General features: G+C 37.1%; 3 protein-coding genes and 1 pseudogene across 3 annotated transcripts; 2 read left to right on the top strand and 2 right to left on the bottom strand.

The window, feature by feature from the left end:
• Nucleotides 1–6,950: 6,950 nt before the first annotated feature.
• LOC130879975 (olfactory receptor 52M1-like) lies at nucleotides 6,951–7,946 on the bottom strand. Its single transcript, XM_057778787.1, has one exon. The coding sequence runs from the start codon at nucleotides 7,944–7,946 to the stop codon at nucleotides 6,951–6,953; it is 996 nt and encodes a 331-aa protein (XP_057634770.1).
• Nucleotides 7,947–17,260: 9,314 nt separating this feature from the next.
• On the top strand, nucleotides 17,261–18,220 carry LOC130880756 (olfactory receptor 51G2-like). The gene has a single exon (XM_057779947.1). The coding sequence runs from the start codon at nucleotides 17,261–17,263 to the stop codon at nucleotides 18,218–18,220; it is 960 nt and encodes a 319-aa protein (XP_057635930.1).
• Nucleotides 18,221–33,625: 15,405 nt separating this feature from the next.
• LOC130880602 (olfactory receptor 52P1-like) lies at nucleotides 33,626–34,573 on the top strand (annotated as a pseudogene).
• A 9,696-nt stretch (nucleotides 34,574–44,269) lies between these two features.
• Nucleotides 44,270–46,741, bottom strand: LOC130879974 (olfactory receptor 52D1-like). Its single transcript, XM_057778786.1, has 2 exons — nucleotides 46,729–46,741; nucleotides 44,270–45,204 (listed from the first exon to the last, which is right to left on the bottom strand). The coding sequence occupies exons 1-2, from the start codon at nucleotides 46,739–46,741 to the stop codon at nucleotides 44,270–44,272; spliced, it is 948 nt and encodes a 315-aa protein (XP_057634769.1).
• Between the last annotated feature and the right edge of the window lie 8,627 nt (nucleotides 46,742–55,368).

The raw sequence follows: 55,368 nt of genomic DNA, 5'->3' as shown, positions 1-55,368 counted from the left end.
AAGATATCACAAACGTGGGATCCTCATGTAATCAAGGTCTTCAGCTAAGCCACTTTGGGTGGGAGATGGAACACAGTGTAAAGATGACAGCATGACTGGTGAGGAGAGAAAAGGAACATCCCACAAAAGACAATAACTACCCCCAAGTTCTGTATGACTGTGGGGGTCAGGACAGCAGCAATTCTTAGAAGACTGCAGTTAGCCACATAGCAGTCCACGGCCATGACCAAGACAAACCCTGAGGCAATGCAGCAGAGTGAGTTAGTAAGAAAAATTTGTATCAGGCAGGCTTCAAATAGATCTCCATGTCATGGAACCAAAAATTGCTGAGGGATGTTAGACATGGCAGTTGGAGAGAGGGTCATGTCAGTCATGAGAGCATACAGAGGAAGGAACAAATGGGCTCATGCAGGTTGAACTCTGTTCTGACCATAAAGAGAATAGAGAAATTCCCCAAGAGAGCACCAAAGTAGACGTGGCAGAAAGGCACTGATAGCCATGTGTGCACAGATCCCATTTCTGCAATGCCAAGGAGAAGAAGATTCTGGGATGAAGATTGGTAATACTGGACAGTGGAATGATGGGAACCATTTGCTGCATTCTTCACACCCATCTGTCGATTAATAAGCAGATTACTTATTAATATATATACAACTCAATGTGCTTTATCCCAAGAACAAACTAAAATCAAATGTATTTTCCAACATGAAGCATCAGCAGTATATTAGCGGCAGTATTACCATAATTTAATGATTATCTTTCCTGTAACTACTGCTTTAAATGCCACATGAGCAAGTACTTTGCATGATCCAGTAGATAAAATTTAATCAACTTGTATGGGTTAATTGATTTGTAGACAAGATGCTTAATCAGTATCCCTGAACATCCTGGAACTTTGAGAAAAAGAAAAAGCATAAATGTTTAAAATTCACAACCACAAGACATTATTTTCCCTGCTGAGAAGATCAGAAGAACTGTTTTTCTATTTATATACCAGGGTAAAATACATTTTTAAATCTTATACTGCTCTTAAATACTCATATTTAAATTTTTACATGTTTTTATGCATGGCATGTTGTTTTGAAATATGCATACATGGTACAACTAAGATTGCTCAGTAGTTAAAGTAGTTTCCACACACAGTAGATCCTCCAGTCATTATCCATTCCTTGGCTGACATTTCCTCCAAGTCTTACTAGTCTTTGATGTATAACTACGTGTTAACTTTAAATAGGCCAATTTGAAAGAGAAAAAGGAGAGTATATGGAAAGGTTTCGATTGAGAAAAAGAGAAGAAATGATATTATTAAATTAAGGTCTCAAAGGGAAAATAAACAAAGGATTTTTGCATATCTGTTGACAAAATGAAAAGTCTGAAACATTATAGATCTGTCTCTAGCAGAGTCTAGAAACAGAATATCAAAGTCATATAATAAAATATTGATTATTCTTTAAAACATTTCAGAAAATTTTGACATATTCCCTTTAGTAAAAAGAATATTCTAGTGATATGCCTCAGAAACTCAGTTTTATTTTCATTCTTTTCCACCTACTTTATAGCTATCTTTTAAATTTTTTACTTGTAAACAATTTGAAAGTCCATTGTTTATATTCATTTTCTAAAATTTAATGATTCTGAAATTTTTAAAAATGTATAGTAATTTCTTTTTAATGAATTTTGTATTACTTATTTATGTATGTATGTGCATTTATGTATGTGTGTTTGTGCATGAGTGCTCACAAATGACATAGAACATATATGGAGTTAGAGTACAACTTGGAAAAACCTAGTTTTTTGGGGAAATCAGACTCAGTACATCAGGGTTGGTGGCAAGCCCCTTTTTCACTGAGTCACATACTGGCCTCAGTCTTCTCAAAATTTTGAATCATTTGATTTATCACAGCATCAACCTTACAACAAACCAACCAGATTTACAATAAGCTCATCTATGGAAATTATGAAATATATTCAAATGACAATGCCATCATTATAGAATGAAATGAACTGATTTTTATTTAATTTCAGTAGTTGAAATTATATTATGAATGGAAATAAGGATGTATAGTTTTAATTATCAGGTATCAATACTCATTTACCCAAGCAACCATAAGTAAGGGAGGAATAGGAATGGCAGAATGGGGAAATGAGGGGAGAAGAGGAAGGGAGAGGAGAACTTGAGGGAACAGGATAATTGAGATGGAGGAAGAACAGAGATGAGAGAAAGGAAAGAGATATTTTGACTGAGGGAGCCATTCACTACTGGGCTAGCAAGAAACCTGGTACTAGAGAAATTTCCAGGAATCCACAAAGATGACTCTAGCTAATTCCCTAAGGAATAGAGGAGAGGGTGCCCAAACTGGCGTTGGTTTATAATCAGACTGATTAGTACCTTAAATGCTAGATACTATCTTAATATTAAACATTAGAATAGCTTAGAACCTTCGTTCATCAACTGATGGAAACAGAGGCAGAGACCCATATTGGAGCACTGGACAGAGCTCCCAAAGTCAGGTTGAAGAGAGGAAAAAGTGAGAATGTGAGCAAAGAGGTCAAGCCCATGATGGGTACACCCATTGAAACAGTTTACCTGAGCTAATGGGAGCTCACCAACTCCAGCCAAACAGGGAAGGAAACAGCATAGGACCAAACTAGTCGCTCTGAATGTGGCTGACAGTTGTGTGACTCCGGCAGACTGAGGGGCCACTGGCAGTGGCACCAGGATTTATCCCTATTGCTTGTACTGGTTTTTTTGGAACATTTTCTCTTTGGATGGATACCTTGCTCAGTCTAGATATAGTAGAGAGGGCCTTGGACCTACACCAAAGCAATGTACCTTACCCTCTCTGAGGAGTGGGGTGGGGGTAGTTAGGTGGAGGGAATGGGAGGAGGGGAGGGAGTGGGAACTTGAACTGGCATGTAAAATGAAAAAAAGATAGTTTGTTTTCTTTTTTAATAAAAGAAAAACAGAATTCTGAAAAACTGAAAAAATACTTAAAGAAACTAATTAAATATTTAAACATTTATCAAATAAAAAAACCTCACCTTTTTATAAAGGGTTGAATTTTATTTAGAGTGATGCCCTCTGTAGTGTGCATACTGACTCCCACGAATGACTCTATAATATACTAATGGGGAAAATTGAAGAATATGTAATCAAAAATTGATATTGGAGAACAAATAGTACTTATTTGGTTTACTTACTGTATTAATTAGTGAAGTTTTGGTGTTTGAATTAATACTAACTAAAACCAAAGCTTCACTCACTTGGTTAGAGTTTGCTCATTTGGATATGGGAGGGCTATTGGGTTTTGTAAGTTAATTTTCTATTCAGCTACTTTGCTGAAAGTGTTAACTAGCTGGAGGAGTTTCTTGGTGGATTTTTTAGGTCACTGATGTATACTATTAAATCATCTGCAAATAAAAAATAATCTCTTCCTTTCCAATATCTTGATCTACGTTAGTTGTCTTATCACTGTAGACACTATATTGGAGAGGTATGGAGAGAGTGAGCAACCTAGTCTTCTTCCTGATTTTAGTGGAATTGTTTGAGTTTCTCTCCATTTAAGTAGATGCTGGCTATAGTCTTTTTATAAAATGCATTTATTATGTTGAGGTAAGTTCCACTCTTCCCTAATCTTTCTAGCACTTTTATTATGAAGGGGTTTTGGAATTTGTCAAAGTCTTTTTCTAGATCTAATGATATGATCATGTGGTTTTTGTCTTTCAGTTTGTTTATGTGGTGGATTACATTTATCGATTTTCAGACATTTAGAAGGCATTCTTTACAATAGTGCCACAATGAACTTTTGTCAGTATGGGTTGAAGAAATTAATCTTTAAGACAAAGTTCAGGAGTTTAGGTGGGAGTTGAATTTCCAAGAACCCTTTGTTTTTTCTGTGTAAAAAATATGTGGAAAGGAGGAAAATTCTGAGCAAAGATATAAAAGATAAGGAGAATCCTGTGGCTTGGAGGCAGGTTTCATGGCTAGAAAACAGCGCACGGAAATGTCGAGGAAATTAAAAGAAACTGGACAATGTAGATTTACTAAGCCTTGCTTACACACACTCCTATATCTGCGCACATGTTTACCTATTATCTACCTACTTATCATTCATTTATGTATCCAAAATCTATTTTTACTAGATAGAGGAGGCACTAGGTATATAGTTAAAATAAGGATCGTTGAAGCAGTTTTGGTGATAAGTAAACACTGAACAACTGTGTTTATTAAAGAGTAAATAAACCCAAATATGTACTTTTAAGATCCTTCTATATTAAAGAAAAAACAAAGAATGACCAGAGAAAGGTGTAAATAATATTTAGAAATTATAAATTTATATAAAGACAACATTAAAATAGTGAAATTAACCTTGACTTTATTGACTATTTCTGAAATAATTTATTTCCTTTATTGACTAAGAAAGGAAAATAGGAGTTACTATTTTTGAGGAGTAGTAAATGATTATATTTTCCATAAATACATTTGCATTCTAATTTGCAATTTGATTTTCAATATTTCTGATAGAATAGTCATCCAAAAATGTAAAATGTGTTTTACACACTGTTATGTACATTTTATTTAACAAAAAGCATTGTTATCTAATAATATCAAAAGAATCGCCAGGCGGTGGTGGTCCATGCCTTTAATCCCAGCACTCGGGAGGCAGAGGCAGGCAGATCTCTGTAAGTTCGAGGCCAATCTGGTCTACAAGAGCTAGGTCCAGGACAGGCTCCAAAGCTACAAAGAAACCCTGCCTAGAAAAAAAAAAGAAAGAAAGAAAGAAAGGAAGAAAGAAAGAAAGAAAGAAAAAGAAAAAAAAAGAATCAAGTCCATTGCTTTTGACAGGTCTCTGGGTATAAAAATATACCCAGGTGTGAGGAAGGAAGTTACAGAAGCTTTGAGAACTATTATAATACAGACAGATTGTTAGTTAATATAAAAATTCAGTAGTGAATACAAGTTACTGTAATTTTTTTACAACGCCTACTTTGTGTAGTATTACAGAGTAATCCCTGGGCTTTGTGCATGCTGGATAAATACTCTGGTAATGTCTTCAACCACAAGTTACTAACCACAAGTTAGTGGGGAGAAAATATTCTATCAGAAATATGAAGTTAAGTAAGGTGGACTTAATGGCTATAGTTTGATCTCTTCCATGCTTTCTGGTTGAGAAATTGCTGTGCCATTTTCTGTGAGTGCATGCAGTGTTCCTTATATTCAGACACTACTAGATCATTTACAATGCCTCTTCAGAGAATATTGTCAGTGGTTATTAGTTTTTCAGTTATATGTTATTCATTGGCTTGTTTTAAGATTTTTATTTATTTTTATGTGGATTTATTAAAATTCTGTTTAGTGAAATGCTAAGACTTTAGAACTGTATAGAATGAACAAAGAGTAAATTAGAACCCAGGCATCATGTTACAAAATAAGCATCCTGTCAAAGATTTATGGTCCTCATTCTGTTTCTTCCTTTCTTTCTAAAAATTATAAAAATGCAGTGATTTTTTTACTCCTTCAAAATGACAAACCAGAGAGTAGAACTGAAGCCACCAGCACACATGTTCCTGAGCCTGTCAGCCAATCCTCCTGAGGAGCAGCAGGAGCCCTGTGACTCAGGAAATTAAACATCATGTTTGGTCCCTCAGTCTCCATCTAATTTTCAGTGACCTTGTAAAAATTTCTTCAAGTGTTTGAGGTTGTGCTTGATTTCAAAGTGTGGAGAATAATATCAGTCTCCTACCAAGAAGGGATGTGAATGAATAGCAAATGAATGTGATTGAAAATACATTGTTCACAGTATGTGAAGGGCTGACACAGTGCAGGGTGACTGGGAGGTGAGAAATGAAACACTTGTGTGCACACACACATGGGGTGTGGATGGGGAGGACCGTGCTATCATCAGATTTATCAGATCTGCGGTACACATTGCCTGCAGTCTGAGAGGCACTGACAGTTCTGCTGTGGGCAAAGAGCGTCAGTAACTCACCTTCGCCTACATTTGTACCACCAGACGTTTTATCAAGAATTTGAAAGGAATATAGCAACATTTGGTTTAGCTTAAGCTCCTCAAGGCCTCCAAAATCATTTCTTCCACCTCTTTTTCCACCTTCAGCTGCCTCAATGGTCTTGGAACCACATCCCTGAACTCGGCCATTTCACCTCCAGGTCAGCATGTTGGGCCGTCCTTCTTGGTTGAGATGGAATCTCATTCCTTTTCCAGTCTGCCCATGACTTATCTTTCCCTCTACTTCTGCAGAACCAATCTGTTCATTTTCTGTGAGACAGACTTTTCAGAATTTGAAGCCAGAACTCCCATTTTGCTAGACTACAGTCTTCAAGTGACAATTTCATTTTCCTTCATTATAAAGCTTGGTACGGGCTTATGGTGTCTCACTACTTGTTATTGTTTCTCTTAAAATGCCAGTTTTAAAAATGAATCATGACCCAGAGAGGTGGGTCTAATAATTCAAAGTAAAATGGGTTCTCTTTTAATTAAGTTTTTTTATTTTCTATTTTTATTATTATTTTATTACTTTACAAAAATACCAATCCAAATTCCCACACCCTCCCACCTCTTCCTCCTCCAATCCTAAGAGAGGACAAGGCACCCTGCCCTGTGTGTGTTGATGTCATTCATGAATCATTCATTTTTAGATAAGCTTTTTTCCATTACATCACACTTTGATAAATGCAAGGCATTAAGAGGTGTGTTCACTGCTCGTCAGGTTCATAGTATAGCCCCTGAGAGGCAGATATGTGGCCACAAAAAATTATAGTTGCTAGATTTATTAGAATTAACACATTAATAATATGTGAGGAAATTCTTCCTAATATAAGATAAATAATATCTGATTTCCACGAGAAAATACAAAGATGGCAGTTATGAAGAAGCTTGAATTACTTGCATATTTTCTTCCTATATTCTCTCTGAAGACAACTTCAAACATCAGGAAACTTTTATTCTCAGAAAACTAAGAACATACTCTCTAATTTTCTTTGTCCTAATGCCATAGACAATGGGGTTAAGAAAGGGTGGTACCAGAAGGTACATATTGGCAATGAAGATATGAACTTGGGGGGCCACATTGTGGCCAAAGCGGTGGATCAGGAATGTAAAGACAGCCGTGGAATAGAAAACGAGGATTACACAGACATGGGAACCACAGGTGCCTAAGGCTTTCAGACTTGCTTCTCGAGATGGAAGGCGAAAGACAGCACGGAGAATCAGAACATAAGAGAGGGCAATGAAGAAGCCATCACAGGAGCCAATGACAGAGGCCACACTGAGGCTATAGCGCTTGGTGGCTCCTGTGTCCACACACGCCAGCTTCACCACAGCCATGAACTCACAGTAGGTGTGTGCAATGATTCGAGTTCTGCAGTAGGGCAGCTGTTTGAGCAGAATGGGGTGTGGAGAAAAGAAGCCTACTCCCCGCAGCGCCACAGCTACTCCCATTTGGGCGATGCGACTGTGGGTGAGAATTGTGGCATGGCGCAGTGGATCACAGATGGCCACATAGCGGTCAATGGCCATGGCCAGGAAGAAGCCAGACTCCATGGCAGTGAAGCTATGGATGAAGAACATTTGGGCAAGGCACGCATCAAAGGCAATGTCATGATCTCCCATCCAGAAGAGACAGAGCATGCGTGGCAGTGTAGATGTGGAGAGGACCAGGTCAGTGACTGACAGCATGCACAGGAAGATGAACATGGGCTCGTGGAGGCTGCGCTCTGCTCTCACCACAGCCAGGATTGTCACGTTCCCCATCACAGCCACTATGTACATGGAGCAGAAGGGAATCCCAATCCAGACATGGAGGTGCTCCAGACCCGGGATGCCCATCAGCCAGAAGGTGCTTGGAGAGAGTTGGGACTTGTTAGCCGGGCCCGTGGTGGTGCTGCCCAGTGCTTGTGGATGAAGTCCTCCTCGTACAGTCTCCATGTTTTGCTAAGGCTGTTACAAAACAAACAAACTAACAAAAATGAATGAGAAGTGTATCCTAAAGGTTCACAGTACAAGACTACTGAAATTTCAATGAGAGCAGTGGGTTATCAACCTGTGGATCATGACCCCTTGGGGTGAAATATCCTTTCAAAGGGATTGCTTAAAACCATAGGAAAACACAGATATTTACATTATGATTCATGACAGTAGTAATATTACAGTTATAAACAAGCAACAAAAATAATTCCATGTTTGGGGGTCATCACTGTATGAAGATCTATATGAAAGTTTTGTCACATTAGAAAAAGTTGACAACCACTGGAACGAGTGTAAAATGAATCCTTAGTGACACTTGGTAAAACCATGCACCCAGATACCAAAATTTATTAGAAATCAAGTGAAGAATCTCATAATTCTAAGAAATATTAAACTTATTTTATAATATATGATAAAACAAATTTCAATCATATTTTATATTCAGAATTCATTTTAATTCTCAGAAAAATCTGGTTTATAAATGGAATAAGCTTGATTTTATATGTATGTTTTTCTTTCTTAATATCATACTTAAATCTTCATCTCTCTCCCTCTCTGTCTCTCATTCATGTTTGTGTGTGTGTGTGCTCTTTAAAACTCAGGATTTGTGTTCCCCAATCTGTGCATTGGATCCTTATTTGATAATACTGTTATAGAATTTATTCCCAAGAAATATTTTCTACCTTCAAATGTGAAGGGTTTTCTGCAAGCTATATTTTCTAAAATTTGAAAATAAGCAAGAATTTACAAACTCATTCTCTGTTTTCTTAAGTAAAATTTCTCAGTTCATATTCTCCATTATTTTACACTTTAATTTCAAGAAACGTAGTTTCTGTTTCAACTTATTCCCATATGCCCAGTCCTTCTTTACCTCCGTTATACTTAACATAGTTGGCATAAAATGGTAATTGTATACTTTTCTTGATGTTTGTATGTTTGTGTGGTATCTGTTACCATTTTCAGACAAATTGAGGAAAGAGAATAATGCCTAGATTCTTCTAAAATGGAAAAAAGATCACCTTAGAATGCTCACGTATGCTAATGCTTTGCTGGAACTACCATGCAAAGTAAATTCTGATTTTCAGCTTGCAGGTACTGAATAGGAGCTTAGAATCTTGGTCTGAACCTCTAGAATTCAGCTATACTTTTGTCTATAGAGTCTATTTGCTTTCATTGTGTTAAACTTAACTTTTCTTGTCACATATTAAATTCAAAATCATGTAGCACAAAATGTTGCAATGCCTATTAAAACATACTCTTGTCTTCCAGACTTCATAACTGATGTCAGGTTGGCTTAGGTGAAGTGCTAAAAAGGGAGACGCAAGTGAATGCTTTTCTTTCTAAGCTGCAGTTCAGGATAATTCTTTATGGCCCAGCAGTGTTAGTCTGGAATTAATTGCTTGCATTTGACTCTTTCTCATTTCTACATACTTCATAATTTGGAGCATGATTGAATAATTGTTTTTCAGGACAGAGTCTTATGCAACCTAAGATGCCCTCAAATTCTCTACAAAAAAACTTAAGTTGGTTTTGAACTCTTGATCCTCCTGCCTCTACATTACAAGTGCTAGGATTGCAGAAGTGTGCTACCAGACCCAATACTAAAAACACATTTAAAAACATTTATTTACTAATTTAACATTTCCAAAATGACATGGAAGTGTATGAATTTATTATATATGTAAATATCCACAATATTTGATATATGTATGAAGTGGGAATTTAAATCAATACAATTATACTAATGATCACAAACATCCAAAATGTCCTTATGGTGAAGACATTAAAAAGTTGTTAATTTATTTTTTTAAAAAGCAATTAAGGTAACTAAGAATCTAGCAGTTTGGGCTGTTTTGAAATGTTGTTTCCTGCTATTTCTTGCTTACTGACCCTCTCAACAAAGGGCACTTCTATAACTACAGACCTTGATATGATAGATTATATTTTAATGTTGAAGAGGCCAAAACTAGTTATTCTCTGCACAAACTGTTACCATGAGCTGTCCTGGTGAAGCTGCCCAAATGCTATTATAATTCTTACCTGGGTTGTTAATCATCATAGTTAGCTAGCAAGTAGCTATATTTACTGTATTTACAAAAAAGCTAATCTTTTTAGCATGTATCTATGGTATTTATCCTTAACTTTAGCATGGTTCTTCAAAAAAATAAACATTACCATTTTGAGGATTGCATCATTCTATCCATGCAAATGCAAATGTAGCTCTCTTCCCCATCTCTGTTCTTATTTAACCGTGTTAATGACAGGTCTCCAGAGAGCCACCTTCTGTAAGAAACAGATTCAAAGCTCGTTCAGCTTACATCAGCATGACTTACAATTAATTCTGGGTTTCATCTGATTAAGTGTGTTACTCAAAGAGCAATTAATGGTCCACTGGGACAAGGGTAATTTTCTGAAAGAAGCAGAACTAAATGAATTTTAGGAAGAGTAATTATTATGAATATCTTTCAAAGATAATTAATGAAGACATTTTCCAGATGTCTTCTGGATATTTTGATGTTTGAAATATTTTTGAATATATCAAGGCAACAACAACAAAATATAGTAGCAAATAAAATGTTGTATTTACCCTTTGAGAGCTTATCTTTTCATAGGCTGTAGGTAGATGTGTAATCTCTTTTTTTGTCTCTTAATCTTTTGTCTTTAATCTTTTGTCAAAGAAACAAGGAAGCAGAATTATGGATAGAGTGCAACACATGTTGGATTTTAACAGCTAAAAATGGTGATTGTCAGGATCTGAATCCAGACAGGTCTGGTTTCAAATATACTCCATGCAATTATTGAATTACTCAAATTAAAAAAAAAGGAGTATATTTGTTAGAGCTCAGTTGCATACTTTCTTTTATAAAGTACTTAGTTTTGTGGATTATAACTAGCAATATCTTAAATGATCAGCAAGTGCTGCTCAACCTGGTTCCTATTGCCCATTTTCACATCACTACCTTATTCCTAGATCACACTTGGTTTCTGTGACATTTGACAGTGTAAAACTTTGTATTGTCTTCTTGTTTGCTCTATGTTAGTGTTCTTCCTATTTCCTTTCTCATGTCATGTATATTCTATATATTTTGAGATTAAAGACAGAAAGTCACTGTTTAAGAAAGTGCTGATGTCAAGAACTAGAAGCAAAACTCAGGAAAAAGGGTGACTAATGGGAGAAGATGTGGGAAGAGAGTCAGGTGTAACCCTCTATACTAAAAAACAAGAGGTTGCTGTTTTTATCAAAGACTGCTTCAAAGCAGAATTTCTGGTATTATTGCTCTTACCATATTTGACCTACCAGTCATGAGCCTTTGAATAAATCCATAGTATTATAACTTCATCCTGCAGAGAAGGAGTCAGTTCCACACAGAAAATGTTTGGTAATCTCAGAATAGTCATGCCTAGGTGTCAGGAGCCATTTCAGGCTTCTCCTTTTTCACATCTCACAGGGCCTTGAAGGAAAAATCTTGAGACAAGAAAACTTAAAGTTAGCCAAAACATTACGTGCTGACGGTGGAGACTCAAACTCTGGAAAGCACCACAGAATGTCTTCATGGCTTGCTGCTTATCACTAACAGCAGGTGTTCTAGCCACTGACCTTGCAACTGCCCTGCTTAGCTGCCAAACTGCCCCACTTAGTTGCCTAGCTACCGAGCCCCTCCTTCCCTTCCCTCTTCCCCCTTTCCTCAGTTCGCCCCTGCCAGAGCTTCTTTCTCACTGAGGAGTATTTAAGACATGAAACTTGCTTCAATAAACGGATACCTTGACAAAGAATACTGCTTGGCGTCCATTTCTCTCTCCTCCCATGTCTTTCAGGTAGTGCTGCTTCAAGACCCTGGAGTAACTTAGGACCTGCTGGGTGGGTCACCTAGGTATCTCTTGACTGACAGGTTGTAATTGTTGTGTTTAAGATCCACAGTAGGATAAAACCATTTATGACTTTTCCTCCTACTTACCTGATTAGCAACCCCATTTGCTATGGAAGTTAGATGTTTCCCAGTTTAATCTCCCTCCACCGCCTATGACTATAATACACACTAGATTTTACATTTTGTAAAACTGTGGATGTGGATTGACCGTCAGTTATTATTGAGCCACTGGTAAATCTCAGATGTAATTTTTAATTCTCTCATGCTTCCCCACCACATATCAGGGTTTGGGAGATATTTTGTTGTTGTTGTTGTTGTTGTTTCACTTTGTTTTTAGAGACAGGGTTTCTCTGTAGCTTTTGAGCCTATCCTGGAACTAGCTCTTGTAGATCAGGCTGGCCTGCCTCTGCCTCCCAAGTGCTGGGATTAAAGGCATGCACCACCACTGCCCAGCCTTTGAAGGTAGTTTTTACTTTTTTCTTCACAAACTTTCTGCTTTTCTGAGCTGTTTGGGTATGCTATCACATGGTCTTCCTATCTTCCCTAATTCCCTCTCCACTATGAATATTCTCATGTACAGTCATACAGAGGCTGCTTCTAATGCAGCATCTTACACTGGAAGTCAAAACAACACTTGATGTGCTAGAAGCTGACATTAAGTAGGGCAAGCTACAGAAAGATGACCAGCAAAGCCCCTGGAATGAGAAAATGTTTCAGTTTAGAATTTAATGATATGTTGAATTATCTGTTAACACATTGAGACAGAATATTGCAGGGAATATGATTGAAAACTAAATGTACAGTGCCTATGGGAGAAAATCTTATTAACTCTTGAGAAAGATGAAAGGATAAGACACAGTAAAGAGAAAACATTACACAGAAGACTAAGGAGAACAATCCATGTCATTTATGACCATCCTATCCATTAAAAAACCCAAATTTTAATTTAACTGTAGTGGGAAACCATTTTCCCATAATTTGTAGTATATGTACAAGAAAGAATTTATGGAAATGTCTGAAGTTGGATCAAAGTTGATTCTATGGTTATTTTTCAAAATCAGATTCAGATTACTTCTGGTTTCCTAGGGCAGCAGTGAAAAACAGAACCCCTAAGAAAAAAATATCAGAAATATGTTTTCTCTATTTAGTTGGTCAGTTGTGGTTGCTCCTGTTATGCTCTAACCACGATGGTCATCATTATGGTCAGCCATAGTGGTCACTTCAGTGATCAATTGTAGTGTTCATTGTGTTGTTGAGTGATAGTAGCCACTGTTATGGTCAGTGGTGTTCACTGTGATCATCAGCCATAGTGAGTGTGTCAATAAGAGGACCTCTGTTTCTTGAGCCTTTTCATGAACACTTTTCATTCTGTTTGTCTTGTCTAACTTTGATGTGTTAGTTTTTGTTTTATCTTATTATATTATATTAACCCTTAGAAGCCTGATTATTTTCTAAATGAAAGACAGAAAGAGGGCACTTCAGATGGAGGAGAGGTGGGGGAGTTACTGGGAGAAGTAGAAGGAGGAGAATCTGTAATTGGGATATATTACATAAGAAAAGAATCTATTTTCTGTAAAATTGGAGAAAAAGTGGACAAAACAAAAGAAAAAAGAAAAACAGTGAGAAAAGCTGATGAGAGTTTTTATCAGTTGTCAGTAGTGTTCCCTTTCAAGGCTGTCGGTCAGTAGTGTACCCCTCAAGGCTGTCGATCAATAGTGTACTCGTCAATGGTGGTAGTTTATGCAATCAGCCTGCATGCATTAAGAAATCAATATTGTTGACAATATATAGAGAACTTACTCTGTATGCTGGCTAGTTTTATGTCAACTTGGCACATCGGAGCACTGGACTGAATTCCCAAGATCCAGTTGAAGAGTGGAGGGAGTGAGAGTATGAGCAAGGAAATCAAGACCATGAGGGGGTCATCCACTGAGACAGTTTGCTTGAGCTAATGGTAGCTCACCAACACCAACTGGACTAGGAGTGAATGAGCATGGGAACAACTAAGTCCCTCTGAAGGGGGTTGACAGCTGGGACAGACTGAGGGCCACTGATAGTGACACTGGGATGTGTCTCTACTGCATATAACGGCTTCATGGGATCCTATTCTCTTTGGATATAAACCTTGTTCAACCTAGACGTAGCATGGAGGGCCTTGGACTTTCCACAGGGTGGGATACAAGGCATTCCACTAGGATTAGAGGGGTGGGGGAGGGCCTGTGGAGGGAGAGGGAGGGGACGGGGAAGAGGGGAGGGAGTGGAAATTTGGGTTGTTTTTTTTTTTAAGAATAAGAAAAAAGGGAAAAAAGGGTTATCTGAGAAGAGGGAACCTCAATTAAAAACAAAACAAAACAAAAACGCATCCAAAAGATCTGGCTGCAAGAAAGCCTGTAGGGTATTTTTAAAAGTAGTGATTGATATGAGAAGGCTGGGATTGTTGTGGGTGGTTCTAGGCTCAACAAGAGAGCAGACTGAGTGAGCTAGGAAGGCCAGTCCAGTAAGCAGCACTTCTCCATAGCCTCTGCTCCAACTCCTGTCACCCGGTTCCTGCCCTGTTTGAGTGCGTGCTCTGATTTCCATCCATGATAAACAGAGATGAGGAAGCATAAAACAAACAAACCTTTCCCTTCCCAAGGGTCATGGTGTTCCATTAGAGCAGTAAGTTCTCTAGTATCCTTACATATTCTGGATGCAGGCAAATGTTTGATTTTATGCAGTATCATAAAATTTCTTCCAGATACTGAGGCATACTGAGAAATTCCAAAGCTCACTCCTAAGAGACAGCAAAGTACTTCTGTCTGGGAGTAGTGGACAAAGGCTTTTAGGAAGTGGCGTGAATGGAAATGTTGACCCTGAGGTAGCCACAGCCTCTCTTGCATTTGTCTAGGGGCCTCATGTCTCCTAGGACTGTAGGAAGATTTATAAATTAATCCCACTTGTTTGTTGAGTTGAACTGCCACTCACAATAAAGGGAATTTTTCTACCTAGTATGAGAGATCAGGGAAATATTTAGGTGAATGAAAATGGAAATACATTGTTGAGAAGTTGAGAAGCAGAGTAGTTTATATATTTATCAGAAGTAGAAGGTAAAAGTCTAAAACGCTGTTTTAAGGTAAGTTTATTATTATTATTATAATATTATTATTCAGTTAAGGACATTACTGTGAACAAAATATCATAGATATTCATGCTTGTGCTAAAAACTTCTGATTAGCCTCAAGCTTTTCAAACTGACAAGGCTTGTAGAAGATGCCCAAACTGATGTGGCTCTTGGTCTTTGTTAATGGATTTGCTGCTTATAGGAGCCAAAGAGACACTTTCAGACTGAACAGAAAAGGAAATGCAGCTTATGAACTAATCCTAGGGACAGATGGCAAGTCTGTGAGGACTTATTTGAAATCAAAGATCATAAACAACAGAGAGTGGACAGTGAAAAGCAAGTTTGGCTATAGCCTAATAGGAGGACTAGCTGCTAGCGAGCACACAAGATACATCACATATGTATATATTTGGGTAATCACAGAGTCTAGCAGAGATTTTCAGATTCATAGCTTAGCAAGTCTCAAGGATTTCAATCTTTGCCTAAATGGAATTTTGTATTCCACTCTGGGCACTATTTTATCCACACTCAATAGAATGAAATGTGCCCTGATAGGAATATCACAGTTATCAGTGAAAATTGACAATATTAAAGACATTTAAAATGTGATTAAAATATCAATGCTTAGCAGTCACAGGATGTCAGTGAGACAAAATTGATAATTCTCACAGTACAGCTGCCCATTATTACTTTGGGAAAGGCCCATTCATGAGTGCTTTGTATTAGGGTGCTGTGTGTTTTTTCTACTTTTAATTTCTGCAGTAATGAAAGACCTCTGTTTTTTCATTTTCTCTGTTGTGCTCAGCTGCAGCAGAAGCATAATTTTGTTATTACTATCTATAGTGTTCATTTTAAATATTGAACTTACCTCCTTTCCTATTTTATTTATTCTTAGTTACAGCTGAGAATGCTTCTTCATGATAAACTGTATGGTCTGATTTATAAACTAATTCCTGATTTGCATACAGTATCTCCTTGGTTTCCAGCACAATACCACTGAAGTGTCAGCTGATAAAGGATACAACTTTAGTATATACTAGAAAGTAATCACTATAAATAATTAAAAAGCGAATCTACATTTCAACTATAATATAATTCATGCTAATATGGTATAGAACCAAAGAAATACTTTTATCCAAAACGTGGCATCTCAATGAAGAAAACAGTCAATTCTATTTTCTTTAAATATTGTATTTTTCTCTTTGTTGTAAAGTTTGCTTTGAAAATTATATGTTACTTAGGTACATTTTACTACTTAATTAACTTTCAGAGGAGCAATCCAAATTACAGAGATGGTGACACTCTCACAAGACCTGCACAGGTTTACATCAGACAAAATACCAGCAGGGATGGGGGAGTGTACAGAAAGTCCACCCCTAACCCAAATGCTGTTTGTAACTGATACCTGCTGGTAAGGGAAAACCATTTTTATCCATTGTAGTGCCATTGGTTATATCAACTACAGTCTAAGGCAGACCCCATGCCCAGGTGTGTTGATGAGAAAAAACAGACTATGTTTATCTATTTTATTGTGTGTGTGTGTGTTTGTGCATTTTGCTTTGCTTGTCTTATTGTTTCTTATTTGTTTTGTTGATTTTTTTTTTAAAGAAAGAGAAAGGGTGGTAGGGAGGCTCTGGGAGGAGTTGGAGAAGAGAAAAATAAGCAAAATAGATTGCATGAATTTTTTTTAAAAAAAGAAAAAAACAAAGACTTACAGTTCAAAAATCAAATCATGTTTGGAGTCTGTGGTTTGAAGAACAAGATTATGACATCAGTTACACAACAGAGAGTAGTTGGGGGAGAATGAAGCCTGTGCTGGCCCAAACTGGGTTGATTTCTCTAAAGATGTTCTAGCACTGAGCATGAAATCATCAAATTTAACAGAGTAGCAATTCAATTTAAGTCATCTAGAGAAATGGTAGTGTTATGCCTGTCAATAACATGTCTTTGGAAAGTATTAAGGTAAAAAGGGTGGGCTTAATTTGTGTTCATGTGTTCTATCAGGATGATGCCTTTAGAAGCTCATTCACATTTAAAGGTGTTTGAATGATTCTGCAGAAATGAAGGACTTGGTGGGGAGAGAGAGGGTAGATGCTTTAACTAACTGGCCATAACCATCAGTGACACTGAGAAAGGGAAGTAGGATTAGAATGGCTTAAGGAGTTACAAAAGGTAAACACTGAAGTCTCTTTTGTTTACTTTGTCTTTTTCTCCTTTTCTTCTTAAAATGCAGACCCTGGCCTTGTCAAAGCCTTCCCCATTAGATAGTAACTGTGGAACTGGATTGTGCTCTAGCAGTCAGCCCAATGGCAACCTCAAACTCCAGCAGCGTCATGTCCTCCACATTCTACCTCACAGGCATCCCTGGCTATGAGGAATTTCACCACTGGATTTCCATCCCATTCTGTCTCCTCTACCTTGTTGGCATAACAGGCAACTGCTCCATCTTGCATATTGTGAGGACAGACCCAAGGCTCCACGAGCCCATGTATTACTTCCTGGCCATGCTTTCTCTCACTGACATGGCCATGTCCCTGCCTGCCATGGTATCACTTTTCAGGGTGTTGTGGTCCATTTCCCGAGAGATCCAGTTCAATATCTGCGTGGTCCAAATGTTTCTGATTCATACCTTTTCCTTCACTGAGTCATCTGTGCTCCTGGCCATGGCCCTTGACCGGTATGTGGCCATCTGCCACCCCCTGCGATATGCTACCATTCTCACTCCAAAGCTCATTGCCAAGATTGGAATTGCAGCCTTGCTTCGGAGTGCAATCCCACTCATTCCTCTCCTGGTTCGTCTAGCATTCTTTCCCTTCTGTCGCTCCCATGTCCTTTCTCATTCTTATTGTCTGCACCAGGACATAATCCGACTTGCCTGTGCTGATGTCAGGTTTAATGTTATATATGGAATGGTTGTGATTACTATGCTGTGGGGCATGGATTCTTTGGGTATTTTAATAACTTATGTTTTTATCCTTCACTCAGTGTTAAAAATTGCATCCCGTGATGGTAGGCTGAAGGCACTTAACACATGTGCATCCCACATCTGTGCTGTACTCATCCTATATGTGCCCATGATAGGATTATCTATCGTCCATCGTTTTGCCAAGCATTCCTCTCCCTTTGTTCACATCTTCATGGCTCATATCTACTTAATGGTGCCACCAGTGCTTAACCCCATTATCTATAGCGTGAAGACCAAGCAGATCCGCCAAGGAATCCTCCATCTGATCTGTCCCCATAAAATTAATTCTTCTGCAATGTAATCATGTCATCAAGACCACAAGGTGTTAAAATTATGATATGACGCCATGGTGAATTATCTGTCCTAAGTATGTTGTACTCAGAGGTGACAGTGATGCCATGGGGAATTATCTATCCTAAGTATGTTGTACTCAGAGGTGACAAAACATCAAAGCAAAATTAGCCACTCTAAATGTGCTCACAGTGACTCAAAGAAATAGGCATCCTTACATACTTTAAAATCATCTTCAGTTATTAATGTATTAGAGAGATAGGACGCAAATCACTGTCCTCTGTCCTTGGCTGTTAATAGTCTTAAGCTTCATATGAGTAACTTATCTACAAAGTTTGCCTTAAATTGGAAAATACCCAGATTCTGTTTTGTAGTTTTGATATTTGATAATGTTTGGCATAGTACCTTACATGACCTTTTAATTTTTATTAATATTGTGCTTGAAATCTCATTATTTGTTCATATAATCATTTCTTTAATATGTTTGATTTCTTTCTCTTGATTTTCTTTAAGGGATTTGTTGATTTCTTCCAATTTTTTTTTCCTTTTCCTCCATTGCTTTGAGGAAATTTTTCATTTCCTGTTTAAGTGCCTCAAACATTCTCCTAAAGTTATTATTTAGGTTATTTTCTTCTGCTTCAAGTATATTTGGGTGTTCAAATCTTGCTGTTGTAGAGACACTAATTGTTGTTGGTGTCATGTTTCTCTTTGTGGTGTTAAGTGTGTTCCTACCTTGTCTACCCATCTTTTCCTCTGATTGGTGTAGTTGGGGTTGTGTCTCTGGTGATTAATCTTCCAGGTGTGAGTCGATCCAAGGCTCAGATGGTTGCTCCTCATGGTGCAGTCAGGGCCACAGTTTCAGTCACTCGTAGGTCACTCAGTGTTCCTGGAGGTCGCTTGGTGCTCTTGGGTGTCCCTCTGCAATCCCAGAGATTGTTCAGGCCCACTCCTAAGGAGGTTGCTTGCTTGGATATACTCTACTGAGGTTGCTGCCTTGGGCCTGCTCCAACAGAGGTTGCTGGCTCAGGCCTTCTGTGGTGAAGGTTGTTGGCTCAGGCCTGTTCCCATAAATGTCCCTGGCTTGGCCTTGCTCTGGTGGAGGTCCCTGGCTTGGGCCTGCTTCCTCAGCAGTCACTCCCTTGTACCTGCTCCTGTGGCGGTTGCTCCAGTGGAGGTCACTGGTTCAGGCCTGCTCTGGCAGAGGTCCCTGGCTCAGGCCTGTTCCCGTAAATGTTCCTGACTTGGGCCTAGTCCCTTAGATATCCCTGGCTTGGGCCTGCTCCCTCAAAGGTTGCTCCCTTGTACTGTTCCTGTGGAAGTCACTGTCTTGGACTGAAAGTGTGATTTTAAAGTGTGATTTAACTAAATTCAGTTTATGCTAGTAATGTTATATTTTCAAAGTAGTGTTTTTAAAGCAATTTTCATTGTAATTATTTTAAAAATCAAATATTATCAATTTTGAGATTAACAGTCTTTAAATTGTTTTTAATTAATGGTTCTTTGGTGAAATTGAATGCGGAAATAGAAGAGTAACAAGTATTCTCAAGTAAAGGATCAAATCTGGGGGAATGAGACATAGGTGTATAAAAACAAACAAAACAGAAAATAAAACATAAACTATCAAGGAGCAAAGAGGAGACCGTGGGTTCTTCAGGAATGGAGGGAATGACTGGATCTGAGATCCTAACTTCAAGTTTATGGGTTCTTTTCTATTGTTTTAAGTGAGATATAATTACAACACTTCTTTTAAAAAGATAACACCCAAATTACTTATTCTTTTACTCAATGACTTGTTTATTTCTTTGGGTTTATGCATTCAGTAATTATTGAGGGCTGCTCCTACACCAAGGAAAGTCAAATTCTTGGACAACATCTAGTACAAGATATATGAAAATACATTGTCTGTGAACAAGGCAGGGACAGTCAGAAGATATGAAAGCATATTGTCTCTCAGCAAGGCAGTACAGTCAGAAGATGTAAAAACACATGATCTGTCAGCAAGACAGGTACAGTCTGAAGATATGAAGGACCTTCCCATCTACTTCTGCATTTTTTAATTCAGGCTGAACTAAATTTCTATTATTATTCCACAATTTATGTACAATTATGAATTGGATTATTTCAAAGATAGAGGATTTAATTTTAACTAATGATCAGATTCATGAGAGAATCTAGGAATAATTGGGGAGAAGAAAACATGATCAAAATATATTGTATGGAAAAAATTAAAAAGAGTTAAAACAAAATAAATATAACAGCAATAAAGAGTCACCTACAGACATTATCTGAAATTTCCTATTTTCTTCTCCCAAAAATTCTAAATAGTCAAACCATGTTTACATGCACTTGCATGTAAATGCTTTTTCACCAAGTTTTCTTATTTAAAAAATGTTAAACTATGGATTTTTGTATTGGCATCACATAATAATCTCTGGGAACATGACAAAATTATTCTTAAAATTCTTTAAAGTTATAATCGTTTCCACAAACCAAATAAAGAAAATCAATATTGATATTGCTCCCCTCTAAAGCAACTACACCTCCCTGGATAAGAATGAATATGCCTACATTTTCTCTATTTAAAAAAAAAAAAGTGATACTTAGGCAATGGTTAGTTACCATATGGCAATTTCTGCTTTGATCTACAGTATAAATTCAAGACTTGAAAACCAAAATAGGGACAATAAAGAAAACATAAACCAAGAGAATTCTGAAAATAGAAAATATGAAAAAATGATCAGGAGCCACAAATGCAAGCATAAACAGCAGAATAGAGAGAATCTCAAGTGCTGAAGATACAATAGAGGAAATAGACTCATTGGTCAAAGAAAACATTAAATGTAACAAAAGCTAACACAAAATATCCAGGAAATATGAGACACCATGAAAAGACCAAACTTAAGAATAATAGGTATAGAAGAAGGAGAACTATAAGTCAAAAATCAAAGAAAATATATTCAACAAAATTATAGAAGAAAACTTTTCCAATCTAAAGAAAGATATGTATAAAGATATGTGTATGGAGATACAAGAAGCTTACAGAACACCAAATAGACTGGATAACAAAAATGTCTCCTTGCCACATAATAATCAAACACTAAACATACAGAATAAGGAAAGAATATTAACGGCTGCAAAGGAAAAAGGCCAAGTAACATATAAAGGCAGACTTATTAGAATTACACCTGACTTATAAACATAAAAATATAAAATATAAAAACCAAAAGGTCCTGGTCAAGCATTATGCAGACATTAAGAGATCATGAATGCCAGCCCAGACTACTATACCCAACAAAACTTTCAACCATGATAGAAGGATAAATCAAGATATTCCATGAAAGAACCAGATTTCACCAATACCTAGTCACACACTCAGCCCTATACAAAGTACTGGAAGGAAAATTTCTACCCAAGAAAGTCAGCTACATCTACAAAAACACAGACAATAGTTGATCTTACAGCAGCAAATCCCAATAAAGTGAAAAGCACACACAATAACATCACCACCAAGAAAAACTAAAATAACAAGAACTAGAGATCACTGGTCATTAATATCCCTTATTATAAATGGTCTCAACTCACATATGAAATTATACAGGCTATAAAAACAGAATCCATTCTTCTGCTGCATACAAGAAATATACCTCAACCTCAAAGACAGACATTGCCTTTGAGTAAATGTTTGAGAAAAAATTTTTCAATCAAATAAACCTAAGAAAGAAGCTGGTGTAGTTATCCTAATATTGAACAAAATAGGCTTCAAACTGAAATCAATCAAAAGAGACAAAGAAGAACATTTTATATTAGTCACAAGAAAAATCCATCAAGAGAAAATCTCAATACTAAATGTCTATGCTCCAAATTCAAGGGCATTCTCATATGTAAAAATACTACTAAAGCTTAAAACACACATAAAACCCCACACACTAATAGTGGGAAACTTCAAAACCCCACTCTCACCACTGGACAGGTCTGTCATACAGAAAATTAACAGGGAACTAAGGGAATTAACAGATTTATGGATCAAATGGACTTAGCACACATCTATAGACCATTCCATCCAAGCATAAAAGAACATGCCTTCCTCTCAGCATCCTGTGCAACCTTCTCAAAAACTGACCACATATTAGGTAACAAATCAAGCCTCCACAGATACAAAAGAATTGAAACAACTTCATGTATCTTATTAAATAACCATGGCTTAAAGTTAGAATTCAACAGCAATACTAATTCCAGAAAGCTCACAAACACATGGAAATTAAACAATGCTTACCTGAATCATCAATGAGTCAAGAAAAAAATAAAGGAAGAAATTAAAGACTTCCTAAAATTCAATGAAAATGACCACACAACATACCCAAATTTATGGGACACAATGAAAGCAGCATCAAGAGGAAAGTTCATAGCATTAAATGTCTACATAAAGAAGTTGGAAACATTCCACACTAGTGAGTTAATAGAACACCTGAAAACTCTAGAACAAAAAGATGCAAACATATCCAGCAGGAATAGATGACAAGAAATTATCAAATTGAGAGCTAATACCAACACTCCTCAAACTGTTCCACACAACAGAAACAGAAGGAAAAGAAACATTGCCAAACACTTTTTATTAAGCTACAGTTATTCAGATAACCAAACCACATAAGGACATTACTAAGAAAGAGAATTACAGATCAATTTCACTCATGAACATTGATGCAAAAATACTCAATAAAATACTGGTGAACCAAATCCAAGAACACATCAGAATAATCATCCACCATGATAAAGTTGGTTTTATTCCAGAGATGCAGGAATGGTTCAACATATTAAATCTGTCAACATAATCCACCATATAAACAAACTGAAAAGAAAACTACATGATCATCTCATTAGATGTTGACTGAGTTTTCTGTCCTGCCCAGTTCCTGCAGTTGTTATGTCCCAAAGAAATCACACAGAGGTCCACCTTAACTATAAACTGATTGGTCCATTAGCTCAGGCTTCTTATTATCTCTTATAACTTATATTAGCCCATTATTCTTGTCTATGTTAGCCACATGGCTTGGTACCTTTTTGGTGAGACAGTTACATCTTGCTTGCTCTGTGGCTGGGTCAGAACAGCAGAACAAGCCTTCCTCTTCCCAGAATTCTCCTGTTCTCATTGACTTGCCTCTGCTTCCTGTCTGGTTGTCACGCCTATTCTTCCAGCCTGGCTACTGGCCAATCAACATTTATTTAAAAATATAATTGACAAAATACAGACCATTGTCCCACAGCAATTAGATGCTGAAAAAGTCTTCAAAAATATACATAAAGGTCTTGGAGAGAGCAGGGATACAAGAAACATACCTAAACATAATAAAGTCAATATATAGCAAGCCAACAACCAATATCAAACTAGATGGGGAAAAACTCAAAGCAATCCCACTGAAATCAGGAATAAGACAAAGTTGTCCTTTCTCTCCATATGTATTTATTATAGTGCTCGAAGTTCTAGCTAGAGTCAAAAGACAACAAAAGGAGATCAAGGGGAAACAAATTGGAAAAGAAGAAGATAAACACTATTTGCTAATGATATGATAGGTTACATAAGCAACCCAAGAAATTCTACCAACGAAGTTCTACAACTCATAAACACCTTCCGTAATGTAACAGAATACAAGATTAACTAAAAAAAAAAAATAAGTATCCCTTCTTTACACAGATGATAAATGGGCTTAGAATGAAATCAGAGAAAGATCACTCTTCACAATAGCCACAAATAACATAAACTATCTTGGAATAATTCTAATAAAACAAATGAAAGACATGTATGACACAAACTTTAAATATTTGAAGAAAGAAATTGAAGAAACACCAAAAAAAGGAAATACCTCCCATATTCTTGGGTAGGTAGAAATAGCATAGTAAAAATGACAATCTTACCAAGAGCGATCTACAGATTTAATGCAATGCTCATCAAAATTCCATAAAAATTTTTCACATTCGTTGAAAAAATAATTTTCAACATCATGTGGGAAAGCAAAAAACCCAGGATAGCAAAAAACAATCCTGTACAATAATGGAAATTCTGGAGGCATCACAATCCCTGACTTCAAACTCTATTACAGAGCTACAGTACTGAAAACAGCCTGGTATTGGCATAAAATCAGACAGGAAGACCAATGAAATTGAATTGAAGACTCAGATGTCAATCCACACACCTATGAACACCTAATTTTTGACAAAGAAGCAACAAATATAAAGTGTAAAAACAAAAACATATTCAACAAATGGTGCTGGCATAACTGGATATTAATATGTAGAAAAATGATAATAGATCTATATCTAACTGCCTTGGATACATACACATACAAGCAACAAAAATAAGCTGAGTAGGTTCTAGTTATATATATCTGTGCATAAACATGTGTGTATACATAGGTATATAACAAAAAAGTCAAAGGCTATAAAATTAATACTGTGGGGAATGGGAGAGTTATGAGGGAGGGTAACTGAGGTGTGGGGAGGGAAGAGTGATATAATTCTTCTACTTCAATTAAAATATTAAAATTGCCAGGTGTTAGTGGTGCACTTTTTGTCACAGCACACAAGAGGCAAAGGCAGGTAGATCTCTATAAGTTCAAGGTCAGCCTGGTCTACAAGAGCTAGTTCCAGGATTAGCTCTAAAGCTACATAAAATCCTATCCTGAAAAAACAAAAAACAAAAACAAAAAATTAAAAAGAAAATAAAACATTGTATTTTATATATAGGCTCTCTATATAAAGTGATTAATGGGATACTTATTAGGTATAATAATTAGCTTTTATTATTTTATTGATTAAATTATTTACCTGGTTTATGAATTCATTTATTTCTATTGTTCTTCAGGCTAGGATAATAAGCAATTTCTAAGTTCAGAAAGGTGTCATTTTATTCTGTCTATTGGAAAACTGACATAAAAGATACATATAGTATAAAAACATTTAACTTATGCTAGCCCAATGACTTCACTGTAATTAGTATAGTATGTTGATACACTCAGAGGAATATTTCTCCACTGCTGGTTGGAGTGAAAGCTTGTACAGCCACTCTGGAAATCAGTATGGCTGTTTCTCAGAAAATTGGGAATCAATCTACCTCAAGACCCAGAAATACTACTTCTAGGAATATATCCAAAGAATACTCAATCATACCAAAGGATATTTGCTCAACAATGTTCGTAGAAACATTATCCATAATAGCCAGAACCTAGAAACAACCTCAATGCCCCTCAACTGAAGAATGAATAATGAAAATATGGCACTTTTATACAATGGAGTATTTCTCAGCTATAAAAAAACAATGACACCATGAAATATGCAGACAAATGGATGGAATTAGAAAAACTGTCCTGAGTGAGGTAACCCAAACTTGAAAGACAAATATGGTATCTAATCACTCATAAGTGGATATTAGATGTTAAACAAAGGATAACAAGACTACAATTCATGGCTCCAGAGAAGCTAGGTAACAAGACACCCTAACTGCTGGGTAAAATGTGAGCAAAGGGGGATGATATGGGTAATGAGAACATGAGGGAATGGGATGATTGAGAGGGGGAGAGGGACTGATTGGCAGAGCAGTAAAAAAGGTATCATTATAAAGAGTCACTATGGAGATAGGGAGAAATCTGGTGCCAGGGAAATTCCCAAGAATACACAGGTTTGACCCCAACTAAGACTCCTAGCAATAGAAGAGAGGGTGCATGAATTGGCCTTCCCTTGTAATCAGATTGATGAATACCACAAATATTATCATAGAAACTTCATCCAGCAACTGACAGAATCAAATGCTGAGATCCACAACCAAGCACCAAGCTGAGCTCCAGGAATCCAACTGAAGAGAGGCAGGAGGCAATATATGAGCAAGGGAGGCCAAGATCATGATGGAAAAATCTACAGAGACAGCTGAAACAAGATCATATAGAAACTCATGAACTCTAGACGTGCAGCTGTGGAGCCTCCATGGAACAGAACCAGATCCTCCACATGTGGGAGGCAGTTTTGAAGATTGAACTATGAGGCACCTGACAGTAGGACCAGCATCTATCCCTGGTGTATGAGCTAGCTTACTGAAGCCCATTCCCTATGGTGGGATGCCATAATCAGCCATAATACATGGGGGAGGTACTTGATCCTGATGTAACTTAATATGTCAGTCTTTGTTGACTCCACATGGGAGCCCTTAATCATGGGCAGGAGTGGATGGGGTGGTCTGGGGGAGAGGTGGGGGGGTCAGGAGGAGGTGGGGAGCTGTGGTTGGAGTGTAACATAAAATTAAAAAAATAAACCTAAATAAAAAGTAAAAATATTTTCCACAGTTTCATCAAACACTTGAAGTTAAAAATTTTCATTCTCTAAGACTATTTTGTATCAACCACAGTCACAATCAGCCTAGGAATTGGCAATATAGTATAAATACTAAGTGATAATAATTGCATACAATTATGAATGCTTACAGTCTGATAAGTCATTTCCTAAAACTTAAAAGAAATACCTTTTATTCAGTGAAATATAAGTGCGCCAACTACTTTACTATCATTTCTTATGTCAATTTCATGTGAGCAGAAATCTGGATATTTAATAATATACAAAGCTTCTTTACTTATACAGAGGATGTCAGTTTCAGAATCTACAATTTTGCCATTGATAGATTCTAATTTACTTTGTAGATTCATAGCTTGTCTGAGTCAGTAAATATGGTAATGTTTTAACCATTCTCTTAACAACTCTTATTGTGATATCCATAAAGCTTCTGTGAAATGGCCATGTCCTTCTGGTATGTGCACAGGGGAGAGATATACATCCCCTTCTCTGTGTTTCTCACAGATATTTTTGGCATTAACCTAGGGAAGCTTCTCTCTGGGTTGAAAAATCTTTTGAGAATCATTTTCATTGAGAAACTGCTGTGGGACAGGTCTTGTACCCTGTAAAGATTTGTTACTTGTATTTTAATAAAACATTGATTGGCCAGTAGTCAGGCATTAAGTATATTCAGGGTGATGGGAACACAATTCTGGGAAGAGGAAATTTCAGTTTGCAGATGTAACCCAGACACAGAGGAAGAAAGATGGGAATGCCTCCCTGATAAAAAGGTACCAAGCCACGTGGCTGACACAGACAAGAATTATGTAGGATGTAAGAGTTAATAAGAAGTCTGAGCTAATAGAAAAACCAGTTTATAATTAATGTAGACCTCTGTGTGTTTCTTTGGGACTGAATGACTGAGGGACCTGGTAGGACAGAAACCTCTGTCAACAAGTAACTATTTCCACACCTGAGACCACAGTTGGAATTTGACTACCAGACGTGCTTGATCATGCCTTTCACATCTTTTATTTGATATTTTCCCATCTTGAACTGTATTTGGTTATTTTTTAACTAAAATAAATCTGCTTGCAATGTATGTGTACACTGTTATAAGTTCTATGTTCAATCCTCAAAATATACAAAAGTTTTCTTTTCCATGACTCCTATGAAACATAAACAAAACCAAACTCCTAAGGGTATTTGTATTTATTTCTGTAAAATAAAAAATGTCTGTTAATGTAATGTTTATGTGTGTTACTGAAGAAGATTCAAGATGTGGTATAATGAGAACTCTCATTTTAATGTGGCTTGAAAATTAATAGAAGGCTCAGTATGACGTCACATGTCTTTAATCATAGCCCTTGGGAGGCTGAGACAGGTAGATCGCTATGAGATTGAGGCTGTCCTGTTCTACATAGTGAGTTTCAGGCCATCCAGTACAACATAGTGAGATTCTGTCCCCAAAAAACAGTCAGCCAACCAACCAACCAACCAACCAACCAACCAACCAATCAATCAATCAATAGTATTATGTTATGCTCTATTGAATATATTATATATAGTATTCTATATATAGTATATAATGTGTATGATGTAATATATTATATATAATATATAGTGTTATGCTCTACTAAATAGTTGTATGTTTGTGTAAAACATTATAAAAATTAAAGAAATGAAGTTGGCATAAAGGACTGAACAACTACATACATAAAGGAAGGTGGGAAACTACAGAGAATCTGTTTGCCAACGTGACTCCATTCTTTTAGCAACATGACCTCACTCCATGTCATAAACCATATTTACATTTAAACACTTTAAACTTTTGCTTACATGAGTATACCTACACAAACTAAAAAAATCTTGTACTTACAGACATGTAATATATGTATATGCATAATTAAGGATTATAGATTAGTAATTAATATGACTAACTTTATTGGGAAAATATGTTTCCATAGTTCTATAAGTTTAAATTCATTAATAAAATTAATCTATAAATTTAAATTCATTAATAAAATTAATCTTCACACATAAAGTTAACTCAAATAAATAAATAATTTCTATTCAATTTTTATGGTTTTTATTTTGCTGTTATGGATGGAAATCACTATTTTTGCACACTAAGCTTCTATATAAAATACACAGTTTGGAGACTTGCTTTTTAATGATATTATTCCATTTGCAAAGGGTAGTATTTAGTGCAGAGACTCAAAAATGATCAAAGTTTTAAAGGTGGTGGCTGTGTCCTTACCCCTAAAATGAATATCAGTATCACCTTGCTCAAGGCCAGGGAAAGCTTCTGATAGATTGCAAGAGTCAGAAGATGGAAAGAAAAATCTATATAACTCTGTTTTCTGAGTATGTCATGCCTTTAAATCATGGCATGCTGCAGTTGTGGCTACTTGCAGAGGACTGCAAATGCACACATGCATCATGCATGCACACACACACACAGATACACATGCATTTTCACACTTACTCACACACACACACCACATGAAGGAAGAAGAAGATGAAATAGTTAGCAGGAAAAGAGGTGTCAATTGGAGTGGGAAGGGAAATAAAAGAGAATATTAGGGGAATGAATATGAACAAATAAATTGAATAAATTATGAAATTGACAAAAATAAATAAAAACATTAGCAGAAAAGCAAAGAAATTATCCTGGTACAACTCTGCCTTGAACTAAAGTGAAAAACTTTCTCCATATTTAGCTAAACAGCTGCATCTATACCTAAGAAATCCATGCCTTCAAAACTATACATTCAAAATATAGAAAGTATAATGTATTTTCCTTACAATTGTATTTTTAATTAATATCGCCACATAGTTAAACAAATTTTACTAACATGTATGCACTGTGTGTGGAAATGGATAGTATAATTATTTACCTTTAAGTATATCATATGCTCTGACTACATTCACATTTCAGAGTCTTTTGTCCTCCTTTTTCCCTCCTGTTAGTGCCCTTCTTCCCAAATAGTTCCTTCTTCTATGTCTACATCATTTGGATGCATTAATGTTTGTGTTGCAATAATTGTTTTGAGGTATACCACCATACTCCGGCTTATATGATTTCTATTAATATTAAAATTAAGTATTACCATTGAAAATCCCTTTTTTGTTGCATCTACTAATGGACAATTTTTTTGTAAACAATGAAAGTTCAATGAAAAATAAGGTCAATTAATATTCCATAAAATTAAACTAATATTTTGGCTATTTTGCTTCTTCTCTCAATATTATTTGTTAGCAAATCTGCTTTAAAAAATCAGTGTGAAGGAACTCTTCAGCATCCACATGGATATGACTTACATTTGTATGGCTCATAGAGTCTTGTGAAATTTTTAAATAAAGCAGTAAAATACCTATAATAAATGATGGTAGAAGATGTAATAAACAACAAAATCACAGTTAATTTTGACTTCAGGTTAAATCGTAAATGCACAGTAATTTGGGAATACTGGTCTACCTACAAACAAAATTTCAAAATTTGGTGAGAAAATGTAAGAGGATGTGCTCTTATCTTTAGAGTAAGTTTCTTAAAATACATTATGTTTCTGATCAAAAAACTACCTTAGAATTACTTTACTGGGAGGATTTTGTGTCGTTTCAATGAACATAAATACACGTGGAATTACGATAAAATCATGACAGTCAGATGCCCATTTTCCAATGCTGTATATTTTGTGGTGAGAATATTGAAAATCTCCTTCAACTATGTTGAAATATATAATACACTGTTCTCACTTTATTCATTTTACTTTGCCGTTGTGCATGAGAATTTGTTTCTCAGCCTTACTAACTAGATTTGATACAGTGACTGACAAACTTCTTGTCTCCTTCTACCCTTTCTATGTGCTGGTAACCATTCATCTAACTTCTTCTGGGATCAACTTTTTAAGTGTTATATATGAGAACTAGAGGTTTAACCTTCTATGCCTGTCTGTTTTCACATAGTTTCTCCGGTGTCATCATCTTTCTATTTTCTAATGATCAGATTTCGTTCTTCTAGGTTATACTGAAGAAAATTCAGATACAATAAAGTAGAGCAAAGCTCCAAAGAATCCTCAGAAAAAGCATCCTGGGAGAAATGACAATGAAGTTGAAATTAAGATTTAGAGGATGAAGATTATCTCACTTCATTTTGTAGGATTTCTAAGTTCAGGATTAGTTAACATGGCTGAGCGGGAGGGGAGGATGACACTGTTATGTTACATGTTGTACAAATCATTTTCTCTGTAAGTCAAGGGACTTCTCCTTTGAGAATCTAGATGGCCTCCAGAGCATTGGACTAGCACAAAGGAACAGTGGCTACTGGCTTTCCAGAGTGCCTCCTGCGTGATGCAACACCATCCTCACTGCATTAGAGGTTACAGGACAGTGTCTCATACAGAGAGAATAAAGGCAAGTGAGACATCAGTGCTGAACACAGAAACGGCATCATAAGCTATATATTTTAAAGATAACAAATAGATTTATGAACAGGTTGATTTGCTAGTTATAAAGTAATTACTTCTAAATATCTTATTGTTCGAGAAAGAATTATGTTATTTTGTGTCATGCTCTGTATATTACTTGTGATACAAATTGCAAAGATTATTCCAGGAAGACAGTTGAAGAAAATGAAGTTTGGACAATAACTGTGAGTAAGCTTCCAAGTAAGCATGGACAAAGACTTTAGGTAAAAATTGAAACAATCTATGGACTGCTTGTGAAAACACCATGTTAAGAGCTTCTGATCTACCCTAAGAACTGACAGTCCATCTATTCGCTTACTGTAAGTTCTTTCTTGTGCTCACAGTCTGATGAATGAGCTGTTATAGGATGGGAAAAGTGGAAAAGTAACAGGACTAGAGTTAGCAACTATTGATGAAACATTGGTATTAAATGAATCCAGGTGACAGCGATCCTTTTAGGGCCTCTGCTATTTATGACTGGGTGACTAGTGATGTACCAAACAAATTATCAGCAAATATGTACACCTAGAAACCTAGGAAAAGGTATCTTAGAGGAAATGGCTTTCCTTCTTTTCTCTTGAGACAGAAATACACATTGTCATCATGAAGATGAATTTATAGGAGACAATGATACACTTGCAATTATTGCACATATTTACCAAGGTCAGATTTTTGTTTTTATCAGTAAGCTTTCTTTGCTAAACTATAAGGCAAAAAAAGTGTGCTAATTTGCCTCTCATGGTCACAGCTGTGCTTAAAGTACTGCCCTGTTATGTACAAATTGTCAGTTATATGCTTGATTACCTAATACCAAATAAAGAGGTTAATCTTATTTCGTAAAAGATATAGAAAAACATAATTTTCCAGTAATCTCTTTCCCTGAACATATTAAATCTCAAATTTAAACCATCTATACTAGATTTTCAAGTCCTCAAAATGAAACTCAAAGAGATTGTCAGCTCACTTTTTCAACACCTAATGTGGTAGAAATAGCAAAATTTCCCAAGCAGAAAAGTTTTCATTCATGTCTTATAGATATGCCATGTGCCTTAGTCATTACACTGGAAAGGCAGTCGGTGTTCCCCTGACAGTAGCTAATTAACAATAACCCTACTGATCACACCCCCTTCCTTTCTTCCTAGGAGAGCAACTTTTTTTTTTCATTTTTTTTCCTTTTTATTTATTTTTTATTCTTTTTTAATTAAAATTTCCACCTGCTCCCCGTTTCCCATTTCCCTCCCCTCCTCCCAAATATTGCCCCCTCCCCCCACTCCCCTCCCCCTATCCCCACTCCTCTTCTCCTCCCCCCACACCATTCTCCCTCCCTCTCGATACTGAAGAGCAGTCCAAATTCTCTGCCCTGCGGGAAGACGAAGGTCTTCTTTTGGTTTTTTTTTTTTTTTTTTTTTTTTTTTTGGTTTTTCGAGATAGGGTTTCTCTGTGGCTTTGGAGCCTGTCCTGGAACTAGCTCTTGTAGACCAGGCTGGTCTCGAACTCACAGAGATCCGCCTACCTCTGCCTCCCTATCTACGTCCAGGAAGGTGAGCGTCTAAACAGGCTAAGCTCCCACAAAGCCAGTTCATGTATTAGGATCGAAGCCTAGTGCCATTGTCCTTGGCTTCTCATCTGCCTTCATTGTCCGCCATGCTCAGAGAGTCCAGAATCAACCCATGCTTATTCAGTCCCCGACCAGCTGGCCTTGGTGGGCTCCCAATAGATCAGTTCCACTGTCACAGTGGGTGGGTGCATCCCTCGTGGTCCTGATTTCCTTGCTCATCTTCTCCCTCCTTCTGCTCCTCATTTGGACCTTAAGAGCTCAGACCGTTGCTCCAAATTGAGACTCTGTCTCTACCTCGATCCATCGCCAGATGAAGGTTCTAAGGTGATATGCAAGGAGCAACTTTAATGCAACCAATCTACTTCTGCCTCTCTTCTTGTGTTGATTTAGGATTTCTGTGTCTTAAAATCAACCACCCCTGCACATGGGAAATTTTACGTTTTACAAAACAAATGGCCACCCAATGCTAAAATAGAAAATGAAGAAGACATTTAAATATGTATATTCTCCTTGAAGATAGGAAATATGTATAAATTTGACTTTCATGGGTGTCAAAACATATCATGTCTATGACATTGTTGGCTCTTATTATATCTTATTTGAATGCTCAATTGTTTAGTTATAGCTGTTTAGTTATAACAAAGATTAAAATGAGTGTTTTAAATTATGCTATATCAAAATATCTTCTAAAGGTTGGAGTATTGGCATATTTTATATTTAAGTCTTTATAGATTATTTAAGTTTCTCAAAAATCATTGGCATAAACAATATATATTTGTCTTATTAGCTTCATTTTCTGAAGAAAATGACAAATATATCATAAGGCTTAATTAAATATTCAATCGACAAAAATCAACAACTAACAAATGTAATGTATTTGATATTTTCTTTCGCAGAAAATGTTGCTGATGCTCCATGAGATGGGTTAGTTTATCTGAGCTTTTCTAGCATTTTGGAGATGTAGGTTTCTAGATTCCACACATAAGAACCTTGGAAGAACTGCTTTGTAATCTGTCTCTGCATTTTGGAGATTATTCTAGTTATTATCAACTAACCTTAAAACATCCCTAGTTTTAGCATGGTAAACAATACCACACATCACTACATTTCATTTTTCTACTTGGTATTCCTGGCTTGGAAACTTTTCATTGCTTCATCAGCATTCCCGTCTGCTTCCTGCTTGACCTGACCTTGCTGGGGAACACCATAATCCTTGCTACTGTCAAGCTAGAACCAAGCCTCCACCAGCCTATGTATTTCTTCCTTTGCATGCTGGCAATGACTGATATGCTTCTTACGTGCTCCACAGCCCTGAAAATGCTTGCTATTTTCTGGTTTGATGAGCACTGGATTGAGTTTGATGTCTGTCTAACACAAATGTATTTTATCCACACACTTTGCATTTTTGAGTCAGCCATCCTGGTGGCCATGGCTTTTTGATCGCTTTGTGGCCATTTGCATCCCACTGCATTATTCGACCATCCTTACATCTTCCATGGTTATTAAACTGGGCTTAGTTGGGTTGAGCCGAGCTCTGCTCAAGGGTTTGCCTTGTATTATTTTGATTAAGAGGCTGCCCTACTACACAAACTATATTATCCATCATGCCTACTGCAAGCACATGGCTGTGATGAAGTTGGCCAGTGCTAACACTCTCATTAACAGAGCATATGAAATTTCAGTGACCCTTTCGGTGATAGCATTGGATCTATGGCTCATAGCTACATCTTATGTAAAAATTCTCCAGGCAGTGTTCCGTCTCTCTTCCCAGAATGCCCGCTCTAAAGCCCTGGGCACCTGTGCTGCCCATGTCTGCACCATTCTTGCGTTCTATACACCTGCACTGTTTAGCTTCCTAACTCATCGCATTGGCAAGAATGTATCTCCAAGTGTCCACATCATCTTGTCAAGCCTATACCTTCTAGTGCCCCCCACAGTCAATCCCTTGGTGTATGGGATCAAGACAAAACAGATTCGGGACCGACTGCTTAGACTCTTCTCACACCTGAAAATTATTGAGTACTAATTTTTTAAATAATATTTGTAAAGAAAGAATGTATCATGAAATAATGAGGCATTAACTTTTGCTATAATGATCTTATATAATGTTTTTTCTCTTTTAAATTTCATAGTAGAGATTCATGGTATGTGATATTTATCTATTAATCTTCTCATTTTAATTTCACATAAACCATGTCTAATTTATTTTTTTTATTCAGTATCTTCACTTTATACAGTCCAGGTTCAGATTATGTACATATTCCCCACCATTATATATATTATTGTAAATTTCTCTGACTATAGATTTAAATATACTATTTATTATTTAGTGATATCATTATAGTATACTATTTATTTATTTAGTGATAAATTACAGAACAAACATAGATGCAATGATTTCAGCTTTAGTTTCATTTATAAGAAATTGAGGGGCCTGGAGAGATGGTTCAGCAGTTAAGAGCACTGACTTTTCCTCCAGAGGAAAAGTTCATAGCAACCACATGGCGGCTCACAACCATCTATAATGAAATCTGGTGCCCTCTTCTGGGGTGCAAGTACACATGTACAAAGAATATTGTATACATAATAAATGATAATAATAATAAAGAAACTGAATACTGTCACTGTAGTCCTTACTTCAGAATAATTTGCAACAGCTGTACTAGACCAGGACAGTGAACGAACAATTTCTATCCTTTAGCACACTCAAGCATCAACTTTCTACGTCTAGTGTCATCTGAACTTTTGAAAGCATTTATCTTATTTATGTCTTTGAGAAAAAACTGAAAATTGATCATGTCTCTTCCTTTCACCAGAGAAGTAAGTTTAGCTGGCAAATTTCTTCTTCAACATCTGCAGAGTCAGTAAATACAGACAACATGAACTTAATTGAAACAAGAACATTTGAAGCAGATATGTTGTGCTGTAAAAGAATTTTAAACATAAACCTTCTGAGATATGGACCTTAAAGGAGGTGAATGAAATATCTGAGTATATGTGAAGAAAATATATCATTTAAGCTTCATATTCTTTTAAGTCTCCAAATATTTAATATGTACCTTTTTCATCAAGAAAAGTATTCAGACTAAGATACTATATGTTACCATATGAATAAGAGAAGTGAAAAGCTGCAATACTATAAAGGATGTGGTAGAAGGAGAGGCCACTAAAGGTACACACAGTTGCTGGGAGAAAAAAACTGCTGGTCGAAATTGTGATGAGTGTGCACAAAATTCTAAAGCACAACTGTTGTTTTTAAAGACATAAGAGATATAATACTAAAACTCTTTGTAATTCTCAATTAAACACAAGAGAAATCACAAAAAAGAAAAAGAATAAATAATGAATCAAAATTATTGTCTCAATAAATAAAGAAAAATTTGTAAGTCTGGATAAAACATGAGAACAGAGCATATATTGCTACAGAATTTAAATTTTTTTCCCTCTGAAAAATTGGCTATTGATTTTCAGTGTGCATTTTAAATTATTAATATTAAATAAGATGAACATTACTTGTATTCCAACTAGAAAATTAGAGATCTTATCTACTAATAATTGAAGCCATTTCAATGAGCTTTAAAATTTTTTTTCTTTTGCCAACTGAGGTTTTCTGAAACTCAGCCATTAACATACTACAATAACAAAGGAGATAGTCTGTCTTCATCATAAATTATGATTAGATTAATTTTGAGTTAAATGTCATGTAATAAATTTGCTGAATCATTTTATTATATAAAATATAATTATTGTATATACATTCATATGTACATGCAAATACAAATAATAAAAATGAGCCCATGAGTGGGAAAGAGAGCAAGGATGGATGGATGCAAGAATTCTGAGGGCAAAAACAGAGGGAAAAATGATGTAATTATATTATGACCTCAAAAAATAAGTAACATATGTATGCCATTTATTTTATTATATATAGTTATGTATACACACACACACACACACACACATATATATATATATATTACTTTATTTTTGTCCCTCCAACCACTTCATGTAACTTATCTTCATTTGTTTCCTTCTTCTGGCTTCCTCCTGCATGTTTTCATTCACACACACACACACACACACAGGTATTGGTATCCCTAAATACATAATTGGCCTTGCTCAGTCTTTATAGTGCATGATTTCAGGGTTGATGAGTTCATAGTGACGGATGAATTGAGGGGCTGTTTCCTGGCCAAGCTATTTTCTTCCATTCTCAGCATTCCTTAGTTTCCTGTAGGCTTTTGTCTAGGCTTGGCACCCCATGAGATGTATTCCCTTCCATATTTGCATGTCTGCTTGTATTGTCCCCCTTCAGATCTTGCTCAGGCAGCCATATTATTGGACTCCATGGGTATAGTTTCCATGAGATTTCTAGAAGATGAGGTTGCACAGCCAATATTCAGTTTTTCTGGCTCTTTTTTTTGTTAAATTAAATTTTTTCTTTTTACATACCAACACAGTTCCCTTCCCTTCTCCTTCTCCTGCCTAGTGTTCTCACCACCTCCCTTCTCCCCAACCACTCCTCAGAGCAGGCAAGGCCTCCCTAGGGGAATCAACAAAGTCTGGCATACCAGGTCCAAGCACCATCCCCCCCCCCCCCCCCCCCCGTACCAAGGCTGAACAAGGTATCCCACCATAGGGAATAGGCTCCAAATTGTCAGTTCATACACCTAGGGTAAGTACTAGTCCCACTGCCAGGCTCCTTCCCCAAACAGATCAAGCCACATACCTGTCACCCACATTCAGAGGGCCTCACTGAGTCCCATGCAGGTTCCCTAGCTGACAGTACAGAGTCCCTGAGCTCCCACTAGCTCTGGTCCACTTTCTCTGTGAATTTCCCCATCATGATCTTGACTGCCCTTGCTCATACGAGATCCTTCCTCCCTCTCATTTGAACTCCAGGAGCCCAGTCTAGTGCTTGGCTATGGATCACTGCAATTGCTTCCATCAGTTACTGGACATAGGTTCTATGACGACAATTAGGATAGTCACTAATCTAATTATAAAGAAATTCAGGCACCCTCTCCACTACTGCTAGGAATCTTAGCTGGGGTCATCCTTTGTATTTCTAAACCATTATGGGGTTGAAGAGAAACCTCTAGATTTAAAATCTTTCTTCCACAATATTTTATGAGCCTTAGGTATAGGAGTAGTGCAGTGGATGGAGCAACTGGGACTGGGCACCCACTATCATTTATTTCCTCCTTTTTGGTTGGTTGTTATTTTCTGCATTGTTTTCTATCTGTTTCAGAAAAGATTCTTTGTGACGAGAGCTATACTGATCTTTGGGTAGAAGCATAAACATTAGAATGAGGTTAGGAATTATGCTAGTTTAATACAGTGGTGGCTGTAAGTTCTCATTTACAATCCATGACTTTAAAAGCTCCAGATAATTGTCTGGCTTTCAGATTCCAGACAGAATTTCCTTCTTGCAAATCCAATAAAAAAAAAAAAAAAAAAAAAAAAAAAAAAAAGACTGTTCATTGTTACCAAGAAAAGACTGCCGGTATGACACTTTTAGGGTAATTGTACCATGTTGATCATTGTTGTAAGTCATATTATCATTTAATATCTTTCTTTTTCTTGCCTTATTGTTCTTGCTAAGAATTCAAACACTGTACTAAATGTTTTGGTGCCCACAGATTCCAGAGGAGAGCCTTAGATGCCCTGTAGCTAGGAGTTACAGATAGTAGTAGACTTCACAACATGGGAATTAAGTAGGATATTGTCCTTTGCAAGAGTGGCAAACAGTCTTATCTGCTGACTCATCTCACTAGCCCCTTAACAGAATCATATAAGTTTAATATTTTGACAATTTCTTATATGAATAATATGAATGATTATATCCATCCAACTCCTCCTGTGTTTCCCCACTCTGTATGAACTTTATGACCACCTCTTTTTTAATTATTGTTATGTACACATTTGAATACAACATTTTTTAAAGAAGATATACTGAATTGTGTGCAAACATTGTCTTTCCATCTTTTGACATCTGTAGAAAAATGAAAACTCTTATGTTAAGAGAATTAAAATTGTAAAGACAAATTGCTATGTTATAAACACACACACATACAAACACACACACACACACACACATATATATGTATAGTGGCTGGAATGTTCTCCGCATGCTATCAGAGGATAAAAACAGATTCACAGAGCTGTGAGCCCTGTTATCTATACTAACAACTGCCCTGGCAAAATAAGCACACAGGTACAACAAACTCTATGGAAGTAACCAAAAGCTTTATGACTAGATTTAATGTCCACTTTCACAAGGCAGAACTCATCCCAGGTACCATTAACTGGAGTCAAAACTGGTAGTTAGCTAGGTCAGAATCCTAGGGGAGAAGCTAATATTGTATTACTGCTTAAGAAACAAAGTATTGAACATTCCATCTCAAAGTTCTTATCTTTCTAATCATTGGTTAGTTCATCTCTCACCCCTCATCAGAGAAGCTTCTTTTTCCTGTTTTTCTGTTTTGTTTTTCTGTTTTTTTTTTTTTTTTTGATTTTCGAGACAGGGTTTCTCTGTGGTTTTGGAGCCTGTCCTGGAACTAGCTCTTGTAGACCAGGTTGGTCTTGAACTCACAGAGATCCGCCTGCCTCTGCCTCCCAAGTGCTGGAAATAAAGGCGTGTGCCACCACCGCCCGGCCGAGAAGCTTTTTTTTATAGTAAACAGATGGCAATTAATATAGAGACCTACAAGTAACCAATGTACAGAGAGAAAAGACTGTAGAGGGGGCATTGGTATCAAACTATTCACTCAAGCTCACTGATCATCACGGGAGAGGGTGTGGAAAGATTGTAAGAGCCAGATTGTAATTATCAGTGTGGAACGTATTTTCTGAAATAACAAAGCCGCTGCACACACAATCTCATAGCAGCTCGGACTGCATGCACAGTACCTGCAAAGATTCAAGACAGCCCAAAGATCATCCTAGATCTGGGAAGAGCTTTTGACAGCTTAACACAATCTGAGGAGCTATTGTCAGTGATGTTTTCTTCAGAGACTCAACCCTGGAGATTTACTCGTGTTCCTGTTTGATGTTCCTACCCCATGCACTCACACAAATCCAAGCAGACTCAGTGGCCTTCAAAGATGAGGACAAGAAGTTGGGGGCTACAGTTAGAGGGGAGTAAACTGGGGGTAGATTTGATCAAAGCATATTGTTTTTGCATGAAAATCTCAAACAAGACCAGTTTGTGCTGCCCAAACACTGTGTGAGCTCTCACTGGACTCTGATCTTGTGAAGTGATACAATATCAAACAATACTGACTCCTTCTCTCTCTTAAAAGTCACCATTTACAAATAGCTCCTCAGTTAGGGGTGGTTCTAGTGCCCATTTCCTTCCTCATGCAGAGATTTGGCCTGGCTTGGGTCTTCACAGTTCTTGTGTATGCTCTCCCAACCACTATAAGTTCATATAGGCAGCTGCTTGTCTGTGTTCAGTTACCCTGTTTCATTGCAGTCATCCATCCCCTGAATCTTGAGAGTAGGGGCACATCATAGATGTTCTACTCAGGGGAAAACATTCTCCAGCCTCTTACTGTCTGCACCTTAGTCAGTTGTGTGTCACAGTGTCAGTTATTGACTGTTACAGAAGCCTCTCTGATGATTGCTGAGAGATGCACTAATTTATGGGCAATTGGTTCGATGCTATGTCCATGTAGCAAAATAACAGTAATACGTCCTTCCCTAGGGACTATGACCTGTCTAGACATAGGTTTTTGTCATAATAACAGTGCCAGCTATAGATTACATCTTGGGGGAAAGGATTTTAAAATCCAATCAGAATGTTACTTGTTTACTCCCATGATGTTTGTTCCAATTGTACCAGTGGACATGTCTGCTGGACCAGTCCTGTAGATTCAGCTTTCACTGTGGGGTAAGGCTGATGGTACTTTCTTTCTGTGGTGGTGTGCATGGCTCCTTTCAGCACTATAAAAGCTATCTATCCAGTAGGGATGAGATAATCTTAAGCCCGCAGTGATGGCTCGGTGGTTAAAGAGTGCTTGCTGCCCTTGTACAGTAGTACCTGAGTTTGGTTCCCTGCACATGTGTTGGGTGGCTCACAGTGCCTGGAACTGAAGCTCCAGGTGATTTGCCACTCTCCTCTGGTCGCTATTATAGCCACATGTGAAGTGAATTCTCACAGATACATACACATAAATAAAGATAAAGTACCTTCATGGAAACACTGTTCTCACTAATATTTCTCACAAATTAAAACTGATTAATTTTTGCCCCCTACCTGAAACAAAGTACTTATTAAATACTTGCTGAGATTGAAGATATTTCTCATAATTTTTTCTGCTTTTATTAGATCAAGTATGGGAATTCTTTTCTGGACCTTGACTGTGTACTGTTGTAGTAAATTCTTGATTTCAATAGGTAAACATACACCAAAAAATTTAAAACATAAATTCCACATTTTAAAATGCATCTCTGATTTCTTATGGTTCTCAGATTATAAAATAATAAAATGTTCTCTTCCCCCAGTTCAGACCTTCATTTTCACCATCAGGCAGCTCGCATCTTGGGGTGGTAGGCTCTGAGACGAAGGCTTCACCATCAGGCAGCTCGCATCTTGGGGTGGTAGGCTCGGAGACAAAGGCACAGTGGTTACTTCACTCATTGGCTAGTTTTTTGCTGCCATTCATGTCCCTCTGACAAACTCTGGATGGTATGAACTGGGGGAAGAGAGCAGAAACAGAAGGGACCTCAACATCATAGGATCTAACACTCAGTTCCCTTCAGAGCCACACTGTAGTGTGAACTCCAAGGCATGCTCACACTAAAATAAAAGTAACCTTACATGGGAGGGGACTGGGAGGAGGGGAGGGACTGGGAATTTGGATTGGTATTTTTTAAAGTAATAAAATAATAAAAAATAACCTTACAAACACTTTAACTTATGTTCTCAACTCCTTTATATTAATGATTCTCAGAATGATTTTTAGATGTAACTTCAAGAAAAAGATCAAGTAAAGCTTTGTCTTTAAAATAAAACTTTATTTAAAATACAAAATAAAATAATAAAATGAAATTTATTTAATTTGCATTTGCTTTCATGTATTTCTTATTGTGTGTCAATAAAATTTCTATACTAATTGCTAAAATGAACTAAATTGGCTATTGACTTCAGGGAGGTGAGTTAGTCTCCCTGAGACTTACTTTCTTATTGACTATCCAATGAAGAATGGTCAGCCTTGGATGCATATACACAAACAAGAAAATCAATTTAACTGGTTGTATATATATTTGTGCATAAACATACATGTATAAATAGGTAAGGACCAAAAAAAATGAAGGGTCAAAGAGGCTATCAGTTTAAGACTGTGGGGGTTTGGCAGGGTTTTGAGGGATGAAACTGTGGCATGATGAGGGGAGAGTGATATAATTGTACTTCAACGAAAGACATTAAAATTTAAAAGAAAATAAAATAATGTATTTTATGAATAGGTTCTTTACATACGTGTTTTATAGGGTGCTTTTCGGTGCCTGGAGCCCAGCAGGGCAGGGCTCAAAGAAGGTTCAGGAATTGGTGCTTGCTAAGACATTTTTATCTGAGGGGGTTAAGGAAAAAAGTAACTCACACGCCTTGCACACTTGCTCAGTGGATTTCTTCAGACCACTTCTTTGTTCTTTTTTTGTGTTCTCAATTCTCTATTTTCCTGGTGTTTTCCTTCTCTCATTCTCGATGTTTAAGTTCTAACTCTATTCTTGATGCTTCCCTTCCAACTCTCTCATTCCTGATGTTTAAGTTCTAACTCTATTCTTGATGCTTCCCTTCCAACTCTCTCATTCCTGATGTTTAAGTTCTAACTCTATTCTTGATGCTTCCCTTCTAACTCTCTCATTCCTGATGTTTTTCTACTAACCAGTTTTAACTCTTTCTTTATTCCTTCCCCGATAGCTTATACCCCAGCAAAATCTTTCAGGCAATATAAAAATTACAATGTGGTTATATTCTGTTTTTCAAGTGAAAGATAACAATGAAAATGTAAAAAGCAACACATTCTCTAAATCCCTTACATGAATAAACATTTATATATTACAGATGAAAAATAAATTATCCCAAGAACCCACATACATTCGTACCCAAGCAAATTGTTACAGTATTTATGGTGAAGACAAGCAAGGCATTCTTCTCAGTCAGGTCTTTTACTGGTAGGTTGCATTTTGCAGTTGCAAAAAAAGGACGAGTTACTTTATTATTTATCTTGAAAGGTAATCTTATAAGGAATCTTAAAGGAACCACAAACCTAATCTTTTATATATGAAGAAGAATCAGCTCTATTTTAAAACTTTAAGATGCACACCTACTTGTAAGTAGTTTTTATATCAGGAGATTGAGGGCAGAAGTGAGTATAAAGAATTGATCTTTACTTTTGGTCATCAACTGATTCTAGTAACAAAAGTGCATCAGCTAGCAGTAATTGGATTCCTTCGTTCTTGTTCCCCGACCTTAAAGAGTTCCTCACTCAGCTATGTGCCTTTCCTAAAACTTTAGATTTTCTTATTAGGTTTTTCACGTCAAAGCTATTATCAAAACATCTAATCTAACCTAGAGTTATTATAAGTCTTTGTTTCAGCTAACGAAGAACACTGTAACCTATGACTGCATCTTTCTGCATTAAGATTAAAGGAATTCAAGACAAACTGGCTCTTGGGACACAATTGTTTTTCTAATCATTAACTTGAGCTATGTTCTATATAATTTCTTAGGTGAAACTCATAGGTCCTGGCTGTGTAACATTTCCTTGTATATATTTTTATTCATCAAAGCTCTGTATAAACTTCCTTTATTATTATCAATTAGACAGTACAGCTTAGGAAGGAACCATCGTCATAATAATCCACAGGTAAGAATGGCCAGCGGAACAGGATGCTTCCATGAGATAAACACTACATTACATGCAGTGAAGATATCTCAGTACCCATTCGCACCACACTGGATACCAGAGACAGATAGCAGCAGCAAACATGTAAAGGCACAGCAGCAGCGAAAGACATTGTGGAGTCTGTGGTTTCGGGGACTTGCCTATCTGAGATTCGCCTGTCTGGGAGTTTCCTCCTTCAATTTGCCACATGCTACGCCTCTGACAGGGCCACCGGCAGGAGCTTACTGTATATGCTCATTATCTTTTATTAATTGATTGCTTAAATTGCTTATCTGGTGAGCATTTATGAATTCATTCATTTCTGTTACTCCTGAGACTAGGATAATTAGTAATTCCTGAGTTCACAAAGGTATTATTTTATTCTGTCTATGTAGAACTGACATAGAAAGACACATACAGTATAAAAACATTTAACCTACTCTAGTACACTGATTTCCCGTGATTAAGGTAGCATGCTGATACAGTCTTCAAAGGTACTTATACTTCCTGTAAACTTTCTATTTATGACAATAACTTTGGGAGTAATATATTATGGTTGTACTTATTTTAAAACATTTTGCATATGCTTTTATTTAAATTTTCATGCACTGTATTTTGGTTATAGATTCCCCTCTCCCGTCTCCTCCAAGATCCTCCCGACCTTCTCACCCACACAACATTGTGTTCTTTCTCTTTTTAATTCTATTCAGTGTTTTTATTGAATGGTAAATGCTCCATGGCTACATCCAAACAGACTGTTCTTTGGATTTTTATTTAAGCCTCATGGTTTGTCTTGGATTCCCTGGTCTTTGCTGTTCCATAGACTTGAATCATTTTGATCGGAAACAAAGCCCTACTACTCGAATCCTTATCTCTTTGGTCTTTATTCCATAAACAATGGGGTTCATGGTTGGGGGTATCAGTAGATAGAGATTTGCCAGGAGGATGAGGGTGTGCCTAGGCACATGGTGTCCAAAGCGATGAGTAAAGAAAGAGAAAAAGGCCAGTGTGTAGAATATCAAAATAACACAAATATGAGCTCCGCAGGTGCCAAAGGCTTTTGTCCGGGCTTCCCTTGATGGTAGTTGTAGGACTGTTTTCAAGATTAGCCAGTAGGACAAGGAAATGAAGACAAAGTCCAGCCCCGTGGTGAGGAGAGCCGCCGAGAGCCCGTAAATGCTATTTACGGTAATGCTGTTGCAGGCCAACTTAGCGATGCCCATGTTCTCACAGTATGTGTGGAGGATAACGGTGCTCCGGCAGAAGTCTAGGCGGAGAATAAGGAGAACCCCAGGAGTGACAACAGCCACACTCCGAGCTCCCAGGGCCAGCCCAACCTTGAGAATGAGAGGACCCGTAAGCAGGGTTGTATAATGCAGCGGGGTGCAGATAGCCACATAGCGGTCAAAAGCCATGGCCAGTAAGACTGCAGATTCAGACAGGAACAGAGCGTGGACAAAAAACATTTGTGTGAGGCAGGCAGGGAGGGCGACTGCCAAGGGGCCCTGCCAGAAAATGAGCAGCATTTGGGGCACTGTGACAGTACAGAGGAGAACATCGTTGAATGCCAACATGGCCAGGAAGAGATACATGGGTTCATGGAGGCTCTGGTCCAAGACCACCACTGCCACGACCAACACATTGCCTAACACAGCCAAGAGGTACATGAAGCTGAAAGGGATGGAGATCCAAATCTGCATATCTTCTAAGCCTGGCACACCAGTGAGGAAGAAGAAAGCGACTTGAGTATGTGTAGTGTTCAGTTCTATAAAAGAGAGATGTGGAAGAGTTTAATATACAAAAATTAGATAATCTAGAATATATATTCATATGTGTATATTTACACAAGCGCACGCCTGCATGTTCGTAGGTGAGAGGGCGGGCATGCACGGTCTAGAGTGCATGTGAAGCTCAGAAGACAACTTGCAGGGTCCCACTAGACCCTGGGGACTGAATTCACACTATCAGTCTCAGCCTTAAGTCATTTTATTTGCCAACCATCACACGTGTCCAACAGGAAAATTCTTAATTCCTATTGGAAGACCGTGAAATTTTCATTGTTGGCTTAATTTTTCTAGTACCAAAAGGAGTAATTTGATTAACTAGTCTTTCATACAAATTGTTGAAGACAATAACTGAACAAACATGAAATTTAAAGAGCAGTGCAAAAGTTAAATTTTTCATACTTAAATTAATACTACTTCTGAAGGATCAAGACATAGAATCAGATAGAGATCCAGACCATTGTTGATTTTCATTCAGAGAAAGAAAATACAGAAAAGTGTCAAGGTTCATCACTATTCAACACCTAACACTGGCAGGGTTTTCCAAGGAGCAGAGAAATTTCTATTTTTCAACAAACCAAAAGAACCAGGTGAAAATTTGCCAATACTTTTAGATCCATGGTCTTGATTTTAGACTTTTTAAAATAATAATTATACCATTGTCCCTGTTCTCTCCCCCCAAACCCTCACACTCACACACTCTGCTGTCTATTAGAATCAGGATCCTATTCTTTAACTATTTAGAGCACTCAGTAATATTTTAAAATTAATATGTGATATATATATATATATGACTCACACAGAATTATGCATTTTCTGCTTTTATAAAACATGCACTTAAGTTGTAAATTTTATAGTACTGATCATCAATTTCAGCAAAGTCACAGAATACATTTATCAGCAGGTTTTGACCTCAACTATGAGAAAACCTAAGTTGAGGATAATGGATAATTTTCTATTTGAAAAGTAATCTACCATAATTTCTAGTACACACAGGCTCAATTTTCCATCCTGGAACCTCACACAAAGTCCATAGGAAATCTGTGTTAAAATACAGCCATCACTCTCCAGATTAAATAAATAAAATTAGGATGGCTAGTGTTTAAAATATAATTAGGTCCATGGTTTTAATCAAACACCTGAAATTGAAAATTTGCATTCTCTAGAATTGTTTTATAGCAACCACAGTGAAAACATCAGACATTTAAATAGAAGGCAAGCCACACATCAGCCTAGGAATTGGCAGTATAATATAAATATTAAAGGATAGCCAGATACAATTATGAATATGAATGCTTTCGTCTAATAAGCCTTTTCCTAAACCTTAAAAAAAAACTTTTTCATTCAATAAAATATATAGGTATCAACTACTTTATTATCGTTTCTTATCACAGTTTCATGTGGCCATAAACCTGGATACCTAATTATATACAAATCTTGTTTGCTGATTCAGAGATGTTACTTTAAGAATCTATAATTTTAGCCATTGATATATTCTGATTTACCTTGTGGATTCATAGCTTCTCTGAGTTGGTAAGAAAGGTAATGTTTTAACCCTTCTCTTGACAACTCTTATTGTGATATCCATAAAACTTCTGTGAAATAGCCATGTCCTTCTGGTATGAGTACAGTGTGTGGTATACATACCCTTCTCTATGTTTCTCACAGATATTTTTAGCATTAACCTAGGGAATAGCTTATCTCTGGGTTGAAAGATCTTTTGAGAATTATTTTTATTGAGTAGCTATTTCCACAGCTGAGACCACAGCTGGAATTTGACTGACCTGGTCATGCCGTTCACACCAGTTAATTGATATTTTCCTTTCTTGAACTGCAATTGGTTATTTTTTAACCAATAAAATATATCTTTGAAATATATGTATATACTTTTATAATTTCAATGCCCAATTCTCATATAATTCTATAAATATACACAAACTTCCTACTTTTTGTCCCCTATGAAATGTGAACTCTTCTTTCATCAAAACCAAAGTCTTAGGGTATTTATAATTATTTCAATAAAATACAAAATACCTCTTAGTTTGATTTCTATGTGTGTTGCCGAGGAAGATATACAGTGCTGTATTTGGAGGACTTCCACTTTAATGTGATTTGAAAATTCGTAGAAGGCTGGGTATGCTGTTATATCTTTAATCCCAGCACTGGGAGACTGAGACAGGTGGATCTCTCTGAGTTTGAGATAATCCTGTTCTACATAGTGAGTTTCAGGTCATCCAGCACAACATAGTGAGAGTCTGTGTTGTGGGGAGCTGCGGGCTGTGTTCCTGCCGCCCCAGCTCCTGATCGCCTAGCTAGCTCATGCCCCAAAATAACAACACACAAACTGTATTCTTTTAAACACTGCTTGGCCCATTAGCTCTAGCCCTTACTGGCTAATTCTCATATCCCGATCAACCCATCTCTAATAATCTGTGTAGCATCTGTCTTACTGGGAAAGATTCAGCATGTCCGACCTGGCAGCTTGCTTCATTGTGTCTGCTCTGGAGAGGAGCGGCATCGCATCTGCCCCAGAGAGGAGAGGAAATGGCATCTGAGCTCACTTCCTCTTCCTCCCCGCATTCTGTTCTGTTTACTCCACCCACCTATGTTCTAACCTATGAGGGCCAAGCAGTTTCTTTATTATTTAACCAATGACCTTCCTCCATCATTTCCCCTTTTTCTGTTTAAACAAAAAAGGAAGGCTTTAACTTTAACATAGCAAAATTACATATAGCAAAACAGTTATCAAGTAAGAATTACAGTTACAATATTTACATCTATTTTATCTTTATCATAACTAAGGAAAACTATAACTATCTATCTATTCTTCAACTCCATCAAAGACTCCAGAAGGATATAATATTACCTAAGTAAATGAGAAGTAAGCAACTTACAAAACTCTAGAAATCACAGAGACATCTCGCTGCCTGGACAGTCACCCAAAGTTCCTCTGCACCGTTGGGGCATCCATCTTCGGCCTACAGGTCCATAGTTTTCAGCAGGCATTTCCATGAAGCAGGAAATGTTAAAGTCAGTTCAGTCACTATCTGCTGTGTCCTGCAGAACGTCTCGCAGACTCCTTCATGAATCAGAAACCCCGAAAGGTCATCTCACCTTTAAGCAAGTTCAGCAGTCCTCTCTCTGTGGGTTCTTTGTGTCCAGTTTATGCAACAGCCCAGGCAAGAGCAGTTTCTTGCCCAAATGGCTATCAAACTCCATAAGGTGCCTCTTCGATGCCCATCTTCTTCTTGAAGTAGATTAGTGCTGCCAGGAGCAGAGTGTCTCATTGTCATGAAAAGTCCTAAGTTATAAAAACACTTAAAATGCCATATTCTATAATCTTTGAAAGATATGAAGAATGCCTATCTAAAATATATCTATCTACATCTAGAAAATCTTAACTAACACGACTACAAGCTTGACTATTATTGATTATCCATTAACAACCTATATACATTACGTTTTTAAATAAACTACGCAATCACAATACCTTAATCAAGAGCAGAAATACATATATATATATATATATATATATATATATATATATATACATATAACAAAATTGACCTTAAATTTATATCAACAAAGCAAAACTTATACCAATGTAAATTATCCATATCTATATCATATCCCCCTTTAAATGTAAAAGAACGTTTATAAACAATATTTGGGAACATGGGCACAGTTTTTTCTCTCCAAACTGCTTCCTGCTAAATGGGGGCACTGTTAATCAGGTCTTTCATGGTATAACCTGTGTGCTAGGTTCCTCTCACTCGGCAGTTGAGCAAACTAATTTTTTGAAGGTGTTCACAGCAACCCTTCAGGAGGACGTGGTCCATCATACCATATTGGGATAAAAGCAATCCACAGTGTCTCATCCTCTGTGTAAACAAAAGAAGAAACTCTTTTCCAAAGTATCATATCCTTAGATCCAAATTCTGAAGTCAAGGTATTTTGAAAATATCTATCTTGGATTAGTTCAGCAGCATTTATAAACAAATATCTTTTAGCATCTGTTGCTCCTTCCGCAGCATTCAAACAATTCAAAGAGAGCATAATAGCATACAGTATCAAGATTCTCTGTGTATTTTCCATCTTTGTGCAGCTTTATTTTAACTCTATTTTGTTTATTTTTATTTTTTGAGATAGGTTTTCTGTATATCTTTGTTCTGTATTAACTCTGTAGACCAGGCTGTCCTTGAACTCTCAGAGATCCTTCTGTCTCTGCCTCCCAGGCATTGGGATTAAAGGTGTGTACTACCACACTCAACTACTCTCTTTCTTCCTTATTTTTGTTTTTTTTTCTGTTTTTTTTTTTTTTTTTACTTTAAGAATTTTAACTTTTAGCCTGCATATATTTTTAACATACTGTAAACCATTTAGAAGTTTTCTTTGTTTTTGACGCTCTCTTTACTGTATCTCTCTCTGTTTTTCTGACCATATGAGTCTTTAATTTATTAAGCAATCTCAGTAGGACTAAATCCGTGGCTTTGATGGCTGGATCCAGCCCATTCCTTAGCTTTCCAACCTCGTGGCTGAGGTACCTACTGTAGCCACATTTATAGCTACAACTCTAGGCATTTCAAGGTCCCTGCCAGCAAGCAAACTGCAACAGTTATTAAGCAACACTCAAAAAGCTCCGTAGTCAGGACCGACCGCTTGAAAGAGTCAGAGTTTGCCCTGGCAGGACGGACCAGGAAGCCAGCATTTTAAAACAGCACAACTTTATTTCTGCTACGGCTGAAAACAAACAAGCATGCAGTCAGCTTTTCACCAACAACGTTTTAAGTGTTTCGTGCAGGACCTCTTAAAAGAGCTGAGGGTTTTGCAGCTAAAGCTGAGTCAGGAAGCCTTTCTTAGATGAGATCACTGGCTTGCCTCTAGCAAGCAGAGCAGACCCGAGAAATTGCTGCTACCACGTCGGGCGCCATTTGTTGGGGGGAGCTGTGGGCTGTGTTCCTGCCACCCCAGCTCCTGGTCGCCTAGCTAGCTTATGCCCCAAAATAACAACACACAAACTGTATTCTTTTAAACACTGCTTGGCCCATTAGCTCTAGCCCTTACTGGCTAATTCTCATATCCCGATCAACCCATCTCTAATAATCTGTGTAGCATCAGTCTTACCGGGAAAGATTCAGCATGTCCAACCTGGCGGCTTGCTTCATTGTGTCTGCTCTGGGGAGGAGCAGCATCGCATCTGCCCCAGAGAGGAGAGGAAATGGCATCTGAGCTCACTTCCTCTTCCTCCCCGCATTCTGTTCTGTTTACTCCACCCACTATGTTCTAACCTATGAGGGCCAAGCAGTTTCTTTATTATTTAACCAATGACCTTCCTCCATCAAGTCTGTTTCAGAAAAACAATAAACAAATAAATAAATAGTATTACATTATGTTCTATTGAACAGTTTTATGTTTGTGTAAAAAGTTATAAAAATTTAAAAAAAGAAGTTTTTTTATGGGAATGAACTACTTAAGGTGAGAAGCTACAGAGTGTCAGTCAAAATTCACAACTGTCAATGGTCTGCATATGATTCTCTTCTTTTAGCAACATGACCTCACTCCATGTCACGAGCCATTTAAGACATTTAAACATTTTAAACTTTTGCTCATATGAGCATACCTGCACTAACTAAATAATCTATTACTTATGGATATATGTATATGCATAATTAAGGATTATACATTATTTGTTAATATGACTCATCTTATTGAGAAATATGTTTCCATAGTTCTATAAGTTTAAATTCATTAATAAAATTAATCTTGGCACATAAAGCTAGCCACAATAGAAAATAATTTCTATTTAATTTATATGATTCTCATTTTGCTGTTATGGATAAAAACAACACATAAAGCTTCTATGTAAAAAACACAGTTCATAACATACATTTTAATAAAAGTTTTCCATTTGCAAAAAGTAATGTTTATTTGGTTGGTTGGTTTTTTCAAGACAGGGTTTCTCTGTAGCTTTGGTACCTGTCCTGGAACTAGCTCTTGTAGACCAGGCTGGCCTCAAACTCACAGAGATCCTCCTGCCTCTGACCCCCTAGTGCTGGGATTAAAGGCATGCATCACCACCGCCCGGCTGCAGAAGGTAATGTTTAATGAGTAGACTCAATCATCAAAGCTCTACAAATGGGTGGCTGCTATGCCTTTATCCCTAAAGCTGATATCAATATCATCTTTGCTGATGCCAGGGAGAGGGTCATAAAGATTTTGGAGCCAGAAGATTAATAAAAAATCTGCAAAACTCTGTCTTCTGAATATGCCATACCTTTAAAATCATGAACATACTGCACTGTGACTATCTACACACAAATGCAAACAGATGCATGTGTGCGCACGTGCATGCACACACATACAACATCAAGGTAGAAGAAGATGGAGGCATAATGGAGTGGGAGAAGGATTAGGAGAGATTATTAGGGAGATGAATATGAATACAATACAGAGAATACAATATGAAACTGAAAAAATAAACCAAAACATTATCAGAAAAAGAAAAGAAATTCTCCTTGCTCAGCTTCTGCCTTGAATCCAAATAAATACCCCTTCCATGCCTAGCGAGACACTGGCATACTACAGTTCAGTATGCCTTCAAAAGCTCTACATCCAACATCCAGATAGTACAATGTAGTTTTTTCCTTGTAATTTTATTCTAAACATATATCTCCATGTATTTTGAAACAAATGTCATTAGCATATATGCACTGTGCATTGGAAACAGTAGTATAATTATATTTACATTCAATTATGAAAAGCAATCTGACTACATTTACATGCCAAAATCCTCTCCTGCCCCCCTTTCTTCCCTCTTTCAAGTACCTTTCTTCCCAAAGAGTTCCCTTTTCAATGTCTACATCATAGGGATGCAACTCTGTGCTGCAATATTTGCTTTGAGGTATACCACTAAACTTATGTTTATATAAATCCTATTAATATTAAGATTAACTATTCACCTTGAAAACTAACATTTTTTGCCTCTAATGATTAAACACTTTTCTGAAAAACACCAAAAGGTAAATGGAAAGTAAGATCAGTTAATCTTCCATAAAATTAAATATCTATCTACTTTTCTTAATCTGTTGGTTATTTTACATCTTTCCTCAATACTGTTAGTAAAGCTGCCTAAAAGATCAGTGTGAAGGAATCTCTACCATCCTTATGTATATGACTTACATTTGTATGGCTAATAGCATTTTATGAATTTTTTAAATTTTAATTGATTTTATTGATGCATACATTTTTTCTCTGCTCCCCTCCCTTCCTCCCTCCTCCCCTTCTACCCTATTCCATGGTCCACATGCTCCCATTTTACTCAGGAGATCTTGTCTTTTTCTACTTCCCATGTTGATTAGATCCATGTGTATATCTCTTAGGGTACTCATTATTTTCTAGGTTCTTTCGGATTATGAATTGTAGGCTGGTTTTCTTTGTTTTATGTCTAAAAGCCACTTATGAGTGAGTACATATGATATTTGTCTTTTGGGAACTGGGTTACTTCACTGAAAATGATATTTTCTAGATCCACCCATTTGCCTGCAAATTTCAAGATGTCATTAGTTTTTCTGCTGTGTAGAACTCCATTGAGTAAATGTACCACATCTTCCTATGCATTCTTAAAGGGGCATTTAAGATATTTCCAGGTTCTGGCTATGACAAACAATGCTGCTATGAACATAGTTGAACACATGTTTTTGTGGCACGATTGAACATCCTTTGCATGTATACCCAAAAGCAGTATTACTGGGTCCTGAGGAAGGTTGTTTCCAAATTTTCTGATAAATGGCCATGCTGATATCCATATGGGCTATACCAGTCTATTTGGTGTTCTGTAAGCTTCTTATATCTTCATAGGTATGTCTTTCTTTAGGTTGGGAAAGTTTATTCCATGATTTTGTTAAACATATTTTCTGTTTAACTTTTTTCTCCTTCTTCTATACCTATTATTCTTATGTTTGGCTTTTTCATGGTGTGCCATATTTCCTGGATATTTTGGGTTAAGATTTTGTTAGATTTAATGTTTTCTTTGACTGATGAGTCTATTTCCTCTATTGTATCTTCAGCGCTTGAGATTCTCTCTTCCATCTGTTATATTCTGCTGTTCATGCTTGCGTTTGTAGTTTCTGTTCATTTTCTCATGATTTCTGTTTCTATTACTCCCTTGACTTTTGTTTTCTTTATTGTCTCTATTTCAGTTTTCAAGTCTTAAATAGTTTCTTTCATATGTTTGATTGCTTTTTCTTGTTTTTTTTTTTAAGGGATTTGTTGATGTCTTTTATTTATTTTTTGTCTTTTCTTCCATTTCTTTGAGATTTCTCATTTTCTCTTTAAGTGTTTCAAACATTCTCCTGAAGTCATTTTTATTTTCTTGTGCTTCATCTATATTTTGTTGTTCAATTTTTTTGTTGTTGTTTTTTTGTTGTTGTTTTTTGTTTTTGTTTTTCGAGACAGTGTTTCACAGGGTTTCTCTGTGGCTTTGGAGCCTATCCTGGAACTAGCTCTGTAGACCAGGCTGATCTCAAACTCACAGAGATCTGCCTGCCTCTGCCTCCTGAGTGCTGGGATTAAAGGCATGCACCACCATCGCCCGGCTTGTTGTTCAATTCTTGCTGTTGAAGGATCTGTAGGTTTTACTAGAGTCATGTTGCTCTTTACAGTGTTGCGTGTGTTCTTACCTTTTCTTCTCATCTTTTCTTCTAATAGGTGTGTTTGGGGATGTTGGTGATTCTGTTGATTAATCTTCTAAGTGACAGTGAATCCAAGACTCGGATGGTTGTTCCTTGTGGTACAGGAAATGCAACAATTCTAGTTACCCCAATCACTCTAGTTACTCTAGTCACTCTGTGTTCCTGGAGGTCACTCAGTGCTCCCAGGCTTTGCTCCAGTCCCTTGGAGTTTGCTCTCTCAGGCCTGCTCTAGCCTAGGTTGTCAGCTTTGACCTGTTTTTGTAAATCCTGGTCTGGATCTGCTCCTGCAGAGGTGCCTGGCTTGGTGTTGGTCCTGAAAAGGTCTCTGACTTCCATCAGAATTCCTAGGCTTGAAAACAGCTTGGTAATGGCATTAAAAACAGAGAAGTCGACCAATGGAATCGAATAGAAGACCCAGATATTAACCCACAAACCTATGAACACCTGATTTTCGATAAAGGAGCTAAAAGTATACAATGGAAGAAAGAAAGCATCTTCAACAAATGGTGCTGGCATAACTGGATGTCCACCTATAGAAGAATGAAAATAGATCCATATCTATCACCATGCACAAAACTCACGTCCAAATGGATTAAAGACCTCAATATTAATTGGAACACACTGAACCTGATAGAAGAGAAGGTGGGAAGCAGCCTGCAGAACATGGGCACAGGAGACCACTTCCTACGTATAACCTCAGCAGCACAGACATTAAGGGCAACATTGAATAAATGGGACCTCCTGAAACTGAGAAGCTTCTGTAAAGCAAAGGACACTGTCACTAAGACAAAAAGGCAGCTTACTGACTGGGAGAAGATCTTCACCAATCCCGCAACAGACAAAGGTCTGATCTCCAAAATATATAAAGAACTCAAGAAACTAGACTTTAAAATGCTAATTAACCCAATTTAAAAATGGGGCACTGAACTGAACAGAGAATTCTCAACAGAAGAAGTTCAAAGGGCCAAAGACACTTAAGGTCATGCTCAACCTCCTTAGCAATCAGGGAAATGCAAATTAAAACAACTTTGAGATACCATCTTACACCTGTCAGAATGGCTAAAATCAAAAACACCAATGATAGGCTTTGGTGGAGAGGATGTGGAGTAAGGGGAACACTCATCCATTGCTGGTGGGTTGCAAACTTGTGCAACCACTTTGGAAATCAGTGTGGTGGTTTCTCAGGAAATTCGGGATCAACCTACCCCAGGATCCAGCAATACCACTCTTGGATATATACCCAAGAGATGCTCTGATGGAGGAAGGTCATTGGTTAAATAATAAAGAAACTGCCTAGGCCCATTTATAGGCCAGCCCTTAGGTGGGTGGAGTAAACAGACAGGATGCTGGGAGAAAGGAGCCGAGTGAGGAGTCGCCATGATTCTCCCACTCCAGACAGACGCAGGTTAAGATCTTTCCTGGTAAGCCAGCTCGTGGTACTACACAGAATATTAG

The sequence above is a fragment of the Chionomys nivalis genome, chromosome 8 (assembly GCF_950005125.1).
Source record: "Chionomys nivalis chromosome 8, mChiNiv1.1, whole genome shotgun sequence".
Taxonomy (NCBI): Eukaryota; Metazoa; Chordata; class Mammalia; order Rodentia; family Cricetidae; genus Chionomys; species Chionomys nivalis.
This window is presented reverse-complemented; position numbering and strand designations above follow the sequence as displayed.

Bases quoted from the DNA above. Each gene is read 5' to 3' on its own strand.
- LOC130880756 (XM_057779947.1), top strand. From the start codon at position 17,261: ATGGCAACCTCAAACTCCAGCAGCGTCATGTCCTCCACATTCTACCTC.
- LOC130879975 (XM_057778787.1), bottom strand. From the start codon at position 7,946: ATGGAGACTGTACGAGGAGGACTTCATCCACAAGCACTGGGCAGCACC.